This window comes from Pseudochaenichthys georgianus, chromosome 15, assembly GCF_902827115.2.
Source record: "Pseudochaenichthys georgianus chromosome 15, fPseGeo1.2, whole genome shotgun sequence".
NCBI lineage: Eukaryota > Metazoa > Chordata > Actinopteri > Perciformes > Channichthyidae > Pseudochaenichthys > Pseudochaenichthys georgianus.
This window is the reverse complement of record NC_047517.1, coordinates 9,241,661-9,302,608: the sequence shown is the minus strand read 5'-3', so window position 1 is coordinate 9,302,608 and position 60,948 is coordinate 9,241,661. Positions and strand designations below refer to the sequence as shown.

The 60,948-nt window shown below is 41.9% G+C and overlaps 1 protein-coding gene across 2 annotated transcripts; it reads right to left on the bottom strand.

Annotated features, from left to right (window-relative positions):
- Positions 1 to 312: 312 nt before the first annotated feature.
- On the bottom strand, positions 313 to 59,907 carry LOC117459307 (regulator of microtubule dynamics protein 2). Of its 2 annotated transcripts, XM_034100061.2 has the most exons (11): positions 59,741 to 59,903; positions 57,801 to 58,255; positions 30,941 to 31,121; positions 30,031 to 30,133; positions 26,626 to 26,686; positions 8,193 to 8,268; positions 7,605 to 7,682; positions 4,424 to 4,522; positions 936 to 989; positions 766 to 846; positions 313 to 398 (listed from the first exon to the last, which is right to left on the bottom strand). In XM_034100061.2, exons 2-11 carry the CDS (start codon positions 58,244 to 58,246, stop codon positions 345 to 347), a joined length of 1,233 nt encoding a protein of 410 aa, XP_033955952.1. In that variant the 5' UTR covers positions 58,247 to 58,255; positions 59,741 to 59,903; the 3' UTR covers positions 313 to 344. The 2 variants fall into 2 exon arrangements, with proteins under 2 accessions (XP_033955952.1, XP_033955953.1); XM_034100062.2 differs by lacking the exon at positions 936 to 989 and having other exon boundaries at positions 59,741 to 59,907.
- Positions 59,908 to 60,948: the final 1,041 nt, after the last annotated feature.

The following is a 60,948-nucleotide window of genomic DNA, read 5'->3' as shown; positions in this document are numbered from 1 at the left end:
TAATGTGTTATGATTGAAAACAAAGGATTATTTATGAGTGCTTTGAACTCGAATCATCCGCACTATAAGCACATTATAATGCGTTACAAAGTGTACAGACTTGGATTTAAAACTCTACAGGACGGTTCCCATTGATGGCCACACACACACACACACACACACACACACACACACACACACACACACACACACACACACACCACACACACACACAACACACAAAACACACACACACACCACACACACACACACACACACACACACACACACACACACACACACACACACACACACACACACACACACACACACCACACACACACACACACACACACACACACAGGTCACATCCCGAGCGCGGGGCAGAGTACGTCCAGCTCCTTCTGGGAATCTTCATCCTGAGGGACAGAAATATGATCAATAGAAGAATAGCATCTTAAACAGTGTATTATCTTGCAGACTGCGAGATGGACATCAATAGACTTTCAAAATAATGATGAAGTTGAGATTATATTACAAATAGTTAATTGATCCAACACCCACATTGTGGCATGTTAACAAAGCATTGCATGAGTTCAAATGTAATAAAACAAAGAATTTAAATTAATATTATATACATATAAACAGTTGGAAGATATACTGTATGTCTATGGAGTATCTCTAAAGAATATAAAATGTATAGAATAAGTCAGAAAACGGAAATAGACCAAACTTTTTAAAAACAAGTCCCCCATCCAACCCTTTATACATGACTCAAGCGTGTACCTCCTTAGACACAGCATGCATGGCACACGCAGCTTCACACATCTGCCTGGCCTTCTCTCTCTGACCCAGGTCTTTGTAGCACTGTCAAAGGAAAGAAACACGTGGTTTAGTCTCAGTGTCGTCTCAAAACGAGACGATGACACATTCACCTCCAAGCTTCTGGCACTGACCTTAGTTAGAAACACATAGTTCACTTTGGAATATCCCGGCTGGATGTTTTCAACCTGAATACAAACATTGGATGGTTTTCTTTCAGTTATTAAAGACAATAACTGCATGGCTTTGTTGGATACTCCATTTGGATTGGTTGACTTCATAATAATAATAATACATTTGATTGTTAAAGCACCTTTCATTGCTAAAAGCAATCCCAAAGTGCTACAAGAGGCATAATAGAAAGAAACAAGTTTAATCAAAGGCTTTTTTCAAAAGAAAATGTATTGTTTTTAGCGGAAGCAATATGATCATTTTGAAATACTTAATATTGGTGAAGGAAAACATAATTGTAGATCTCCCCTTCAATCATCACTATATGTCTGATGACGTAATAACACAATCCTTTACTTTTGTATGTTCATTTGAACTGGACTAGATGCAGAGTTCAATGACCTGGATTAAAGTGAGACACCAGATTTGACCCATGCCTAGTCAGCAGTTCTGCAAAGACCTACAGAACAACAACAACAACAACAACAACAACAACAACAACAACAACAACACACTGCTCCACTCCTTCCCCTGCCTCTCTCTCCTGTCAGCAGCTCTCCTCCAGTTAGTCAGCTACAGATAACCACAGGCTATGGTTTACAGGATGTATTCGTTAGAGCTCCACAGCCTAACCTCAGACTAACCTGAGCCTAACCTCAGCCTAACCTGAGCCTAACCTGAGCCTAACCTCAGCCTAACCTGAGCCTAACCTCAGCCTAACCTGAGCCTAACCTGAGCCTAACCTGAGTCTAACCTCACCCTAACCTGAGCCTAACCTGAGCCTAACCTGAGCCTAACCTCACCCTAACCTGAGCCTAACCTCACCCTAACCTGAGCCTAATCTGAGCCTAACCTGAGCCTAACCTGAGCCTAACCTGAGCCTAACCTGAGCCTAACCTCACCCTAACCTGAGCCTAACCTCACCCTAACCTGAGCCTAACCTCACCCTAACCTGAGCCTAACCTGAGCCTAACCTCACCCTAACCTGAGCCTAACCTCAGCCTAACCTGAGCCTAACCTGAGCCTAACCTCACCCTAACCTGAGCCTAACCTCACCCTAACCTGAGCCTAACCTGAGCCTAACCTCACCCTAACCTGAGCCTAACCTCACCCTAACCTGAGCCTAACCTGAGCCTAACCTGAGCCTAACCTCAGCCTAACCTGAGCCTAACCTGAGCCTAACCTCACCCTAACCTCAGCCTAACCTCACCCTAACCTGAGCCTAACCTCACCCTAACCTGAGCCTAACCTCAGCCTAACCTCAGCCTAACCTGAGCCTAACCTGAGCCTAACCTCAGCCTAACCTGAGCCTAACCTCACCCTAACCTGAGCCTAACCTGAGCCTAACCTGAGCCTAACCTCAGCCTAACCTGAGCCTAACCTGAGCCTAACCTCAGCCTAACCTGAGCCTAACCTCAGCCTAACCTCAGCCTAACCTGAGCCTAACCTGAGCCTAACCTGAGCCTAACCTGAGCCTAACCTGAGCCTAACCTGAGCCTAACCTGAGCCTAACCTCACCCTAACCTGAGCCTAACCTCAGCCTAACCTGAGCCTAACCTGAGCCTAACCTCACCCTAACCTCAGCCTAACCTCAGCCTAACCTCAGCCTAACCTGAGCCTAACCTCAGCCTAACCTGAGCCTAACCTCACCCTAACCTGAGCCTAACCTCACCCTAACCTGAGCCTAACCTCACCCTAACCTGAGCCTAACCTCACCCTAACCTGAGCCTAACCTCACCCTAACCTGAGCCTAACCTCAGCCTAACCTGAGCCTAACCTGAGCCTAACCTCACCCTAACCTGAGCCTAACCTGAGCCTAACCTGAGCCTAACCTCACCCTAACCTGAGCCTAACCTGAGCCTAACCTGAGCCTAACCTGAGCCTAACCTCACCCTAACCTGAGCCTAACCTCACCCTAACCTGAGCCTAACCTCACCCTAACCTGAGCCTAACCTCAGCCTAACCTGAGCCTAACCTCACCCTAACCTGAGCCTAACCTCACCCTAACCTGAGCCTAACCTCAGCCTAACCTCAGCCTAACCTGAGCCTAACCTGAGCCTAACCTGAGCCTAACCTGAGCCTAACCTGAGCCTAACCTGAGCCTAACCTCACCCCTAACCTGAGCCTAACCTGAGCCTAACCTGAGTCTAACCTGAGCCTAACCTCAGCCTAACCTCAGCCTAACCTGAGCCTAACCTGAGCCTAACCTGAGCCTAACCTGAGCCTAACCTCAGCCTAACCTCAGCCTAACCTGAGCCTAACCTGAGCCTAACCTCAGCCTAACCTGAGCCTAACCTCAGCCTAACCTCAGCCTAACCTCAGCCTAACCTGAGCCCCCCCCCCCCGGTCACAGGCAGCATGTTGTAACGGGGACCACTTAAATTGATGGCTGAGACACACAAGACGATGAGGAAGAGGCCTGAACAAGAATCTTGGCCAGAAACAAAATCCATGTCTCCACTATATAAACATCTGAACTATTGGAAGACAGATGAAGCTTTCTAAACAAGGAGCGTCTGGGTACAGGAGAGACCCTGAGGCAAACAGGGCCCGGTGCGCCTCAGGTGGGGCCGTGCAGTCATCCCAACTGAATGCAAAGCGAATCAAGAAGCAATGGGACACTAGACTCTCAGTCCCTAACAAGTAGAGCAGGACTGAGTCCTATAACCCGGGAACTAAAAGGGGTATGTGAATAATCTTTTTTCTCAAAGCAATGATACACCTGTGAGTTGGATGTAGAAGTGTCAGAATCAAATATAGATGATTTTATTTTAAAGTAAATTCAGATTGAACATAGTAAAAACAATTAAATTCTAATCTCCGCCAAAAATAAGCACATTATTTATAGTGAACACCACTCTTGAATGATGGAATAGTAGCCAAGAACCCTTAGGGATCCAAAACACAATGTATCATAAACCCTGTGTCGGGATAGATGCTACTTTTGTGAAACTTGACATTTTGTAGAGAGTTTTAGGCACGTCCAGGCGGACTCACCTTTGGCTATATGTGGTTACCATCAGTGCCATTGGACCTTTCTCAGGTACCACACTGTAACACTTCTTTTATTTCATTGGAATATCACTACAGGTATTCATTCCATCCAAATACAACTGTTTTTGACCTTTTTGGCACCATGACCTCTATACCCTTTGTGGCCACATGCCAGCTGGCGGTCAGACCTGCATTACGTATGGCCGTATCTCTGGAACCCATTGGTCAAATTGGGTGATTGACATCTCTTTGTAACCGTTACAGCCAATAGAATCGAGGGGCAGTTCATAAATCCATGTAAACATTACCATTGGTCAGTTAGAATGACGCACACACAGCCTGCCCTAAAGCCCCGGCCGGCTAACCAATATACCAATATATATATATATATATATATGTGTAGTATTTCTAATACAATGTATGTTAGGAGGAGAGTGTTGGGAATGTGTCACTGTACCTTAAGAAAGTGATTCAGTGCATCTTCCACTGTGGCACTTGGAGGGTCTCCAAATAACGTAGCAGCAACTTTCCTCTCAATCCACGACAGCTGAGCCACCTTGCAAGACAACACCACAAGTTCAAATACAAGTCTGCACATTAGATTCAGAGGAACTTGATACAACGCCAAATAGCAGTGTCAAACATTTCCCGAGTTAAAAAAGTAAAAAATATGGGGAAATGATCTGATCGCGATTATTTTGTTATTATAGTATTATATATCAAATGTGCAAATCAACATTGGATATAGTCAATATATATATAATATGTTATATTATTATTTAGCTATTGAACTCTATTGACTTTTAATCACAGTACAATATTCATATTGCAAACATGTAATATAATCATCATAACATAACTTAATCATCCCATCATTATATTTAACATGCAAGGATACTTATATGGTTTAAAATGTTAAGGACATAAATGAGGAAATCCGTGTCTGTCATTTTGAAAGTCAATTACGCGATAACAAAATATGATTTTGAATCAATAAAACTCAAAGATGGAGATTGTAATAATGAAAATATCAGGTTGATGCACATTGAGGACTTTCTGACCTGGTTGGTTACGTGGTTACAGCTTAGCGTTGAGAAAACAAACCTTTTTTCTTTAGTTGATCTGAAAAGTGTGTTCTTTTACATCACAATGTCAGATTGAACGCTCTACCTGTTCCACTTGCTGGTGGAGTTGGCTGTTCGGATGCACCGGTCACCACACCCAGCAGGGCTGTGCCGGTGATCCCAGCCAACAGAACACCAGCACAGCACTTACAAACGAGTGGAGCCAGAACAAGATTTTCAGGTGATGTTTAACTAACTATTAAGACACTACAAACACACTTCCCTTGATTCAATTTCTCAATAACTTCATTAGCCTTTCATTATAAAATTACAACTTTTCAATTACACGAAGGGAACATTCTACACGCAAGTTCATTTAAAGTAGTCACGTGCCTGTTCGAGTGGCGAATGCCATCGCGTCTTGAGTCTATGAGCGTGCTTGCAAGCAGTACTGTCTATGCATCATGAGTGCAAACGCTGCCATGACATTGAGATGTTATTAATTCAATCACTGTAAAACCCCATTGTGTGTGTGTGTGTGTGTGTGTGTGTGTGTGTGTGTGTGTGTGTGTGTGTGTGTGTGTGTGTGTGTGTGTGTGTGTGTGTGTGTGTGTGTGTGTGTGTGTGTGTGTGTTGTGTGTGTGTGTGTGTGTGTGTGTGTGTGTGTGTGTGTGTGTGTGTGTGTGGCCTACATTTGATGAACACTATGAAAGACAGTCCATTTCAAAAATGTTTTATAGGCTGTCGGCACACAATGTGTTGGTGCATGAGCACTGGAGTACAGAGCAGTCTATTGGCAGAAAGAACAATGGAAACAATTGAAATGGACGGAACACAGGCGCACCAAGCCCGATACCAATGCCTGAAGAGAGCCGGCCACCCAGGCCCATCATCATTAGGTTTCTCGAGCGGGATTGGGTGTTGGCCACCGCAAGGGAGGTATATAGAAACAAGGAGGGTATAATCTAGGGAAGCTGCACGTTGTCATTTCCCCCCCGACATGACTAAAGAGACGGCAGAGAAGAAGAGATAGTTTACTGATGCACAATCTGGATGTACGTCTTACCCTCGCGTAGACGTCTGAGATGTGCTTTACATGGAGGAGGGAAGTAATGAAGTTCACGGATCCTCGAGAGGCAATGGACTTTCTTAACAAGGAGGAGACAGAGGAGCCGAGTTCACATCATGCTACTTTAACTTTGTCTCAGAAGACGGACACCCTAGCCAGGAGCCCGGGTCCAGATGTGACAGATGTCTGGGGAACGGCAAAGTTTTGATCGCTGTAAGGTTGACATTCAGTAAACACCTTTTAGGGGTTTCTCCATTTGGTTCAAGTCATCTCTTGAATGTCCAGAACCCAGTGGGTAACGTGTGGGACTATGTACCCCAACTGTTGGAAAGGTTGTCGGCTTTGTGTTTTCTTTAGTGTCCGGCGGCAGGTTTTCGGCACCAGGCCCAAGAGGTAATCTGGGATCGTAGGATGGGTTCAATTAAAAGGTCCAATTTCGCTGTGCTGTACTGTGTGCGTGTATGTATGACACACATAAAGAGGGTTTCATCCAATTCTTCTTCTATACACCATTGTTTGCTTCTGACAAATTCCACAGAAGATATAAATGGCCAGTAGTAAGACGGGGTCAGACATGTAATGTTCCTGCCTCGTACTAAATCTCCTACTAATTGCAGGTGTAGCGTTGCTTTGGCGTCATCACAGGACCTTTCAAACAGAACCGCTGGCTGATGACAAACAGTAGATCATTGTTGAGCCCCAGAGACTGAACATATCAGGTGTTATAGCTCCACTGAATCTGCACAGCACCTCACTCCTCTGGCTTCAACAGTGTACATTAGCTTGATATAACTTCATCAGAGCCATCCCTGTAACATCTTACTTCCTTTCTGGTAGTTACTTTGAGTTTCATGATAAATAGCTCATGAATGTCCGATACCATACATTTCACCAACAATTTTCATATATTAGTAATCGCCATAACTGTTTGTTTTTCACTTCCTGTTTCAGAAACTAATGTAGTGTACAGTCATGTTCAGAGGACTGGAGACATGCAATGGTTTGCCATAACAATTACTTTTATAGTTTCCTTTTTTGCCTTTGTGTGAATTTAAAATTGTGTTTTCAATTAACAAGTGAATGTGTACTTTTTGCAGACCCTATGATACATTTAGGCTTTTCTTGTTATTAATGGGATGCCAATTAAAACAAAAATAAATAAAAGCTTACAGTCAGAAATAGTGATTTCGCAATATACCAAAAATGAACAAAAACAACAATTTTTTTGGTGATATGATCCACTATAGTTTCAGCCCTTAAAGCACATACGCAGAATGCATATAAGATATCAGATTTAGATTTGAACCTAACAATGGCTGGTGCAGATGTCTGAATATCCCCGAGAGAATAACAACCCTCAGGGAAACCTAAACAGAAGGAAAGAATGAGGGGACATGATGTGTGGGTTAGCAGAGGGAGGAGAGTGGCACGCAGCCTCCATAAATCCACTGTTTGCGTATGTGAGAAGTGATGTGAAAGATATTCGTGTGGGGGGGGTCACATACAGCGTAGCACCAGCGGCCCAGCAGGTAGTAGGACAAGGGGTCTTGTGGCTTCAGCTCAATGGCTTTATCCAGATGATCCTGGGAGGGGAGGCACACAGACAGACAGAAGATTTGCACTGTTGATTCATGACACGGCTGCTATTTCCACTTCTACTCTGGCCTGATCTGTCCTGCTTCACCAACCCACAAGTATTTCACAAACACCTCTCACACACGCGATCTCGCAGAGCGACCACACACTCCATTCTTCTTCTCTATGATTCAGGCTTTTTTTTCTCCCCTCTTTCATATCTTCCCTCTCCTCTTCTATGGCTTTCTCTCTCACCTGCTTTGCAGGTACACAGTGTTTGTGAAGGCTGCTGACAGAAGATAAAATGCTACGTGCTGTTGCTCCATACTCCAGCTTATGCAACCCAGAGGCTGTAGGAGTGGCTTACAGGCTTAAGTTATATGAGAAGCCATTCCCCGCTACATAGGAGAAACTATATACAACATACACTGTCACTGTATATGAAAAAAGTATACAAATAATAGTGCAAGCATTTCATTTAGTTTCAGAACCAGACACAACATATAAATTGAACTTACCTTAAAGATGTATCCGTTCTTTATTTTGTTCTGCACGGTGTCATATTCTGCCATTATTCCACACATGATGGCGTACCTGTGGAGAAACAGTATGATGCCGTTTAGTTTTGTAAAATGTGTCGACAGGTTATACTCTGTGGTTCGTTGTTAACAGGTTATTCATTAACACATTTGTACAGATTGTACATCCTCTGGACCAAATCGCTGCCGTACTTCCTGCTGCAAGACGACCGACAATGACCACTACAAATGGCATTTCCCCCCAAAAATCAAATGTTGTATGCATAAGAGGTGTCCGATGCCAAGTGAGCGGGTTCGACGCCCAAACCCGCGGATAATCAGGAAATGTCCTCTCCTCTATCTCCCTCTTTCTACTAAAAAAGTAGAGATTAAAAATGTATCCAAGAAAAATATGCGAGACAATTTTAATGAATGCAAAAGTACAACATGCTTAACAAACAGTGGTTTTAAAATATCTTTCTTTAATACTCAAAATAAACAGATTACCAATTTAATGTTTTTTATACAAACTGAAAATAATGAGCTTTGCCCTATCGGACAACACAGATTAATACATTGAGACACGGAAGGAGTCAGCATGGTGTAACCGAAGGGCTTGTCTAATGGGTAAACAGATGTGGAAAGGGTTTGGCTATTTGCTAACAACTGGATGAATGATGCTACAGAAGTGGTCAGGGATATTAAATGCGAAACGAAAACAATAGGGTTTTTACTCAACAATACTTTTAAGCGAGGATTGTCAGAATGCGTTTACCCAACCGAGGGTTTACGTTAGCAAATATCCCTTGTAGTTATACAGCAGATTAATTTATGAAACAACCAAAATATACTTTGGGTCAGGAACATTTCTAGGGTGTTGTTGTTCCGCTGCACAGATCTGATGACACCCACTCTCCTGCTCTGATCTCCAGCTCTCTGGAGCTCTGTGGGTGTTGGTGGTTGCTCAGTACAGGCAAGAGCCAACAGTGAGAAGGTTCCCAAGAACAATCAGTAGAACATGTTCATATATAAGCTGTTGGTTCACTCTGCTTCCACTCTACTTAAATTATTCCCAGCTCCCTCTAGGACAAAAAAGAAAAAGTCTTGTGAAGAGTTAATTCTGCTGACAAAAATACATGATATGAAACTATGATATGACAGAGGGTCATTTTTATATTACTGATTAAATGCAGACTATCATAAACATTACATTACATTGCATTTAGCTGACGCTTTTATCCAAAGCGACTTACAATAAGTACATTCGACCAGGAAGACACAACCTTGAAGAAAACAGAATCATATAAGTACATCAGGTTTCAAAGAGCCAATCGTTTCAAGTGCTACTCAACTGGCTATAGATAAGCCAGCCCTTTGTTAGTATATAAGTGCTTTGTTAATAGTTCTATCGCTCGAAGTGGAGTCGAAAGAGATGAGTTTTCAGTCTGCGCCGGAAGGTGTGTAAGCTTTCTGCCGTCCTGATGTCAATGGGGAGCTCATTCCACCATTTTGGAGCCAGGATAGCAAACCCACGTGTTTTTGCTGATGGGAACTTGGGTCCCCCTCGCAGCGAGGGTGCAGCGAGCTGTTTGGTTGATGCAGAGCGGAGTGCACGTGCTGGGGTGTACGGTTTAACCATGTCCTGGATGTAGGAAGGGCCAGATCCATTCGCAGCATGGTACGCACGTACCAGTGTCTTGAAGTGGATTCTAGCAGTTACCGGAAGCCAGTGGAGGGAGCGGAGGAGCGGCGTGGTGTGGGAACATTTAGGAAGGTTGAAGACCAGACGAGCCGCTGCATTCTGGATGAGCTGCAGAGGTCGGATGGCACATGCAGGTAGACCAGCCAGGAGGGAGTTGCAGTAGTCTAGGCGTGAGATGACGAGAGCCTGGACCAGAACCTGCGTCGCTTTCTGGGTCAGCTGGGGACGCATCCTGCTGATGTTGTAAAGCGTGTATCTGCAGCAGCGGGTTGTAGCAGCGATGTTTGCAGTGAAGGACAGGTTGTATATTTTTAAAACATACATCAGGTTATTAAAATAAAAAGCTGGATTACTGTATAATGCATTTTTCGAGCCGAGCCTTAAGAGTCCAGTGTCTTACACTTCAACAACATCACACAATCAAGTCAACCGGTTGCTCAGGAAATTTGAATCTTTGACCACACTTGACAAGATCACCTCCATCTTCACTTTGCCTCATCATTAGAATGTAGGCGGACTTGAGAACTTAGTGGAGTTCTCTGGACTGAAAGCTTGTAGAAGATAGCAAAAGACAGTAATGCAAGGCTTTTTTAAAGCGAGAGCAGCTTACTACTCTTCATTAATAGATGAAGAGTAGTAATTTTAATTTTCAGCACTGTAGCCAGGCTGACAGAGAGCCACAGCTCGATTGAGCCTTCTATTCCCATAGCACTCAGTAGCAATGATTTTATGTGCGTTTTTAATGATACAATTGTTACTCTTAGAAACAAAATTAATGACCTCTTGCCTTTGACCAGTATAGTGTTATCAACAGCTCCCGGAAACGTAAGTTCTAATATTACACTAGATAGTAAACTAGAATGCTTTTCAGCCATAAACCTTGAACAATTGAATTCAATGATTCTTTCCTCTAAACCAGGGGTGCCCAAAACGTCGAAGGTAGTGTGGGTAGATCGCATGGCATTGAAATTAGGGATGCCAGCGATTATTCGATTATTCGAATATTCGTTACAGTCTCCATAATCGAATATTATTTTTATATATATTTTTTTTTTCTGGATTAGTTTCAACCAAAATATATATATAAATATATATATGCTAATAATAGTAATAGTATTAATAATTGTAAATGGCCATTGGTCACACCACCAGTTTGTTTTACTGTAAACTTGGAGGAAGCCTGCATGCAGAGCAGACTGCTGCTGCAGCAGCTACACACCGACCCCGCCCCCCCTCTCCCTCACACGTGCGACTAAAGATGAACAAAGCGGCAGGTAAAAGAGTTCCTCCTTGTGGAACTACTTCGAACTTATAAGTCCAAGGAAGTTAAATGCAAGCTCTGCGAAAAGACGTTGGTCTATCACAGCTCAACCTCAACAATGCGTTCGCATTTGAGTGCGAAGCACGCCAAAGAGGTTACAGAGAAAGACGCAGCACAGCTGGCCATTACCAACTTCACTTCAAGGCCACGTCGTTGTGATGACATGCTTGTTTGTTGTTTGTGCTGTTAAACATGTTACAGTAAAGACAACAACGGAATTCCTTTTGTCTGATTTTTTTTTTTTTTCCGTCCTTTTCTTTTTTTCTCCCGTGGGGGGGGGGGTCGAATAATCGATTATTATTCGCCAGGGCTGCCGAATAATCGATTTTGATCATGGTCAGTTTCTGGCAACCCTAATTGAAATGTTAAATAGTTTAAAAAAAAGTTAGCCTATCATCCATCCGGCATTTGCCACTTGATTGACATACAGGTAAGCCAGCCTGAAATCTCATATTTTATAACGCACAGTTCATCACGTATGCGCGGTCAACCGCGCCAGCTGCAAATCACCGGTGAGCCGATTACCTAGTTAGCCTTCCAATTTATACAATTATACTAAAAAAAGTGTATAAGGGGGGCCTCACCTCCTTATCTGAAGCGCAAATGCGGCACAATAAGTGTAAGCGGGAACACATCATAGCACAGAGACAGCTCTGGTTAAAGTCACAAATGATATTCTAATAGCCTCAGACAAGGGACTTGTCTCTATTCTTGTTTTGCTCGATCTCAGTGCTGCATTTGATACCATCGACCATGATATCCTATTGCAAAGACTAGAGCACTTAGTTGGCATACAGGGAACTGCTTTAGGCTGGTTTAGGTCCTATCTATCTGAACGCTCTCAGTTTGTACGTGTTAACGATGAATCTTCCACGCAAACCAAAGTTCTATTTATCCATCAAGCCTGAAACCAATCTAAATACAATTCAAGACTGCCTCAAGGCCTTAAAAACGTGGATTTTTTTTTAAAGTTATTGTACTCGGCCCAAAGACTCTACGAAACAAACTATCTAAAGATATACTAACTATGGATGGCATTCATTTGGCCTCCAGTGAGACTGTAAGGAATCTTGGTGTTATATTTGATCAGGATTTATCCTTTAACGCCCACATAAAATCAATTCCAAGGACCGCCTACTTCCATCTACGTAACATTGCAAAAATTAGGCATATCTTGCCTCAAAACGATGCAGAGAAACTAGTCCATGCATTTGTTACTTCTAGGCTGGATTATTGTAACTCTTTATTATCAGGGAGTACCAAGAAGTCAGTCAAGTCGCTTCAGCTGATTCAAAATGCTGCAGCTCGTGTACTAACCAGAGTTAGGAAAAGGGACCACATGACTCCTGTTCTGGCTGCCTTACACTGGCTCCCTATAGAACACAGGATAGAATTTAAAATTCTTCTTCTCGCCTACAAAGCCCTTAATGCGCAGGCGCCATCTTACCTTAAAGAACTCATTATACCCTACTGTCCTACTAGGGCATTGCGTTCCAAGAATGCAGGGTTGTTGGTTGTTCCTAGAGTCTCTAAAAGTACAATGGGAGCCAGAGCCTTTTCTTATCAAGCTCCACATTTGTGGAATCAGCTTCTAGATAGCGTGGCAGACACGCTATCCGTTTTTAAGAATGCGCTTAAGACCTTCCTTTTTGATAAAGCTTATAGTTAGGGCTGATTAGATTCAGCCCCTAGTTTTGCCGATATAAGCTTAGACTGTCGGGGGACATCTTGCTTCTTCCTTCTCTCTGTCTGTACCTGTGTACTCTCATGTTCTGAATAACCCAGCTTCCCCCAAATTTCTTTTTGGTGTTTATATACGCCGGGATCCTGAGTCGTGGCTGATCCTGAGTCCTGAGTCCTGATCTGAGTCGTGGCTGAACCTGTCTCTGCGGTCCTGCCTGACTTTCATCATACTACTTCCCTGATGGCTCCCACAGAATTGTTGACATCCTCGTGGATTCATCTTCTTATTACAGACACATGCATTTCCAAACATTTGGACTACCTATGCTGTAAATGTATTATCTTTTCGATTTACACACTGCATCTATTGCACGTCTGTCCGTCATGGGAGACGGATCCCTCCTCTGTTGTTCCCTTTAAACTGTGGGGTTTTTCCTTTTTTGGAAGTTTTTCCTTGTACGATGTGAGGGTCTAAGGACAGAGGGTGTCGTATTGTCATACTGATATTCTGTACGAACTGTGAAGTCCACCGAGACAAATGTAACATTTGTGATATTGGGCTATATAAATAACATTGATTGATTGATTGATTGAAGTTACCTTGGAACTCTACGTTAACACTAGAACCGCCAACGGGTACATTTTACCCGTAGCAGTTTTTTGATTGTATGTAACTTTTTTGCAATATCATATTAAAGTCTCCCAGTCCGTGACTTTTCCTGAAAGTGTGTTATGTAGCACCCTCTGTTGTTAACATTGTCAATATGAAGTCAGATTGAAAAAATCGCCAAAAAGAAAAATCGCCATTTATACCTATATCCGCCAGCGGGTAATATTTACCTCATAGAAAATGCAGCGTAAACATGACGTGTTGCTATAGCAATGCCTTTTGTCAACTGCGGTTCCTTATCAGAGAGAGAGATAGATAGATAGATATATTGATAGATGGATAGAGAGATAGACAGACAGATAGATAGTGTAACATCTTGGAGAATACAAGATCTTGGATGACTGAGCTCACGTTGAGGACGTAATGCATGTGTGCAGGTTACGTGCCAGTTGAATAAAGATGGACACTCGGTCGGAATGAGAAAAGTAGTCCGCGTCGTCTGTTTATGTAGACAATTATATGTCCATAGAACAGAACATTACAGATGGATCGATAGATAGTTATAGATAGATAGAGAGATTTGTACCTAAACAAAACACAATTCTAACACCAAGCGTTTAAATCAGCACTGGTAGCGATATTTTATACTTCATTTTATCTGCACAAACTGTATTATATGAAAAGACGAGAGTCCACAGATTCTATTGGTATAAGTTGCATCCCTGTGCGATCAAAACTCACTGCTCTGTATGATAAATAAAATAACATTGTACCTTGAAAATCAATAGCGGTGTTACGTACTCCCCCCCCCTTTTGTTGTCCTCTTTGCTCTCTCTGCTGTGCAGGTACAGCTGGCTCCGCCTTCCCCAGGTGTTCCCAGTTGTCACTCAGCCGAGCTTGGCGCAGGTGTTCCCAGTTGCCAATCAGCCGAGAATAAAAGAGGAGACTGAAGGAGAAGGAGGAGGCCGATCACTACTCCGGATGTCTCTGCTGTGTCAGAGCTCTTTTGCCTTTTTGTTGTGTTTCCTGGAGGACCTGTTAGTGTTAGGTTTTCGCGGCTTTATTTCTCCCGTTAGGTTATGTGTGATTTTGGGTAGCGGAGGAAGGCTCTGGATCCTACGGCCCGTGGTGTGGTTGGCCCAAGTCCCCGCCGTCTTTTTGTTTGTTTACCTGTCCTCCAGTGTATGTTTTATGATTGTGGCAATAAATGTGTGATCACCGTTTAGTGCCTACGTGTTGTGTACTTTTGTTTTATGTTGCGGACTGCCTCACGAGCCACTACTATTGAGTAGGGAGGCGGGTCGTAACATATGGGGGCTCGTCCAAAGGCTGTCTCGGGCAGGTGCCGGTGTGGTGAGTAGTATTACTTTCTAAAAGGCCCTTGACAGCATTTTGTGGTTTGTTTGGCTGTATAGCGTAGAGTGGCAGTGATGGATTTCGACTTGGAGGTGTTTGTGGGTGATCCAACTCGGGGGAAGTTGGATGCATGTAGCAAACAGCAGCTTGGTCTGATCGCAGGCAAATTTGACGTTGTAGTCAATAAGCAGAACAAGAAACAAATCATTAAGGGACAGCTGTTGGCTGCGCTTATAGAGCAGGAGGTATTGCCAGAGGAGGAAGCAGACGTTCCCATGGACGACGGGACAGAGGTCTCTCAGAAAGTGAGCGAACTTCAACTTCAGCTAGAGCTGCGCAAGCTGATGGTTAGAGAGAAGGAGAGTGATAACAGACTGAGAGAGAAGGAGATCGCCTGTAATCTCGAATTGAGGAAGTATGAGGCGGAGTTACGTTTGAGGGAGCTGGAGCTGACATCTCACCAGACTCAGCAGTTGGGGTCTGCACAACCTCATGATTTTGACGTAGGCAAGTATACTCGGTTTATCCCAGTGTTTAATGAAAAAGATGTTGATAGCTATTTTGTCCTGTTTGAGCGTGTAGCAACAACGTTTAAATGGCCTGGGAACATGTGGACCGTTATGCTGCAGTGCGTTCTCGCGGGTAAAGCGCAGGAGGTGTATACTGCGTTATCTGAGGAGGTTAGCCGGGATTATGAACAGGTGAAAGCTGCAATTCTGCGCGCTTATGAGCTGGTGCCTGAGGCATACCGTCAAAAGTTTCGTGGTTTGAAAAGACAAGATTGTCAAGCGTATGTGGAATTCGCCCGTGAGAAAGAGGTTCTGTTTGGGCGATGGTGCTCATCGACGGGGACAAAGTCTCTAGAGGACCTAAAAACATTAGTGCTCATGGAAGAATTTAAAAACTGTTTGCCTTACACAGTAGCCACATACCTCAATGAGCAAAAACTGGTGAAACTGTTTGATGCTGCGGTTTTGGCTGACGAATATGCGCTTACTCACAAGACTGTCTACAGTGAGAGGACTAGGGCACAGGCCGGCCCAGTCTTCACTAAAGTGCCATGGCAGTCCAGCAGGCCAAGAGTTGCTGAGGAAAAACCGGGAGAGGTGAATTGGGGATCTACGGATAGGCCAGTGTGTCATTACTGCAAGAAAAGAGGTCATATTGTTGCGAATTGCTATGTTTTGCGGGATGAAAATAAGCATGTAAAGACGGTCGCTTTGGTGAGTACTTCAAAGCCAGGGTCTCTCAAATCAGAACTGGACGTTTTTGCTCCGTTTCTCATGAAGGGAATGGTGTCTTTACCGGGGAAGAACAACAGGGTTCCAGTGACCATTTTGAGGGATACAGCAGCTTCGCAATCCTTTATGATGAGGGGTGTGTTGCCGCTCTCTAAGGAGTCTGCTGTGGGTTCGGGTGTTCTTGTGAGGGGGTTTGGTATGCAGTGTGTGGGTTCGCCATTGCATAATATTCATCTTGAGTCAGATCTGGTCACCGGTCCGGTAACTGTCGGGGTTCGGCCATGTTTTCCAATTGAAGGGGTTGATTTGGTCTTGGGGAATGATTTAGCCGGTGGAAGAGTGCTCGTTAAACCGGGGGTGAATACGGTTGCAGTCACTCGCACAAAGAGTGGAGTTGACGTTAGTGATGGTGATCTGTCTGACAGTTTTACGGCTACGGAGTTGGACGGACCGATCAGGGACCCGCCATTATGTCGTGAGGGTGGGACAACGGGTACGATAAGCCCCGGGGCTGTTCGTAAATCTGTCGCTGCCGGTGTGGTGGCGCGGTCCAGTGCTGAAAGTGACCTCCCTGTCACCTCGGAGGCCCCGATCGCTGCGGGGACTCTGGTGAAGGTTGAGTCTCATTTGGCACACTTGCCTGACGCGCAGCGGGCAGATGTACTGGAGCTGATCGTGAGGTGGAGCGCTCTGTGTCGTACCGCTCCGGGAGATTTGATCGACACCAGCGGGTGTATCCCACCATCGAAAAGGAGGCACTGGCTATGGTATGGTAGTATTGTGTGTTGTTAACCTGTCGGGTGTGTGGAATGAGTGGTGGTGAGCACGTCTGTCAACTAAGGTTGATTGTTGTGATTGTTATTTTTTTTTTTTTAAAAGAAAAAAATCACTAACTCATGGTGGGGGTGTTACGTACTCCCCCCCCTTTTGTTGTCCTCTTTGCTCTCTCTGCTGTGCAGGTACAACTGGCGCCGCCTTCCCCAGGTGTTCCCAGTTGTCACTCAGCCGAGCTTGGCGCAGGTGTTCCCAGTTGCCAATCAGCCGAGAATAAAAGAGGAGAAGGAGGAGGCCGATCACTACTCCGGATGTCTCTGCTGTGTCAGAGCTCTTTTGCCTTTTTGTTGTGTTTCCTGGAGGACCTGTTAGTGTTAGGTTTTCGCGGCTTTATTTCTCCCGTTAGGTTATGTGTGATTTTGGGTAGCGGAGGAAGGCTCTGGATCCTACGGCCCGTGGTGTGGTTGGCCCAAGTCCCCTCCGTCTTTTTGTTTGTTTACCTGTCCTCCAGTGTATGTTTTATGATTGTGGCAATAAATGTATGATCACCGTTTAGTGCCTACGTGTTGTGTACTTTTGTTTTATGTTGCGGACTGCCTCACGAGCCACTACTATTGAGTAGGGAGGCGGGTCGTAACAAGCGGGTACATTTTACCCGTTGGCGGTTTTAGGTATACAGCGACCTCTGGCGGTTCTAGTGTTAATCCTGTACCTGTAGGTCAGTGTAAATTGTACACAGACTCAAGGTGTTGGACTCCCAGTCCTGACTTACTACAGTCAAGCAGTGAAGTTTTGCGGAGTTGGGAGTGCTGGAGAGAAATGTACTTCCAGTCACACCACCTTTTTTCTGGGTCACTAACAATGAGACACCAAAAGGAATGAAAAAGCACCAACACTCAACCCTTCTCCGTCAGCAGAGATAAGCTGCATCACCTTAGTCCTTTGCCCACTAATTATTACACCGACTTGGACCAGTGGGCAGGTGGAAGGGAAACAAAGAGCTATTTCATCTGGGGATGTGTAAGTCAGCATGACGTTTTGGAGAAGAACAGAGAGAGCTGATCAAAGTATTTTCTCTGCAAGGCTGGTTTAATTCTGCTGGTACTCTGTCAAACACCACAGAGCGACACAAATACCTTTTATATAAAGGATCAGCGTGCCTAAAGGTCATCTAGCAGTGTCATCTGACATGATGGTGGTGATGGTAGATGGAATCTGCGACTGTGCGTGTGTGTGCTGAAATGTCTGGTATGGGTGAATGGGTGTATCAGTGAGCTACGTTCTCCTATGCTGTCCACACTCTTTCTGGTTTGGTCTTTGAATTGTGATCAGGCACAGCATGTTGATAGATTGAACCACATACTGCATCATTAGCAGGTTTTTACTGCAAAGAAAAAACAAAGACTTAGCCATTTGGCTTCAGTTGACAATGTTCCAATAACTACGTAATCTAAATGTTACATGATCATCAACACACCTTACTGTCATTGCTCCTACTTACTGTGAGCGGTGTTAAATTAACAACAACAAATACCAACCACAAAATATACTCTCCAAAGAAAACATATGCTGATTAATTGTGTGGAATTGGAACAAAAAGCACGTGTTTGTTTTCTCAAGGAAGCGCAGGGTGCGGCCATGCTGCCACTGGTTAGCACTCTATGAGTTGGGAGCTCCACATCATCAGAGATGCTATCTGTCTGCAGTTATGCTTCGTAGCTTCCAAAGAAAACAGACTGCTGGATGTTAAGGCTTTGAGCAAATCCATCCCTGTTGACTTAATATCTGCTGTGCAGAAAATGAGCCAGGAACTGCTGGTTTACACCTGATTACTACATTTTAAATAACATTTTGAGCTCCTGTCAAAGATGTAATAAGAGTCTTGCATAGTTTGCAGCAGTTCCACAGCCTGACTATATACAATTGAACTTGACAAACTGCCTTGTGGTTGTTTGCTTCCCCCAACTAATTAAGTTGCTGTTTATATCCATGTCTGTCCAAATGTCATCACCTAACAAGCTCCCCTACTGGTGGGTGTTAGTGCAAAATTCTAATAAATTCCTTGCAAGACGTCAGGGTGAAGGAATAACTAAGTGAGAAAATGAAACATTGGCTCAAAACATTTTTGAATGAGACTGGGAACTTTTCTTATTTGGAGCCTGTGTATTGGATAAGCATTTCACAATAAATACAAGTACAGGAACAGCTAACTATCTAGTGGACCGTCGGCTTGACTAAACACTTGCACGCAATGTTAGCAGCTATTGTATTGTATTGTTCGGTATAGATCAGCGGTTTTCAAAGTGTGAGGCACGCCTCCCCTGGGAGGCGCCAGAGAGCTTCAGGGGAGGCGCAGCGTGAGAAAAAAATAACGAGAAACAGTGAAATCTAGCTAGTTAACTTCAGCTAACTTTATGTGAGCGGCAACACGGATCGATTTTTAGTGAAGTTACCTAAAGTGAAAGAGGAGACAGCGTCTGGCAGAAAACGTCACTTGCACACTTTTGGCTGTCTGTGGAGACAGAGTTTCCCCACCTCGCCAAAAAGGCTGTAAAAGTGCTCATTCCCATCACCTCCGCCTACCTGTGTGAGTGCGGGTTTTCCGCATTGACTTTGATCAAAAGCAAGTACCGGTCAAGCAGGGGCGGATCTACCGGGGTGGCATGGGGTGGCAACTGCCACCCTAAAAATAGCCTTGCCACCCCAGTTGGCAGCTTTGTTTTTTAACTAAAGGTTGTGGCTCATCGGACATTTATGAGAGAAAATCCCTAATGTCCGAGTGCAAGTGAATGCAGTGCAAGTGAATGCAGCACAAGACGCAAGTAACCCCTCAACCGGCCCTGGCGTGAGCGAGGAAATGTGATTGGCGGCGATTTCATTTGAACGGGACGGCGCATTCGGACCTCAAGTAGACGGATTGTAATGAGGTATTTGCGGTCTACAATGACAGAGAAGAGACTGTCAAGTTTAGCTGTACTCAGCATTGAATCAAAACCCACTAAAGCTTTGGATCTTAATCAGTTTGTGAGGCGTTTTGCTGAACAAGATGGTAATCGCCGCATTCAGCTGTAATAGGCATGCCAACTTGATGCTCGATGAGGATAAAAAAACTGTTAAGATGATGACCTTACGTGTGTAAATATATTTTTTTATTTGTGGGGGTCTGCCCCCAAAAAACTGTTTTAAGTCCTGAGAAAGTCAAATAAGACGGTGTGTAAAACTACACTGCCCAGCCAAAACACAGTAACCACTTTGATTTAACTAGGCCATTAGGTAAGGGCATTCCACTGGATAATAATACCCCTGCATTATAGCAACAACAACAATAATAATAATAACAATAATAATTGGGAGGGGGGGCGCGGCTGTTCTTATGTTCTCTGAGGGGAGGCTCACCTTCCCACACTTTGAAAACCCCTGGTATAGTTATTACAAATATAAACCCATGTACCCCTCAGAATAAAGCATCATTATGAGGTCAAACTTTTCACTTGTCTACTTCATTTGTTTATGGCCAGATATTTGCAATGTTTTTTAGTGCTGACAACACAGGTTAGCATTCTAACATCCTAAACTAAGATGCCCAAAAATGTATTGATAGCAACTAGTGCTGCTTTCTCCTTTACCATATCGCCATTATTTTTAATATTTGGATTGGATGTTGGCCTGCTGATTGAACAATACAAGGAATCACTTTTGGACACAAATTAATCGCTAAAACAATAAAATGTGTACAGCCTGAAATATGCTGCTCTAATTAAACATAAATGGTCAAAATAGCATACTAATCCTAATTAATAAACAAGAACATTTCCTAGCTTATCATTGCCTGTTTGACATTACCCACAATGCACAGTGATTCCAAAAAGTCAATACCACATTAATGAGCTCAGATAAGTGCAATCTTCCTTGGGGAGTGATGCTAACCAGTAAGTCTGAAATCTGTCTCTATAAGCATGCAGTATGCTGATGTGATTAAATGCAATAAATCTTGCTGGTGGTTTGATGAGGAGCAACCAGAGCAGCATACCTGAAGGGAAGAGTAATCAGAATCGACATGGAGTATTGGCCAGGTGAGGGATTTGGGAGAGATTGCTCAACATCCAGGCTGCCGCAAGACATATTTTTACATTATTCAGCATGAAGCAATTCTGGCAGTGTTTAGTGCAAAGTATGTGGCCCCAAGAGTGCTAGTGGCAGAGCTGCACCTGGATACCCCCTGTGGAGTTAGACTGGGGGGGGGTTGCATTTGACTAAGGTCTTTAATATATCTTTATTATTCTTTATTTGGAGTCACATAATATTTACATAGCATTTTGTACAGTTAACAGTTCAATCTTTTTTAGTGACCCAAAAATAGCTAAGAATCCAATGAACAATAAATAAAAGCAGTAAACTAAATAAGCAAAATAAACTAATAAAATAAAACAAAAAAACGATAAGGAAAAATAAAACTGTAGACATGCTTTTTGTGCAAAGGTTTTCTATCTATATCGTTTCCAACATCTTAAAATGAAAGGGCAAAATATCCGCACCGTGCAGAAGGTGAGTGTGTTGTTTTTGGTGTTATGCAATACGTCTTTTGTCATTGTGTGTAACAGAAGCAGACTTCTGGGGGTGTAGAGAAGTAAGGGGAGTGAGAACATAGGCAGAGAGGATGTGAAGGTGTAGAGAGGCGTATCTTGCCTCAGGGGCCGACCTGCTATTGTTTATCCTGTTCTTCAGAGTTGAAATATTATCTTTCCCCGACTGTCTTAGGGCTAGAAAAGGGAAATACGAAGAGGAGGAGGAGGAGGGGGGGGGGGGGGAATGGGCGACAGGGAAACATGTCAGCGTGAAGATGAGAAGAGGACAGGAGTGCTAATTGCGCAAGGTTAGTCCGGGTTTTAGCGCGGCTCAGTGAAATCCCCACTCGACTGGGCAAAGAAAAGAAGGGCCTAAGTGTCAGCTGCTTGGCGGAAACAGCAGATTGATTTCAGCCCTTCAAATCCAAACATAGACCTCATTCAAAGAAAGAGAGGGTCAGGCAAGACCCCAGGCTAAAACTTGTACAGAAACAGGAACTCGAGGAATTCGAGGACAACGTGCGTGAGACAATGTCTGCAGTGCGCAGAATGACAGAATGAGCTGTCGTGTTTTCTTTGCTTGGGAGGTGTGTGATTTGCAGCTGTGTGTTCCAGAGTACAGTGAAGTGTACGCGCACACAGGGTTTCCACGGCAACTGGGAACAAAGCACAATGCTGCCGCTAAAGATGACCGCGGCAAACAGAGGCGTGTGTTTGAAATGAAAGTTGTCTTCTCATAGAGGTCAAAGTGAGCCCATGCTGGCCCCCCTCTGACTGGCACTTCAACAGGCTCCCTGCTTAATCCACAGGGCCTCTGTACCATCAGAGGGGCCCGATAGCCGGGGACTTACAGGGGCTGAATTCACACGGTGGGGTCATTGAAAACTAACCTATAAACAAAGCCAGCAATACTGCTGAGATGAAACAAACGGGCTTCTGACACTCACTGTCACGAAAGTCCTTTCCAATGTAACCCAATGCGAGCTTCACTCCACTCGCACACATTCATAGGCCAAGAGGCAAAACACACCTTACACTATATCCCACTTTCGTCTACATATCAGCTCTCTTTGCGGTTTACTAGAAAGCTCTACGGCAGACGCGATGGCTACACATAACTGGAGTGCTTTTGAAGAATGTAACATGAGGACAGATTTAGAGGTGTGTGCTCTAAAATGCACAGAGAATTAGAACAAAGTAGGAGGTGACACCTGCCAGGTTTCCATCCATAAGGTATGAGGAATTTGCAAAACATAAATAAAAATGATTGTTCGTTTCCATCAAGTTGTTGGATTATTAGAAATTCTTTGAGGAATGCAGAATGAAATGCAAAAGAAGACACGATGATGGATTAAAGCGTCGTTCCGACATCATATAGTGAAACACTTTTTAGTTTCATGTATATATGTGAGGAAGATCACCTAAGATCTGTGTTGAGCAATGAAATTAAGACTGTCTCCCTCTTTGGAAGCCTGTGGGGACACTCGTGCTTTTTTTGTAGGTACAACATGTTTTGCACATGTTGCTTATTCGCTAATAAAAGCTTCTTCTGGGGAGTTAGGAGGTACACCGTGAGCTTGCGTAGTATTATTTGCATGAGTCAATTGATGGAGTCTTTTCTTTTTAAGTTGCAAGAAAACGCATAAAGTGTGCAAAGCTAACTGATTTGTTTCATTGGTGCTCTTTGACTGCCTCAACACAACTTCAAAGGAGTCCTCATCCACTTCTCCAGGGACAAGTTCAGAGACGGTGTATGACAGAGTGAAACAGTACGTGTCAGTTATTGTGAAGAGATGACTGTTGTAGGGACAATCCTTCGTAACGTCCGCTCCTCAAACGACCAACGTACGGGCTGAGGAAAGACGCACGCTCGACTGTGCGAGGCTTTTGAATCATTTTGAAACTTGAACCTGCACATCAACAGTTTTCTGTATCTTCAATATGGGCATCAACTTGGTGCTTTGCAAACAAAATGAGCGCGTATGCTTTAGGGGGGGGGGGGGCAAGCTTATGATTGACAGGTCAATAACAAGCGTATGGTCTACTAGGTTGTCCGGCCTAGTGGTACGTTACTTAGTGAATAACTAGTGAAAGAAACCCACATCCAGCGTACCACACTTCACTTTTTAAACGGTGATGAGTCCACTATCCGGGTATACACAGTGCACTGCATGTTGCCATATGAAGCATCAGTGATGACATTGGGATCAAAACTAGTTTAAGGAGTACCTTATTTGATACAAAGCATCAAAGTCTATGGTGCTAACTAGCAAATAATGGCATGCTACTACTACCACTACTGAAATAATTATAATACAAGTTATAATGGTTGATCAACCATCTTCTTGTCCACCAGCGATTCTTTCATAGACTGTAAAGGCTATGGTTACAGACGTAAGTCCCAATACACAGGCTGGTTATTGCAGGAGCACTTCCCATAGAGGACCAGAAGGCAAAGCCGAACCTGCTCCGCCTACCCAAACAAGACAATCCAGTCTGAAGCTCATTTCACCAACGCGCATTTAATGATGGGTAACAGACAAGTGCAAAGTATACACTGCTTGTGTCATTGAAATGTAGGAGAAGCTGTTGAAGGGAGGACACGCTTTGGTAGGTTTTGGTTTTGGGGGACAGCGGTCCTTAAGTGGTCCATTACCGCCTCGCACAGTGACTCAGCGACTCACTCACATCTGTGGGTTTGCGTGCAAGCTAAAGATACAACAAAGCAGGTTTGTTGAGATGATCCTCCTCACCCTTCCTGCCAACATGTCACTCAGAGATCAAAGAATGACTACACGTCAGGTCACTGCTGTTTACAGGATATCATTTCTTTTTCTACTGTATATAAATACAAATGACTAAAGCACTTTCCATAAGTGAAATATGGTAACAACAGAGTTAGGGTGTCAAAAGACGACAAACTGCAACGACTAACACATTTAATTTTCTCCGTTTTCCTGTGAAAACAAAGTACATTTATATGATTTCTTGTGATCTTAAATAAATGATGTCATTGTCTTGATATAAAAAACATTTGTTACTACTTAAAATTAAAGTAGTATTTTAATGAGTTAAACAAGTAAATACATTTCCATAAATTAAACATAATGGTCTGCCTCTTCCAACAACATTTGTTATTTTGAGATACAGACATAAAAAACGAAATGCAATAACTTATCAATTGCAACTCAGTTGTAGATCTTTCGAATGAATTCATTTTGGACCCCTTCCAACACCAATAGACTTTAATCCTTAAAGTCTATTGCGTAAAACGCAATGCAAAGGTTCAAAAAGCCACCCATTCACTGGGTTATGTAAAGCAGTTTGAGTGGAATTGCAGGAAGTGAGTGGCAGCGCGTCTAAACAACTCTGCCACATCGTGACAAGTCAGGCAGCATTCAGGAACACAGGTGACACGTTTTCTCACGGCATCGGTACAGCAAGTAAACAGTTAGCTCACACGTAACAACACTGCCTGGCAGCGCCCCCACTCCCTGCCTCCTCAATGCGCAGCTTTACCTACTTTGCCCTGTCCATTCAATTTAGACAGCGTAACTGTTTGGTTTAACAATCTTACACATTCCATTAGTGGATATAGGATTAGGCATTACGGGTTTTTTTTAAAGCTGTTGCTCTTAATTAACTAAACAAGCACGGCCTTCTATTCCACTTGACGTCTCGGGTGCTGCGGTATGTGCATGAGCTGATGCTAATTATTCCCTAACGAACGCAGCAAACTGGGCTGCTGGCTAAAGCGCACACACACACACACACACACACACACACACACACACACACACACACACACACACACACACACACACACACACACACACACACACACACACACACACACACACACACACACACACACACACACACACACACACACACACACACCACACACACACACACACACACACACACACACACACACACACACACACATTATACAAACAAGCAAGTTAGGGGCACAACTTTGTATCTTTTTGTTGTAGCTGCATTAAGACGACTTTGCAGTTGGTTTCAAATCTCAACATTTGCACGCTTATCTCAGAGCTGCATCATCTGGTGCAATCTGCATCTCTCCACTCCAACCATGGATGCCATGTATGATCAGGAGTCAAGTTTTGACACGAGCGGTGTTCCAGATGAGGAATGCACCACTGCAAACGGGATCCATGCCATCAGGCTCACTCTGCACAACTAATTAAAAGCAAGGGGATTTTTCCCTGAGTAACAGGGCAACGGGGCGGAGGGGGGTGAGGTTCTCCCAATTTCCTTTTGTCTGAGAATCACCTACGGCAACAGACTTCCCCTGAACTTAATGTTATACTAAGGACCATTCAGAGTCATACTGAAATGTCCACTGAGTTGCCTTGTTTTTTTAAATGTATTTCTTTGTCAAACAATAGACCACAGCCAAGAACGCAAAACATGAAATCCAGACAAATGTTGTGACTCACAAATCCACCTCATCGCACCACAAGTATCACCAGCGTTACCCCTGGCACTAAATATGTGCAGCTCGTCCTCTCACCACCAACATAGAACAGCCACGGCAGTATGGGAACATGTATCTCACTATTCCAGAGTGACTGTGGAACAATGTGACTAACCAAACACGAGCAAAACATCGCATCAACCTGCCAATCACAAGCTAGTCCCGCCCTAATGCATAACCAGCTTTATTATCTCGTTTGATGCCCTGTTATACTCTTGGTAGTTTTCCCTTCCCTGTCGTGTGTCCTATAGATGTGTGTGCATGTAAAACGTCTGCAAAGGCTAAAATCCCTGAGGTTGCTCGTTTGGTAAACTGACTCACATTAAATTCAGTCTGTGTTTCACCCCGGTGCTTCTTTCTAAGAAGTTCTTGCTAAACTAACCGAAGAAGTGCCTGAGTAAACACAGAGGAATGGCAGCTCGGGGCCGAGACGTCACTCAAAGGCACAGCCCCCCTCATCACCTCTCACCTGGGGTGTTTATGCTTTCATCTGTCTCGTACAATTAACTGACACACTTTGGATCCAACCACGCTCAATGAAAGCAAGTCACATGCCATCAAACTGTACCAAGTGTTGTTGATTGATTGGCCTTTGAAACGGCAGCTCTAAAGACTTTATTGAACGGAACAAAAAGTAGCTTTTGAATGTGTAAAGGAAGGAAACAAGTCAAACGTACCACTGATGACTTTCAGCACATGTAGGGTTCAGGGCCACGGCCTCCTCACCAACTCTCTTCCCTAAGAGGAGAGAAGAGAGAGGGATACTTTAGATGAAGATGCTCCAAAACAAAAAGAGGGTTTCTTATTACTGAGAAAAGAAAACAGGATGTACGTTAATAAAGGCCGGGCATGGATTAAAGCCATGGAAACAAAAGTGACACGTCCAAGAATAGAGCTCTGTTTTAAATCCTTCACCACTCAGTGGAAAGTCGAACATTCTAGCAGCTCTATTAATACCTCAGTGAATGTCAAATATGATTAGCTGATGCTTTAAATATCCCCTTCTCTAACTTGGACAAAGGTGTGACAGGAAGCACCTGGCCAGCTCTGATTCGAGGCGCGCTGGTGATAAAGATGTACAGAGAAACAAATCAGTCCAGTCTGAACTTTAGCAGAATAACAAAACAGCCTATGTTTGAGATCAAAGTAAAAAGCACAATGGTATACGGAACAAAGTCTTAGTGTAATACAAGACAAACCTGGAAAGTCCTACTCTGTTTTTAAAGAGCCTTTGGGAGATCACGTTGAGTGCATAACCTATTTAAGTTTCTGGAAGATGCATTGTGTAGAGCAGGGGTGCCCAACCTTTTTTGACCCGAGAGCTACTTTTAAAGTTGCCAGTCTGCCGAGATCTACCAGGCCAAATAGAGAGGCGTAGCCATTACTGACAGCCTACCAGGTAAATACACACTTCTACTTGTATAAAACTGACCTTTGTACGATTAATACCTCATAAAATACTGCAGATCCTTTATCTTACCTCTTTCTAATCTACACACACATACAAGTATTTAACTGAAGTTACACAACAGTGTTGTTGATACAGAGTTGGAGTTCATTCACACGTCACTACAGTGGGTAATGTTTTCAAGAAACATTGAACAGTGCTGCCACATATGACACAGGGAAAAAAGAAAAGACGCTGAACCCTTTCTTTACCATTATATAAAATAGTGTTGCTACAAAAGTATAAATGAGGCTTACTAATAACACAACTCAGATCTGAGGCTACTCAGGAATCTGCTGCCGAAGTGCAATAAAAAAGACAACATTAATAGAATCAAACCCTTTTTTGTTGCATTTTAGTAGAGTATACAAATAAATGCCTTTAAAATAGGATGCAAGCAACAGTTTCTTAACCTGAATTGATAATAGACTATAATCAATTTAAGTTTTATACCATTTTGTACAATAATTATAATGACTAAGTTCAAACAAGCTAAAACTCACAGCTGATTAATAACGGTATCTAACTTGAGTTTTTATTATATCAAAAACCTGTTGAAATGCTACTGTTATTGTTGTTGTTTACTGTCCCCAAAAGCGCGTCGGCAGCCTCCAGGAATGCTTCTTTCACAACTTTGCCATCTTTGAAAGACTTCATGTGTTTCGCAAGAACGTGACTGACACGATAAGATGCTCTGGTAGCAGCCTTGCTCTTGTTGTTGGGCCTGGTGAAAATGGACTGCTGTGGATTTAGCCGTCCTTTCAGGCCCCTCCCCTTTTGGGAGCGCAGAATTGGGAGGGAATTCCGTCTCGTAGCGTTTGTGCACTGTTTTGAAATGCCGCTCCTAAATTACCCTTTTCGATAAAGCCACGCTCGCATTGCAGACGAGACAGATGGACTTTGAATTGGAATAGATACAAATAATTATCCTCCCACTCTGAGTGAAAATGATATATTTTGGGCTCTTTTGCTTCTGCTATAATTGCGTCTTGTGTGTGTATGCGGACTGTCACTCCTGTTGACACGGACAACGTCAGCGAAATAGTGCCCACTGCCCACCAGCCACGCCCCGACACATGGGGTCACGCCGGCCAATCACAAAGCTTTGATGCTTTCAAGTGCATTATTCTGGCACAGGAAGATTATGTTATAGGACATTAACGATAACAGAATATTGTTGTTCTATTTTTAGACACATCTCGCGATCGACTGGTTGGGCACCCCTGGTGTATAGCAATTTCCTTCACTTGTCTGTCAAGCTGCATTTACATGAGACGCGGTGAAACAACTCTTTGCTAACGTGACCGTTGTGTTCCTATGGAGACCCTCTGTGTCACGCAAATTGTTGCTGAGCCCTGCCCTAAAAGTTCAAAATGATTTCATCTTTGACCTTGTTTACCACTGACCTTTCAAAGCTTAATCAATCAGATGACAGTTGTATGAAGTGGCGCAAGCTAGCAAGGAGTATGACCATAGAAACAAAACTTGACTAGCCGTTTTCACAGCAAGGCTCTGTGAAAAACCTGGAGGTGAGCAAAGCAATTATTGCATATCATGTAAAGGCGACTTAAGCCGAGGCTAAAAAAAAGTCTGTCTGTATAGTACACATTTTCAGCCATGACAGATGAATATTCAATCGACTGTACGCATTGTGCTACAATGTGAATAGCAACAAATAATACATTTTCCAAATGTTTAAAGAGGCCCTATTATGGTTTTTCCCTTTCCTGTAGTGTGTTCTATAGGTTCTTGCCTCCATTGGATTCCTTTGTTAACTTCCGTAACATCACTAACACTTACGCTCCTTAAGGCTAGTACCCCATATGACATGCTTCAATATCATATCATCATATTTAGATTCTTATATGTCTGTAGATTTACTGTAAAGATTGGATTATTACATTCATGGGGTAGGAAAAAACTATTGGTTCAGTGATCTCAATCAATACTATAAAAACCTTGCAGGGAGTTATTGCGTGAGTTCAGCTTTTTAATAGTTTACATATGACATCTTTTGATTTTCCTGTAAGGCTAGTACTGACGCTCTGGGAAATCCCATGTTATCAACGTTTTGTTTTTTTACAGTAAAGTGAGATCACTACTGCTGAACTCTTTCTTCTCAAAGCCTTTTATTGGTTTGTTTTTTTTCAAATTCCAACACATGTGCCAGAATATGTGCATGCACCACAACACCTGTCCCTATTCATTGGAATTGTTTAGGGGGGCATTACCTATGGCAATAATAAACAACTAGCCACACAAAACTTCAATGTATGATCATGAGAGTCATCATTCAGCACGCCTGGGTAAGGAGAGATTTGGATGAAGCTGGATTTGACTTTATATAAGTACAAATAAGAGAATGTTGCTGCACGAGGCCCACTGGCTTTGATCTACAACCAAAGATGTTTCTGGAATTACTGCAAATGTCTCATCTGATCCAAGTTATTGTTCCTAACAGTTCATTGTAGGTCAACTACTCAAATGAACTGACTGGAGGAATATAGATGTGCATTATGTTTGCATGAACCAGATGAAATACAGTAGACACCAGCTTTGGTTATGATGCTATAGTAACTCCAATCTAGAGTGGTATGCTTGGCGAATGAGGTGGTCACGTGGTTCAGTGGATTACCCGTTTCTGCATGGGTCTTCTTCTCCTCCAGAGTGGAGCTGACATCATGGACGTCACAGTACGCTCGGACCAGCCGCCAGAGGAATAATGACTTCTGTCCAAACTGCAGAAGAACATCAAAGTGTTATACACACTGTTGTGGTGCAGGAATGAGTCCTAACACCCAAATATGAGTTAGCATTTAACAACTTCCTGGCTCCTGGTCTTGAAGTCAATAGTTGTTCAATGTGATTTATGTTATGACTAAAAAATAAAAACTCTTGTTTACGATTTTTATTTTCTTAAAAAAAAAAAAATCAAGAATCATTAAGAAATGTGACTATCAGTGCATATAGTGGAGTACGAATGGGTCCTACAACACGGATATTCATTATCAATACTTAAATACTTCCAGATCTCGTGCCTCAAAGTCAAAATGATCTTGAATGAATGAGTTCTGGGATTAATAAGGGCTAGCACACTCCAGTAAATACCCGACTTGTGAGTTTCCAAAGCGTGTATATATATGAAATACAGTGGTTGCTTACAAGTGAGACCAGTACACGCCATCATGTTAACATTAATGACTTTATCTTAGCAATGGAGGTGATCAGTCATGCGTACATGATGTACTTTGTTTATAGCAGGTAGCTTTAATTCTGGCGACTACATTTAAACTTCAAAATCATAAAGTGACTATTCTGCTAAACAAAAGTGTTATAAACGTGTGTTTGTCACAGATCCTATTTTAAAAAGCAATACCCTAAAAGCCAATTGAAAAACCCCATTGACATGTTGTTGAAGGAACCCTTGCAAGGCAAACTTCTGGGTTGATCTACAAAACAAACCGTCCTCACTGCACCACTGTATTTAGCTACAAATACATGTATATATGAAATGTATGCAGGACTCAGCATCAACTTTAACAAACCTCATCCCTGTTCTCCAGAAGGAGTTGCAGACTTTCTCTTTTTTCAGAGTCTGTACCCTGGTGCAAAAGCTCGATCCTCTCCAGAAGAACACAGAGCGTGTCTACGGGTTGCTCTTCATCGCTCTGTTCTGCATCACTGGGCTCTTCTTCTTCATCGGAGTCTGTCAGTGCGGTCATATACCTGAAAGCATAAAACAAACACGGATGACCACGTGTCGGGAAATGGAAAGGTGTACCTTCAGTTTGCAGTAAGCACCTGCAGTTAACTGAACTGAAGAACACGTAACACCGAGCCAGGCTGTCTCCATGCTGCTATCAGCAACATGAGAGCATCTTCAGGTAGCGTGAATAAACAGCGTCAACGATGCCAGCACCCTTTAGTCAGAAGATAATGGCCTGAGTTCCATCTTCAACGTGTGAGGTAGAATAAAAACCCCTCAGCTAAGGAGTTTTTTCCAGATCAATCAAAACCCTGCCTCAACAAGCCGATTTCTGACAGGTGCTGATTTTAATCAACCTTCACAGGCTGTTTGTGCATGACAAATGGCATCATTGTCTGTTTACATAAGTGGGTCCCTTAATTGTTTATAATACTAAATGTTAAGAAACTATTGACGTCTTAAGGTTGACACCCAAAGGCTTTTCAGGGAACACAGGGAGGCTTGTTTGTCGGAGTGTGGCACGCAACACAGGCATTATATGTTTAATGGTGCCCTTTCAAACACTGTAAGCATGTACAAACACCCTGAGCTAACACTTAAAAAGCAGCAGTAAACTGCTATAGTAATGGAACAGGTAAAAATGAAATACGTAAACAAGGGTGAAAATATGAAAAGCCTCTATTAAGTGTTGGCAGCAGCTGCATGTGCGTCATTGGTGGTTAAAGGGAATATGTTGGGCTGCGAGCCATGCTACTGGAGGGATGTGTCGGAGCGGGCCACAGACAGAAACACCGCGGACCGAACAGGTGCCTCGTGCCAGAGGCTGCTCCCCGACTCCACCCCACAACACACACTTCACACTTTCAACCCTGAGTGCCATGATTACAGGAGTATCAGCAGGGCATTTAAGCTGTAAAAATGTTCTTCAGTCAACACAGGGACTTTCAAGTAGGGGTGGGCGATATGACGATATATATCGTCGTGACGATATTAGGTCACTACGATATGCTTTTTCAGAGATATCGTGATAAAAATAAATTAAAAAAAATAGCGGGAGGGGAAGAGGCTCTCCGTGCGCGGCGCAGGGGGCTATGACAGCACACGGAGAGACTCTTCCCCTCCCGCTCCCCCAGCCTCACCTACTGATTTTAATTTCACCATATATCAAGCCCGATCGATTTCACAATGTCAGCGCACCTCTGCTTTCGTTCAGTCCGAGTTGTTTGACACGCTCCCAAAGTCCCCGCCCCCTTTCTTTGCTGCGAGGAAAAATACACTGTTGGCAGTCTGCACACACAGCAATAATGGACGGAGAGTCAGCTTCTGATGTAGAAGAATTAGATTTAGTCCCCAAAAAGAACTCTACGTCTGTGGTATGGAAATATTTTGGATGTAACACAACAGACACGAAGTAAACAAATGTAATTTGCAAAATGTGCAAAAAAGGAAATTTCAAAGCGACAGATGGCAACACGTCGGGCTTACGAGACCACCTCAAACGCAAGCACCAGAAAGAGCATGCAGAGACTGAGTGCAAGGTCCCCTGCGTGTGAATGCACAATCTACCGCAGCGACTGCACCAAAACAAACTACCATAGGGCAGGCATTTCATAAAGGGGCTCCTTATGAAAAGACTAGCAAACGGTGGAAAGACATAACTGACGCGGTGGCGTTTTATGTTTTTCCCTTCAGTTATGCTAAAGTATTTTATTACACTTCAAGTCTACCCTAAAGTTTACATTTTAATTGTTTGGCACTGACTTTTCCTCATTGATGTTTTATGTTTTACCCTCCTTTTCATGTTTATTAATGTTCACTGCTCACTTGTTCATTCAGGAATTCATTTCTGAAATAAAACCAGCTTGAAATGCTATTTTGGTCTGTTACTCCTTTTTGTTTTAGTTTCTGTTACCTTGTAGGTGCTTGTACTGTTAAGTAACTTGAAAAATAACCATAATAACCGACATGAAAAAATATCGTGATATATATCGTCTATCGTGATACTGCTTGAAAATATCGTGATAACATATTTTTCAATATCGCCCACCCCTACTTTCAAGCATATCGCACCAAATCCAACACAGGAAATTCATCCGAAATGGTGCGCAGAGATGAAGGAATTGTGCACTAACATGTTGCATTCAAGTCACACCGTATGCTCATCCTAAAGCGAACCGGGATTTATCTTCAATATACCTTAAATAGGACCATCATTAAGTATTTTAACATCATCCAGCAATGGAGTGGACTTAAAATGTAGGATTGGGACCATAAACTGAGGAGGGAAATGTTTACTCAGGTAAAATAATCTAAGTGGGCACATTTGCTCATAGACTTTTATGCAATCGAAAATCTTTTTGCAACCAGTGAAGAAAATGCTACCCTTATGAGTGACTAGTTTAAATAAGATGTATTTATTCAGTATTGTTTTATTAACAATGACTTTACACCGTCCCTCAAATCAGACAGTTAACTCAACATATATTTGAATTCCAATTTGATTTGATGCAATGATAACATTTGCATTGCTATTATTAATCAGTTAAAAATACATTTAAATAACAACAATACTGTATAGTAATAGATTCACTGCACAATATTCCAGATAAAACATTTTCTTTTAGATCAAGTTTAAGTAATTATTTTAGTATATTTGCTATCCTGGCTCCAAAATGGTGGAATGAGCTCCCCATTGACATCAGGACAGCAGAAAGCTTACACACCTTCATCTCTTTCGACTCCACTTCCAGCGATAGAATTACTAACAAATAATTACTAACAAAGCACTTATATACTAACAAAGGACTGGCTTATCTATAGCCAGTTGAGTAGCACTTGAAATGTTTGGCTCTTTGAAACCTGATGTACTTATATGATTCTGTTTTCTTCAAGGTTGTGTCTTCCTGGTCGAATGTACTTATTGTAAGTCGCTTTGGATAAAAGCGTCAACTAAATACAATGTAATGTAGTATGGGGTGATTTTTCAAAAGTACATTTATTTGACAAAAGTATGTTAATCTTTCAGAAAATCTAGTTAATGTTGAAAAGTGAAGACATTTTTTTTATCGAAAATAATCTTTCAAAAATATTGACAAATATTGTGGAAGGCCATATTGCGATTAGGATGACATTTTTCAACACTAGTTTAGGCATTAAGACAAAGTGAGAACTGTTTGACCAATGATTGCACTTCATACACAGCCAGTAGCTCAGTAGGGAATGGAGAATCACTGTTACCTTTAAGGCAGGGGTGCCCAACCAGTCGATCGCGATCGAGATTCCCAGTCGATCGCGAGATGTGTCTAAAAATAGAACAACAATATTCTGTTATCGTTAATGTCCTATAACATAATCTTCCTGTGCCAGAATAATGCACTTGAACGCATCAAAGCTTTGTGATTGGCCGGCGTGACCCCATGTGTCGGGGCGTGGCTGGTGGGCAGTGGGCACTATTTCGCTGACGTTGTCCGTGTCAACAGGAGTGACAGTCCGCATACACACACAAGACGCAATTATGGCAGAAGCAAAAGAGCCCAAAATATATCATTTTCACTCAGAGTGGGAGGATAATTATTTGTATCTATTCCAATTCAAAGTCCATCTGTCTCGTCTGCAATGCGAGCGTGGCTTTATCGAAGAAGGGTAATTTAGGAGCGGCATTTCAAAACAGTGCACAAACGCTACGAGACGGAATTCCCTCCTAATTCTGCGCTCCCAAAAGGGGAGGGGCCTGAAAGGACAGCTAAATGCACAGCAGTCCATTTTCACCAGGCCCAACAACAAGAGCAAGGCTGCTACCAGAGCATCTTATCGCGTCAGTCACGTTCTTGCGAAACACATGAAGTCTTTCAAAGATGGCGAAGTTGTGAAAGAAGCATTCCTGGAGGCTGCCGACGCGCTTTTGGGGACAGTAAACAACAACAATAACAGTAGCATTTCAACAGGTTTTTGATATAATAAAAACTCAAGTTAGATACCGTTATTAATCAGCTGTGAGTTTTAGCTTGTTTGAACTTAGTCATTATAATTATTGTACAAAATGGTATAAGAATGCAAACTTAAATTGATTATAGTCTATTATAGGGCTGTGCAATTAATCGTATTTTAATCGCGATTACGATTATGGCTTGCGACAATTATGAAAACAGCATAATTGACAAAATAAGATTATTTTGCTGGGTGCGCTTTCGCCCCTCCCTAAAAACCCACTCGGCCACCTGGGAGTGACATGTGTTGTGAGTGATCAGCGCGAGCGAAGATGTCAGAACAAGAGCAGAAACTCGTTAAAAAGAAGGGTAAAACTATTTCCACTATTTGCAAGTACTTTGCCATTACATTTCACATCGCTAAAGATATGTGCCCAGTTAGCACTGTTAGCAACCAGGGCTTTAAGCAACTTGTCAACACGTTGGAAAAGCGTTACGCGATGCCGTCTCGGTATTATTTCAGCAGGTCTGCGCTGCCTGCACTGTATGACAAATGCCGTGGGGAAGTTGAGAGAGATGTGGCTCCAGCTGACTACTTTGCGACCACAACAGACCTATGGTCTAGCCGAGGGGTGCCCAACCAGTCGATCGCGAGATGCGTCTAAAAATAGAACAACAATATTCTGTTTTATCGTTAATGTCCTGTAACATAATCTTCCTGTGCCAGAATAATGCCCTTGAACGCATCAAAGCTTTGTGATTGGCCGGCGTCACCCCATGTGTCGGGGCGTGGCTGAGGGTCTTCAGTACAGGTGGCTTGTCACCTGCCTGCGCTCATCTCTGAAACCAGACCATGTAAACAGGCTGGTGTTTCTGTCAAAAAATCTTTAAGAGATGACATGAGCAGCCCTACCAGCATTTGCCATGGTGGCCTAAACATTTTAATTTGATCTTAAATTGTAGTTCAACATTTATTTCCTGTTACTTCTGGACCATGACGGTTGGCCAACCTTCAACGTTTAACTGAGTGGAATATGTTGAATATGTTTTACCAAAATGTTAGCTATATGTTAAGGAGTTTTCAGTAGGTTGTGACAGTGCACTGCATCATATTTGATTTAATTTATTTTGGTCTAATTTATTTGTATTTATCATATTAATAATATATGTTTAGTATGGTTTTGGAAGTGTGCTCCAACATATTTGTTGTTCTTGTTTATTGGTAAAATATTATTTGTTTTAAAGTTCAATAAATGGTCAATGAATAATCGTCAAAATAATCGTGATATCAATTATTGACCCAAATAATCGTGATTATGATTTTTGCCATAATCGCACAGCCCTAGTCTATTATCAATTCAGGTTAAGAAACTGTTGCTTGCATCCTATTTTAAAAGGCATTTCTTTTTATAATCTACTAAAATGCAACAAAAAAGGGTTTGATTCTATTAATTTTGTCTTTTTTATTGCACTTCGGCAGCAGATTCCTGAGTAGCTTCAGATCTGAGTTGTCTTATTAGTAAGCCTCATTTATACTTTTGTAGCAACACTATTTTTATATCATGGCAAAGAAAGGGTTCAGCGTCTTTTCTTTTTTCCCTGTGTCATATGTGGCAGCACTGTTCAATGTTTCTTGAAAACATCACCCACTGTAGTGACGAGTGAATAAACTCCAACTCTGTATCAACAACACTGTTGTGTAACTTCAGTTAAATACTTGTATGTGTGTAGATCAGAAAGAGGTAAGATAAAGGATCTGCAGTATTTTATGAGGTATTAATCGTACAAAGGTCAGTTTTATACAAGAAGAAGTGTGTATTTACCTGGTAGGCTGTCAGTAATGGCTACGCCTCTCTATTTGGACTGGTAGATCTCGGCAGACTGGCAACTTTAAAAGTAGCTCTCGGGTCAAAAAAGGTTGGGCACCCCTGCTTTAAGGGAACCTATCATGCAAAATGCACTTTTTGATGTCTTTTATACATAAATATGTATACAATTGAATTTTGAATTGAGCCGTCCCTTATAGGTACTATCTCTTTACGTATTAGTGATGGGAATTACGGCTCTTAGTGAGCCAGATCATTTGGCTCGGCTCACTAATGGCGCATTTTCACTACAGCGCGGAGCACGGTTTAAGCGTTTTTGGTTGTGTTTCCACTAGGCGTAGTTCCGGCTAACGGGTACTTTTTCACAGTTTTTCTGGCTCTCCAAAATCGAGGTTCTTTCTGGGCCAACAACCGGGCTGAGTATGTTAAACTAGTGAGAGAATCGCTGGGAACTACAACAAGATGAACATATTTTACCGTGATTTAATTGTAATACACGTTTCAAAATGATGCCGAAGTAACAACATACTGATACCGGTTAGTACAAACCATGAATTAACGCGTTGAGTCTGCAGACAGACGGCAGGCGAAACACCTTTTAAAATGCGTGTTTTCTGAATGGAGATCGGGTAAGCTAATGCAGTATATGCTCCGACCGTCCACACTCACAACAACGGCCTACAGACATAAATAAAGTAGCGAGTGTATTCGCCATGACACAGACAGTCTGTGGTTTGTACTTGTTTAACTTGTGTCTAGTTTCTGAACAGATATGAGGAGCTGTGAGCTTGAGTGCTAACGGCTAACGGCTGATGTTGGTTTTGTGTTTCGCAATGAAGATGACGTCACGGCTCCGCCTACACTGCGTTACTATCGATGGTTACTATAGACAGGGTTCATACACTTTTTCACCAATGATTTTCAATGACTTTTCCATGACTTCTCAATGACCTTTACCTAATTTTCCATGACCAAAAACAAATTACCACTGAACATGGTTTATTTTAACATGGAACAGGAAAATAAGGTCTGCATATGAAACATGTTGTGCCTATCTAAAACAAATCAAATAGTAGGCTTACTAGCTTCTACACGCTAAAGCAACTGTAGTCAGGGAGGCAAACTCATCAGGTATGAAAAAGGTGACAAGGATCCGAGCCCCCGACCCCACGGAATATCGGCTTTAAAATGAGGAATAACAGAAGATGTTAGCAGTCAGAACTAAAGCAGCAGTTAATAACAGAAACGCCAAAGAGTCACATCTCATAGAAATATATAAAAGCATTTATTTTAATTGTGTAGCAGTCAGTTTATAATTCTGGCAGCACTGTTGAGCATTTTGAAAATGTATTTTCATGCCTCTGTGCAAGGCTTAGTCTTTCTATCTGTATAGCCACTGGTGTAACGAAGTGCATAAACTCAACAAGTACTATACGGGGGTACAGTTTTGAGATACTTGTACTTTATTAAGTATTTCAATGTTTTGCTACTTTGTACTTCTACTCCACTACAGTTCAGAGGTACATGGTGTACTTCTACTACTCTACAGTTCAGAGGTACATGGTGTACTTCGACTCCACTACAGTTCAGAGGTACATGGTGTACTTCGACTCCACTACAGTTCAGAGGTACATGGTGTACTTCTACTCCACTACAGTTCAGAGGTACATGGTGTACTTCTACTCACTACAGTTCAGAGGTACATGGTGTACTTCGACTCCACTACAGTTAATTGTTTTATCGTGCTTTTATCGAGTCAATTCTGTCTCTTTCACTAATGTCATGGTTTGGTAACCTGACTTTAAAGAGCAGAAACTCTCTGAGTCAGATCATCAAGTGGTCCAGCAGACTGATTGGTGAGCCACAGCTAAACCTGGAGACCCTGTACCTCAGGCAGTTACAGCGGTTATCCAGCTCCATATTAGACGATGACTCCCACCCTCTGCACTCAGAATTCAAGCTTCTTCCTTCGGGCCGGAGGTTACTCGTCCCAAGGAGTAGAACGAAGCGGTATAAAAACAGTGTTATCCCAGCAGCTATTGCACAAATTAACACATCATGGAGCGTCACACAGATGACTATTTTTATTAATTTATTTAATTGTGAATTTTGAATGTCCATGTTTGTACTAGTGTTTTCCTTCTTAAAATGTTTTTTAAATATTTTGAGATTTGGTTGAGCAGGGTATACTTGTACTTTTACTAGTCCTTTATTAGAGATGTGTCTGTTGTTTGTATTTGTTTTTAGTGTCATGATGGAACTCTTGTCTTTTTGTCTGCAAACAGAAACTACCTACGGGTACAAATAAATAACCTGAACCTGAAGGTACATGGTGTACTTCGACTCCACTACAGTTCAGAGGTACATGGTGTACTTCGACTCCACTACAGTTCAGAGGTACATGGTGTACTTCTACTCCACTACACGTATTTAATACCTTTAGTTACTTCACAGATCTGGATGAATGATGTGAAATATAATCAAGTGTTGAATCAGACTTTAGTTCCACCTGGAGTAAATCCACCAGCTGCCCTGCAGTATACAAAGTCATTCAAACTAGCTGCACCTTTACCAGCTTTGAGAACACTTTCATGATCAATCTTTATAAAACATATCATATATATTATTCTGAAATGGACCAATCTGCACAATGACTACTTTTACTGTCGCTACTTTCACTATATTTTGATGAGAATACTTTTCTACTTTTACTTGAGGAACATTTTGAATGCAGGACTTTTACTGTAACAGAGTATTCCTACACTCTGGTACTTCTAATCTACTTGTAATCAAGTACAAGATCTGAGTACTTCTAATTTTACTAAAGTACAAGATCTGAGTACTTCTACTTTTATTAAGTACAAGATCTGAGTACTTCTACTTTTATTAAGTACAAGATCTGAGTACTTCTACTTTTACTAAAGTACAAGATCTGAGTACTTCTACTTTTATTAAGTACAAGATCTGAGTACTTCTACTTTTAATCAAGTACAAGATCTATACTTATACCACCTCCGTTTATAGCCTAAAAAAACTATTAGAAAACGAAGGCTAAAGCTAACGTTAGCAGATAGTGACAATGTATGCTAGCTAGCTAGCTCAACGATTCCTTAAATGATATTGCGACAGAAAAACGTTTCAGTTCACATCACGCTCTGCCGCTCTGCTCTGAACACCTGAACGGCCCGTTCTAACAGCTGTTCACCAGCGGTGCAGTCTGTGCCACAGTGACTCCGCAGTTAACGAACACACCGTAGATAATCTAGCTGACCCTCATCCCGGAGCAGCAGAGTTCAGCCGACAAGCAGGAAGAATCGAGCACACAGCTCGCACTTATATTAAAAAATAACACCATGCGCCTCATGATGGCACATAACAGCTCGCGACCGCAGATTATTTCAGCGATTAGATTAAATGTAAATTATATTTGACGCAACTTTAGTTACATTTCCATGACTTTTCCAAAACTTTGGGAAAAATATTGTTTTCCATAACTTTTCCAGGGCCTGGAATTTGCATTTTCAATTTCCAGGACTTTTCCAGGTTTTCAATGACCGTACGAACCCTGTATAGATACTACCCCAGTTCCTAAACTGTAATGGAAACGCAGCATAAAGTGAGCCTGGCCTAACGAGGCCTAACAAGGCCTAACGAGACCTAGTCATACTGTACTAAGCCGAGCAAGGCCCTGCAGTGGAAAAGCGCCATTAGAAGAGCCGGCTCCTAAACGGCTCTTCATGTTACCAGTTTACCACGGAGCCTAAGCTTCGGATATGAGACATGGCTAGAATGAGTGATCTATTTGGTATTTTGAGCAAAACACTTCATAGACATGTTTTTTATATATCTGAGACCTATGCTATTATAAAACATAGCATGATAGGTGACCTTTCAAAGAAACCTGACTTTACAGAATCTTTATTTTAATCTCTATCTGTGTTTATACCATCATTTTGAAATAGTGTGCCAAATCCCCATCCCTGCGCTAACCCCAGAGTAAACCCCAAAACCTACAGGCAAGGCTCCAACCATGTATTGGCCAACACACCCCAATTTAACAACAACCTGAACGTGTGTGTGTTTGCCTTGACTCTAACTGTTGTGGTCACCCTTCTGTTGTCTGCCCGCACCACGCCTTGCAACGAGCGCGCCTGGCTACAGCTAGATAGTGACATTATTGGACTTGTGTCATTCATTCATTCCGCAATTCATTCATCCTTTTATTCATTCAACAGTCCGTTTTCCCCCCTCCCCGCAGTTATTTACTCAGTGGAGCTGGAGAGACAGGCAGCAGAGTGCCGAGGGATCAACGCATTCCTGTCACGCCATTCCACGGCCCATGAATCACCTGAGTTGAAAGAAAAACAAGCTACGGATCTGTTTGCATTACCGTGTGTGTTTATGTAATTTGTGCAGGAACCATTATTGTGCGTGCAATGTTACAGCAGTGCAGTGTTATAGAAGTGCAGAGCTGTGAAAGAACAAGTCTAAATGTTGTCGTTAGCATTTCAACACTGACTAAGTACATAATATACCAGCAGGCTCTGCTGTGACTCACGCAGAACAGGAAGTTATATTATTTTCTGCAGGAAAGTTCAGATTTTAGCAGCACAAAATGATGAACAATCTAAAATAAAACCTTAAAAAGCATTAAAAAAACATATTTTTCTGTGATGCACATGGACAGGCACCACAAATACAAACAGCACTTGAAGCACAAGTGCAAGACAATTGGGAACCATTTGCGGTTTCACAAATGTAAGCAGGTTTGTGAGTTGAGTTTTCAGTGACTTGAGTAATGAAAACAAATATGTTAGTGATGTAATGATGCTAGTTTCATTGATAATAATTATAATAGATGAAGCATTTACTAGAAGCACTAGAAGGGCACTTGGGAACCATGCACCTCATTATACCAGTCAGTGCCAGAATCAGTAAATCTGTTGCTTGTTGAAAACACAGCCTGTCTTCCACTTTGTATTAGGCAACAAGAAACAGTATAACACATCCACCAATGCTGTGTGTAACCTTGTAACACTCTGTGTGCTCAGATCAGCCATTCAGACCACAGACCCCAAGGGGCAATGAAGGGATCTCTCAGTAGAGCTTAGCAATGGTGTTCTCCGCGGTTACACCGTTCAAAACAAACCCCAGTTACCATCCCAACATCACGGGGCCTTGGAACATGCAGACCAGCTTGTGTAGCTGTGGTGACAGGACCAATGAAAGCCTGCTATACAACAATGACTGCCTGACTGGAGAGAGTCTCTGCTCCCTACGCCCCTGCCCCCCTAAAAGGATGGGCAGGGACTGACTCTTTAGATGTACTTTCCCACTGATCAGCTGCCAACTGACATTCATTTACATGACACAATAGTTTCAATTTTACCCAGTTGCCATAAATAGAAATGTTATTAGGATGTTGCAACACTTTGTTCCTAAAATAGCAGGAGCAAGAAAAACAGGGTATTTACCCAACTGTTTACAAATGACGTTTGGCTTGTCATTCCGAATGATGGGTACAGGAAGCAGGATGACATTAACTCATTCAGAGAATTAATTAAAGGAAATGAGTAATATATATTTAATATTTCACATGCACCCATTTGCTGCAGCTGAAAATGACAATCAACCAATACAAGAATTCTTGGCCAGAAAACCAGAATAGTGAACCGATTACTGATGGGTAGAATACTTTTTTTTTATTTGAATAATCATTACAACAAACCGTGATTGTGATCACTGGTCATATTTAGATGTGTTATCATGTTGCTGAGGGAAACTTGAAGTCACCCTGTCCTAAGAACATGCAAGAAGATCATTTCTGCAAGACTTTGGATTCTTACGAGTCATCTTGGTGACAACCATCCACTCAGGTTAGGGTTATAGTACATTTTCATTTATAGCATATTTTATTTGTAGTTTTAAGTGGTAAACTTAATTCGAATAATTACTCATATTAATGATATGAAAGTTTGAGAGGATTTAGTTTCTACTCAATCGATCTGAAAGGAACTGCATAGTTGGTTGATAGTTCTGTGATGGATTATCACTATGAGTAGAGTATTTCACGTACTCGGATATGTGGGTGGGCAGACGCAGGTCAGAGACAGGCCGTGTTAGCTGTGGGACTCCTCAGACAGCTGAACGTGCCTGCTCTGTGTGGACACACTGAATGCATTTGTTTGGCTAAAAGGCTTTTCATAAGAGCATGAATGTCGGATACGGCAGCTGCAGAGCAACACGTACCATGACGTCACAGGGAAGTCAGGCTCAAGCTTTTAATCACAAAGCAGACAATGAGCTGCCTTTTCTCTTTCTTAACATTTCTGCGTGTGTTGATCAGGCTTGCCCATCACTAAAAGAAACTCTTGCTTAAATCTGCTTAAATCAACAACTAACCAATGTCATAATGCTATTTATTTTTTGGAAAAGGAAAAAACAAGTGGTAACATCCTTGAGCTACAGAGACGTGGTGTGAATAAACTCAGCGGGATCTGTTCAAGGAAATACCAGTTCCTACAAGACAGTTTGAGATGAGGCCTCTGACAGCTTGGAGCACAGACAGGGGGATGGATGGCTCTCCTTACCTGCCGAGAGGTAGCTTTGAGGAAGCCGTTGTGACACGTGAATAAACAGCTGAAGCCTTCTACCTTCCAGTGGCTGAGTCCACACGTTCCCTGTTTTCATCAACACCACTCTACTGTCATTTTGACACGATCTAGCACGACTTGTTCTGAGCATTTCCACAGAATGATGAAGTTGGAGCTACGCTCTCTTATCAGACAAATTGGCACAACTGGTCGCACTTAAAAAAATTCTCTGCAAACATCCAGACAAAATTAAATGTTGTAATCTTTCTTAAATGATTACTATACAAATAGAAAAACAACAACATTTGTAAAAATGGTATATGTTTATAATGCATATAAACATACTTACAGTGCATTCTAATATGCTTTTAGCACTGTAGAATTAAAGCCATACATATTCATAATCACTGTTACAATGCATTTCCTAGTTATTGTAAGTTAAGTGTTCACTGAGTGTTGTTTTACATAGATTGATTATTCATTATCACAGTGAGTTTATTATACTTTTTTAAAATTCTGGTATATCTCTTATTATTCTGGTATAACCCTTGCAAAATCAGCAATTATGAAGTTTTACGTTAACTATAACATCAAATAAAATATTTTAATAGTTTCTTTAATGTACTCCATCAGTTTCTGATTGTTATTATCATTACAGCGTTTTAGCTTTTGAACAGCACAATGTTTAGCCGATGTTTAACTCACATTTGACACCAAGCTATAAATGCATGCTAAGCTTGAATGTATTCCTATGTCTTTACATTTCAAATATTACACAACCTTTAGCCTTGCAGCTCTTGGAGTTACTGTGGTCAAAAACATATCCAAGCCAGCCAAACAGACATGAAGAGCCCTCTTGAGGATTAGAGGTGGAACTGGCTCCTCTAGGGGGGATGCTACACATTCCCTTAGGGCAGCGTTTCTCAAAGTGTGGTGGGGCGCAGAGATGTGATAGGTGGGTCACACTGGCGGAATATCAAAACAACGGCCCGCCCGGGGTGAAACACGCATCAATGAAAGCGACCCTCTACCACACAAAACAACACCTGTAGATAACCCAATTTGTGTTCTTTGAAATTGAAAAGGATGTTGCATTGTGTTTGTTACTTTCGTTGCAGTTGTATGTTTTAAATGTAATTTGGCATGCTTTTATTTTGAAGGCGAGTTTACGCTGTTGATAGTTGTTGTTGCTATGGAAACAAGAAACGTTTCACAGCGGGCGGAACTTGTCATAAAGTGCGCGATAATAAAGCCCACCCATTTAGAGGGAAGATATGATTGGTCAATTGTACTGACATTACTCTCTCGTTCAGTTACTATAGCTGGCCCTCTGTGAATTCATAGCTGGACGTCCAATCAGCTCCTGTCTTCAGCTCCTGTCTTCACCTCGCAGAGACGAGCTTCTTTAATTTAACCCTTCACATTCAAACAGAAACTGAATAGGCAGATTCAAAGGATTTATTTATTTGGAAATGTTATTTTAAATACAATTTAATCAAGTTATTTTTGGTAAAACTAATGACAAATATTACTAAAAACATATTTTTAAAAAATATATAAAGACAAATATAATTTGTTTTAATGTTTTTAAATATTATTTTGTAGAATATCTTAGGCCCTCAGAGACAGGCTCGCCACTGGTAAAAATCTCTCATACACACATGTGAAACGCTCTCACAGACACACACAACAGCGTTGCAGTCGGGAAGAAAAGCAATGTTTAGCAAGAGAGAGAGAGCGAGAGAGAGAGCACACCTTTATCTATTTAATAAAGTTGTAAAAAATAAAGTAAGAAATCATTCCAATGTGTACTATAGGACAGTAAAAAGTTTAAAAGGGGAGGGATTAGTCAAATATGCATAAATAAAAAGAAAGAATGCTAACTAGGTAACATAAGATAAGAATAAACAAGTTTAAATGATTTGTTGTGATCATATTCTAAAGATGTTTGGATTATTGAAAAGTATACTGCTCCCTTTCATCTGAGTGTTGAGAGCTGTATCCATAAATTCATGTTGGGCTCAAAGTAGGGCTGCTCGATTATGGCAAAAATCATAATCTCGATTATTTGGGTCAATAATTGATATCACGATTATTAAAAACGATTAACCATTTACTAGAAAATAACTTGAAAAGTATGTTTTTAACAGTTGATTACCCTGAACTTTAAGTATAATTCAACTGAAAAACCCAAAATAAAATCGTTTTATTTCGATTATGTTGTTTTCATAATCGTTGCAAGCCAAAAACGTAATTGCGATTAAAGTACGATTAATTGAGCAGCCCTAGCTCAAAGTGCACCAGATTGATGCATTCAACTTCAACATTTAAAAAAAAAATCTTCCTGGGGGTGCAGGTGGGGAATGAAAAGGCCCACCTGTTCAAAGTGGGGAATGCCAGAAAGAGTTTGAGAACCACTGCCTTAGGGGCTGGAATTTCTTCCCTCCACCTAACCCAGAATCCCCCACACCCTATGCTCATGCAAATAACAGAGCGGCAGGAAAGGCTCTTTAATTATGGGAGGTGTGTGCTTGATGAGATTTATTTTAAAGCGTAATAACTCTGGCTGTAATTAAGAGGGTTTGAAGTGCCCGGCGACGACTGTCACTAAAAGCCTGTGAAACACTTCTGCTAGAGGGCAGTCTTATACTTCTGCTCCTTTAGCCAATGAAGTGCTTATGTTTATCCATCATGAAATAATATGTAAATGTTGGTGGTGTTGTTGTTACCTGCCTATGAGTCACGGTACTATAACAGCATGGTACACTGTGCTCCACATGAAATAAAACTATAATAATTAACCTTTGCATTATGAATTCACTGTTACACATAGAAAGTGCATGAGCATCAGCGCACCGCGTAGACGGAGCGGCCCACCCGTCAGAGGTATAAAAAGCAGAAGTTACGATAAGGATTCTTAATGTGTGTCAGAACAAGGAGCAAGGACACTCACTGAGCATTTAGTTGTAGTTTCTATAAATCATATCTGAATATAAAACTCATTAATACTGCACAGGAAACACCGACAAATATGTCCATCGGGAAAAATCAGAGGTCAGAATTATGCTTTATGTTTCATCAGATTATGAGAAAGGAACAAACGTTGCCGGGAATAACTAAACTCGGCATTCGGGAAGCTACGCCCCGATGGTGTGGAGGTGGAGGCGACTTGTTGCCTGCAGAGTTTGCATGTCACCTTGTGGGGCTCGTCCTTTACTCACTCAGAAAGATCCCACACTTTGGATTTCCTTCCTGACAAAATGCACTTAATGACCAGGCTCCGCTCTGAATGAAGTCTGACGGCCCGTCCACACAGCGGCGTGCGTTGACGCTTCCCCATTCACTTTGAATGGGGTGACGTCACTTTTAGCCAAAATGCATCGTGGGAAGCGACGTGGAGCGTAGCTGGCGTGGCTCGCTGCAAAAGTTGAGCAATGTTCAACTTTTGACGCCTCGGCGAGGCGTCAGCCAATCGAATCATATGCCAGTACAAGCTCTAGCCAATCAAACTGCTGCTTGTGTGTCAGGGGCGGGAGATTCATGTGATTGGTTGTTGGTCGAGTTTCAGACACGCCCGCCGGCAAGTGTCAGCGCCCGCGCCGCTGTGTGGACGGGCCGTGAGGGGGTTGCCTGCTCACGTGTCGAAGCACATGCAGTCACGGACTAATACAAAATGAGTCTACGTTTGCCGACTAACAAAAAGCCTTGCAGCAGATTTTTTTGTATAGCTAAATCAACTTCCCAGTTTGAATATTTGATTAGCTCTTACTTAAATAATTTGGTCCTAAAAGTTTTCGGCTCACTCAAAATAAGTGTAATGGGAGAAAAAAAACGTGGATTCGGTTTTTAGCGCATTAACGAAACTGTTCGTACTGGGTGGTTTATTCAGCTTTGGGCCCAAATTACATAATCAACTAGAATGTGAGTGTAGTACCACCAATTGTCCACTAGGAACGTTTATTTCAACAGTCGGCACTGTTCCCGGGGGCTTTATGGGCACAGATCCCCTTATGATAAGGGTAATTTTGTACCAACAATCAGGATATTTCTGGTTTCATAATAATAATAATAATAACTGAGATTTCTATAGCGCCTTTCAAGGGACCCAAGGTCGCTTTACAGGAATAGGGCAAGCACAAACAAAACAAAACAAAACAAAGGTCAGACAGACAAAACAACAGATAGATTTAAGGGCCGAAAGCCTTGATGAACAGATGGGACTTGAGGGCCCTTTTGAAGGCGTCCAGTGTGGGGATGTTGCGAATCTCCGCAGGGAGAGCGTTCCAGAGGGTGGGGACTGCCACACTGAAGGCTCTGTCCCCGAAGGTTCTCAGTTTGGTGCGGGGGGTGGTGAGCAGGCCAGAGTCTGAAGACCGCAGGTTCCAGGGTGGGGCATGTGGGTGAAGGATGTCCGATAGGTACTGGGGGGCAAGGGCATGGAGGGACTTGTAGGTCAGGAGGAGGACTTTATAAGTTATGCGGAACTTGACCGGCAACCAGTGGAGGTGGATGAGGGTGGGAGTGATGTGCTGCCAGGGCTTTGTGTGTGTGAGGACCCGAGCTGCAACTGGGCAACATTCATAGTAATAAACTAGGCCCCTTCTCCAACACTGTATCCAGTTCTCTTCGTAGACCAAGGGCTGTTACGAATGTTGTTAGTTAAATGGGCTTAAAACAACAGCAGGCTGCCACAGAGTTACATCAGTACAGTCGTAGCGCACTGGTCACATCCTGAAAAATAGGTTTATGTGAATCCACAACGGCAGACTTGAGCGTGCGGAAAACTCCACGTTTAGAGACTGACTATTTTTCCCTTGTGCTCGATCAGCAGTAGACCTATGCAACGCAGAGCTCTGTCATCACAGCGATGGCATCTGGTTGCGCACTTGTGGCATTTGCTGACCCATCTATTCAGGCTGCAAATCCCTAACCGGGAATCCTTTGTTGAGATTATGAACAGAAATATTGTAATTAGTCTGACTTTGTAGGACATAAATGTATTTTATCTTTCTCAACTGACATGTTCAAGGACACGTGGTTGCATAATTGCCTTCTGCTTGGTAAAACCATAAACCAAAAGAAAACAAACATTCCTTCCAACCTTTGCACGGAGTGTGATTCTTAGAGCACGCAGACGGTAAAACGCAACACTGATTTATTATCCAGGGTGCAATGGATGTTTAGTTGGCTTACTTTGTGTTGTAGTTGTAAGAAATGCACTCCAAGGCAATTGACAGGGTTCTTACACCTTTTCCAAAGTCAAATTCAAGCACTTTTCAAGCATCTTACAGCTATTGTAAATTACATATTTATATACACATACTCAAATGATTATTTCCCTACCTCACATTAAATCAGATGTTCTTTATGCTACAAACAACCAAATGTGTGTTTCGTGATAGCATTCGACACGAGGATGAAAAATTAAAGAAAAGAAAACTAAGTTTAATATTTCAAAATGAGTGATCTGTACGTAGACTGGGCCTCCCATATAACCTGCTGAGCCAATATACAACAATCAGCTAAATAACTTTTCAATACATTATTGATTACTATTGTTGAGGTACTTTTAGGTTGGCAGTGAACATAAGTCAGAGGTAAATGGTGTACTTTTACTCCACTACACGTATTTAATACCTTTAGTTACTTCACAGATGTGGATGAATGATGTGAAATATAATCAAGTGTTACATCAGACTTTAGCTCCACCTGGAGTGAATCCACAAGCTACCCTGCAGTCTACAAAGCCATTACAACTAGCTGCACCTTCACCGGCTTTGAGAACACTTTGATGATCAATCATTATAAAACATATCATATATATTATTCTGAAATGGACCAATCTGCACAACGACTACTTTTGCTGTCACTACTTTCACTATATTCTGAGAATACTTTTCTACTTTCACTTGAGGAACATTTTGAATGCAGGACTTTGACTGTAACAGAGTATTCCTACACTCTGGTACTTCTACTTTTACTAAGTACAAGATCTGAGTACTTATAATTTCACTACAAGATCTGAGTACTTGTACTTTTACTCAAGTACAAGATCTGAGTACTTATCCACCTCTGGTAGTGTATTAGTCTAAATTGTAGCCACAAAATCACAGAGCTGCATACAAATAGACTCACAATGGTAACAAGTGAAAAATAATATTTACAAATGTGTAAATGATTTTAGGTCATTGTGACGACTCAAAGCTCCTGACTTATACATCTTCAAAGGAAGACTGTGTTCATTCTGCAATTACATGGGATTAAAGCAAAATGTAGTTTTACTTGTATAATACTTCAATTTTATATAAAAGACAGTTTGTTTTCATCCGTTTTTAAATAAACAAAGTGTTGGCTTTCAGAATATTAAACTTGTTTCGGCAAATTCAGATGATAAATACAACTTTGAAGCTTCGGCATAATTACAAGCAGAGAACGGAGTAATGTAACGTCACAGCAGGCAGAACAACAGCCGGTGTTTCTTGTGAGTGTTTCCCCGGGACACAAACGCAATAAACACAAACGCAAAAATACACAAACACACTCGCGAGCTTCCCCGAGACCAGTAATACAAACGAAAATGTGTCTTCGGGTCAATGCGACTGATTTCGAAAGAGCAAGTCACATTTGGTTTAGGCACGAAACATACAGTAGAAATACATTGCTTTCAAAATCGCTCTGTGTCGAATCAATAGATTATATTTCGTGACTATAACACGAAATGCCGTGAGAGCTCCATCCTCTGAAGACCACATAATGGCGACTGTAACGCACATAACATCAGTGGCGACTGGTCATTAGGGGCAGCCCCACCTAGTGTCAGCAGAAAGTATTAAAATAATGATTACCACAAAATGCAAAAAATAAATAAAAAGATATATAAAATATATTTTAAGATCATGTTTAATCATCTGATTCGTCTGTACATTGCTGTTTTAGTATGTGTTCTTCTAATTAGTGTCAACAGTGTGTGACTATTGAGCTGTTTAGAGCCATGTGGGACAAAACCTGATCCTGCCCCTCCCTCTCTCTGTCTAAGTGAACGGTGACTGCAAAAACTACACTGCGCATGCTCAGAGTATTGTCCTATTTAATGTGTGTGGCAAAAAATAATGACCATAGGGGCATAGTGCTGCCATCCCCACCATACGTCATCTCACATAATTCAGAGCTGATTGGCTGTAAGTACGTGTGCCGATAAAAGTGTGGTGTGTGAAGAGGAGACGAGAGAGCTGCAGTGAGGCGTCCTAAAACCAGGAAGTAAGCTGCGCATGGCTTCCCTCCACAAAAAAGCAACGAGATTTCTCCATAGGATTTTAGAAAATAGCTCAAAATAAGATCTGTGGGAAACGTAGCTGTTAGATAAATGCACGTTTTGTTCAGCCGGATAATATCCACATGTCTACCCTACTTTTATCATTTTCGGATCAAAAATCTATTGATTAGATTAGATTAGATTTATGATAGACTTTTGAAACTACAAGAAGATAAGGAGGACTTTTACAAAAAAGTAATAGAGATTTTTGTCCAGAAGGATAGGCACATGGACTTAATCTTCAAGTCAAGGTAAGACTGCAATTTTATTGAAAATGGGATCTTACTAAGAGAGAACAATTCAATATTTAAATGATAAAATTACATATTTTTGGGTATCCTTCTGTTGAACTGTCTGTTTAAAAGTAATTGAAGCATCAGACAAAAAAAGCTTTTGAAAATAATATTATATTTTGATTTAATATATTTGTAAACCTGAAGAGTCAGTGCCAGTGCCTCACCAGCCATGAACCTCACTGCAGAAGCTTATAGACATCTGAGTTTTTTGTGCCCCACCACTTTTGTACATATAGAAACGCCACTGCATAACATAGGTACGCTCCTCTGAAATGATTGTCCCCTGCAATTATTATTATCCCTCAATCGAGTTCGCTATTCAGCTCGCTAACGTTAGCTTAAACAAACGTAACATGCAACGTTAGCCTAATCCAAAATGCTCTACTGCGGCGTACCTTCCATGTGGCTCGTCAGCGCAGACTCTCGCATCGTTATTTGTTGCAAACTTTGCAGGAGGCTACTCGTGGGCTTGACCCTCGTCTTAGCCATGGCTTGTATTTGTCTTCTGCTAGCTAACGCTCGTTGAAACGGCAACCTCCTGGCACACAGTCATCTATCTCTCATCAGAATGCCCAGGTCACAAACACAAACACTTGCAGGCGCATAGCGCGGGAAGGCCGGAGCGGGGCTGTTTTATGTAGAAGCGAAGCAATTATTTTCTTTTAATCTAAAAAGCGAACTATTCAGTCAGACAGCAATTTATTGTAAAAGTAAAGCATTTACATTTTCAAGCACTTTATCTCAATTTCAAGTGCCATTTCCAAAATTCAAGCACTTTTCCAAGCTTGAAAACACCACGTCACATTTCAAGCATTTTCAAGGATTTCAAGCACCCGTACGAACCCTGAATTGATGAATCATTGCAGAGACAGATAGGGAAGAGCTGTTCTCAGATCTGAAATCTGTGTGGTTAGTATGTAAGAGCTCTCAGTGTTATCATTTCTCCTTGGCACTTCACATACTTCACCTCCTACAAAAAGTAAGCAAAGGGCAATCCATGTTAAAGGAATGGTATGCTCATGACACTCATTTTTTTAAAATTATCATCCGATAAAACAGACCAGTCTCTGCCAGTCTCTCTCTCTTTTTTTTTAATCCGATGACATTATCAGTGATTTTAAACTGATTATATACCGAAATAACATCAACACTGTGGGCGCCGCCATTTCCCAGACGTGACGTAAACCATGCGTTTGGTTTTCGAAGACACGTTGATCTCCATGTTATTTACTGTAGTTTCTCTCTTCAAATATGCCTCACTGTATCGCGAAATATTGCCATAATTCGGATAGGAACAATCCACGGAATGCTCGGTTCCATCTGTTGCCAAAAGGTAAGCATAAGAAGTACATTCAGAGGCAGTGGCTAGCGAAATGTGGCCGGCCCGAACCGAGAGATTCACAGGCTCATGTATGCAGCGAACATTTCACATTTCCGGACGACTACTCTGAGAGTATGATAAAACATAACATGGGATTTATGGAACAACCATTACTCAATGGAGATGCAGTACCATCGGTCTTTCTGGTGTCATCACCGACCAGGACACCAGTTCGGCCAGTTGAGAAATCGCCCTCTGCAAGTGTGAAGCGACGGAGGAGCAGAAGTAGTGCTCGGAGTAAGAATAAGGTATGTTATAGCGCATTTCCATTGCAGCGGCTAGCCCCGTTTTAACGTCCTTTAGCGTCCAGGCCAGGACAGTTTTTGGTGGCCTTTCCATATAGCGTAGGACCGGCTAGTGTGTATTTTCCCCCAGTTTTTTCCGGCCCCATAAAATCGTGATTCTATGGCCAGGGACAACGAAGCTGAGTATGCTAAACTAGAGAGGGAATCGCTAGCAAGGGTGGTACTACATGCATACATATAGTATCTTATATCATCTTCCCATTATACACACATGCATTTCCAAACATTTGGACTACCTATGTTGCAAATGTATTATCGATTTACACACGGCATCTATTGCACGTCTGTCCGTCCTGGGAGAGGGATCCCTCCTCTGTTGCTCTCCCTGAGGTTTCTCCCATGTTCCCTTTAAACTGGGGGTTTTCTTCGGAAGTTTTTCCTTGTACGATGTGAGGGTCTAAGGACAGAGGGTGTCGTATTGTCATACTGATATGTATGGCTGAATTCCCCCATCCAATCTCTTCACATTGGTCAAAACTTGTTCCTCTGCTGACGAGTCCGAACTGAAATACTCCACCATGTTTCCGTGTGTTGACAAAGTGAACGCATGGATGACGTCACGACCATCACGTGACTACTGAAAATGGCAAACATGGCGGCGGCCAGACAGAATATACAGGTCTTGATAAAAAAGAGGTATAAAATCATTATTTACCGGGGAATATCGCTGATTTCTTCAGGGTATGGTTTAAACATAACGTTTCACTAAATACTGAAGTTTTGATTAATTATCTAATGAGTGGACCATTCCTTTAAACACTTGAGTGACGTACACAATGTCTTTAAAGAATCCAAAGTAGGCATTCTCTGATTTGATCGAGTATTTCAAAACACATAATCGTCATAATTTAACTGTTGCCATTTGTTTTTATGAGATTTGAAATTATAGTGTATTCAAAAGAAACACATCTTTTGTTTATGTTATCTGAGGTTGGCACGAGTTTAAGGCATTTGGCTGAGGATGGAGGTGGAGATGGATGACTGCAGATGTGGTGCTTTGTTAGTCTGCTGTTCTCTGCAGCACATCAGGCACCGTCAGGGCTATCATTTAGCCCTATAAAATGAGTTAAGATGGTAAACTAGAGCCACCGCTTATCTCACCAGAGGCCTGTACTATGAAGCCGGATCTTTGCTAGGCGAACTAACTTCAGGGTAAACTCTGGGTTTCCGGTCCTACGACGCTGGTTCTCTTCTTACCGGGCTAGATCTCCATGGTAACTTATGCTGAACGGCAAACCTGCTCCGGAGCAGGTTAGGTTCCAGGATAAGAGATCAACTCAGTGAAAGCACCGCCTGCTGACCAATCAGAGCTCAGTGTGCGGAGTTTCAAGCTATCAAGTCATATTACAGGAGAAAGGAAATACAGAAAAACTGCCGTTGCAGGAAAGACGGCCGGCAAAAATCACCGACTGTGTGAACGTGAACATTAATAGAATATCACCTCCATCTTCAGAGCAATCTGACTATTATAACATTAGCGTTAAGAAAGCTCACTTAAATATCTGCCACAACATAAGAAACCGGATCATAGTAACATTACGTACAGTCCGCGGCACTGAGTGCAGACGTCGATGTGTCCCATTATCGTTCATATCACATCATAATGTATCATATATTTCCTTATCCGAGTCAGCTGAGCCGTATCTGGCCGTGCAACACATACTGTATGCAGAAGTATTATTTTAAGCAACACATTAAGTTGACGAAACACTCGAGTAAAATGTAATTAAAGTCAGATCGTGTTTTAGACGGGGCAGTGATATCATAAACCTGTTAATGTACGCATTCAAACACTTGTTCTGTTCCCAGCTGTATTCACCTTGCAGGTGCAGCCATGTGGCTTTGATCCTGGATCAAATGTTTAAGTCATGGATGTTTAAAGTTTAACTTCTTCATATGTCTAATATTATAGTTCACTTTTCATTCAGGAAGTATGAGGCTACACTGTCAGTGCGCTTGTCCATGTTTGTGATTGGTCAAATGTTGCTAACCCCGCCCCTTTCATGTGAACGCGCACTCAGCCGGACGGAGAAACCCTGGCTTGAGTTACCGAGTTGATAACCAGCGTCGTAGGACCGCTTGGCGAGATCACGTTGGTTTTGGGTTAGTTAAGCCAGATAACTCAAACATATCCAGGGTCTGTTGAACTGGATTCGTCGTACAGGCCTCAGGTAGAGAAACACGAGAAGCAGATTCAGCCTGTGGACGCTTTATGTGATTCTTCCCCTTTCAATTCTGTTTCTCTAATAAAGGCGAAAGTTGCCCAAAAATAGGAGCCACAAGATGTTCTATTCACATGGCAAACGGATGAGATTGTTAAAGTAGAAACTAACCTGAAGTGGATTTGAGATATTCAGCCTATCTATCTTGAGTGTATCTACTTAAATGATTTACATTAACAAATAAATAAGAGCTTGATAATATGTTGAGGTTATAGCTGTAATATTGACAGAAATGTATATAGTTTAATAATCAGAAGAATCAAAAAAATATAAATACCATATATTTACTGCATTTCTAAACGCCTGCATAACAAGGTCTGCTCATCTGTTGTTCGGTTCCTCGTGAGCAGCAGCGAGGTAAACAGTGGAGTCTGCTGGACAAACTCAGTAATGATCGCACTTCAAAGCATTACAAGCTTAATATATATATATATATATAATATAATTAATATCAACGTCCATACACAAATGTGAGTATTATAATGACACGTTATGCAATGAGAATATACATTTAAAGTTACAATGTTCCACGCTACTCAAACAACAAACATCTCAACCCCCAAATTACGCAAAACTACCTTCAACACACGCATATTGCTTAATCTTTAAAACATTTTGATCTGTATATTTTCTGTTTCATTTTATTTGTTGGTCCGGGATTATTATTATTATTCCGGCCTACGTACTTGACTTTGTTAAATGTTTACCTTGTGACTTGAAATATTATTTTGTATAGCTTTTGAAACCTATTTATCATAAAGTCTGTTATTATTTTTGTCATACAAATTGAGGTTTTTTGAGAGAACATTTTTTTTTAAAGGTCGGCCCCCCCATCCACCCCCAAATTAACATTTGATCTTGAACCAGGTTGCCACTCGTTTTAAAGTGATGCTGTAATATAAAGATGGTTTTGTATCCTTTATTAAGTCAATATCTATCGCCATGTCAGGTAACACTATTGTGATAAAAGCATGTATTGAAAATAGATCCCCTTACAGAGGTCATGCAGAATCAGGGCTAACATATATATTCAAGTGTGTTACAGTGTGTGATTGTGCACAAGTAGAAAGGACAGCAAGAGTGATGAATCAGCAGAATTTTGGGAACAGGGTTTTCTGACAAATGAATGATCATCATGTGATTAAAGTGTGTCAGAGTGAATCAGTGATGGTGTATCTTTGTAGGCCGCCGAACCAAAAGTTAGCAACGCAAGGGCTCCCTCGAACAAAAGCAATGAGATTACTATGGATTTAGTTATAGAGCAGGAAACAAGATCACAGAAGATCAACAAAAGATATGACATAAAATGAATTTACCAAAGCTGAAGTAGATGGTCAACTTCATTCATTTTCTTTCCGTTTTACTGATTGTAATCGCTATAAGCTGCTCTCTCTCGTCTCCTCTCGTCTTGCACACGTACTTACAGCCAATCATCTCTCTCAATTATGAGATGACGTTTGGTGGGTATGGCAGCACAGTGCCCCTATGGTGATCATTTTTTTGCCACACACATTGATTAGAAAAATACTCTGAGCATGCGCGGTGTAGTTTTTACAGTACACGTTCATGTTAACAGCAGAGAGAGGGGCTTGCGCCACATCGCTCAACACAGCTCAATAGGCACACTGTAGACACTTATTAGAAGAACGCAGACTAAAACAGCAATGTAGAGACGAATCAGATGACCAAACATGATCTTAAAATATATTTTAACATATATTCTTTTTGCATATTTTGGGAATTATTATTTGCATTACTTTCTACTGACACTAGGTGGGGCTGTGCCGAGTCGCCACCGCTTGTTAGCAACCGGTTCTTTTAAAGGTCCCATGTCATGCTTTTCTGGTTATTACCCGTCCCCTTGTGTTATGTAGCTTGTTCTGCATGTAAACGGTCTGCAGAGTCACAACCCCTCAAAGTACACCCTGTAGCGAGTAAAACTCTAACACAGAATAGACCTGTCTGTGCTGCCCCAGAACGCCTCGTTGGAGATTTCTCTTTGTCCATTGTTTACTTCTTGGGTATAGTGACGTATTTCGGGTATAGTGACGTCCGCGGAGCCGTTACGTTTGGACCAATCCGCGGACTTACTCACACACACACACACTCGGCGGGACGTTGCGAGGCTTGCTGCTGCGAGGAGCGGGACACTGTGAGCTGGCTCACTGGTGTGGGGTCGGCGAGGCAGCGAGACACCACAGAACTCAGCCTGAGCACACACACAAACTCCCAGCCAGGCTGCGGGTGTATTTCAGGCTGGGCTTCGCTGTGTCTCGCTGTCTCGCAGACGGCCACTGGGCTCACAGGGAGGGGGGGGGGGCAGGAGCTCCAACAAGCCGTTTAGGACAGAGAGTGAATACACAGACTATACAGAGATGCTGTGAGAAACCAATGTGAGTTTGGAACATTGAACAATGTAAATCTATTCTAGTCGACCTCAACAATGGAATTATGATCAGTAGAAATGGCATGGGACCTTTAAGAAACATGGAAGCTTCAGACATTCACCAGTGGGGTATTTACTGACCCATTTGTAGAACAAAACATTACAATCTCTTCAGCTTGTGTTAGCCACAGATCTTATTTTAGGCATCTATACAAAAAGAGGTACAAAAAAACACTTAACTACAAGACGAGGGAACCGAAAGTAGTAAAATACTTTCTCATTTCCAGGTTTTAGGGCTCATTCCTTCACAACTCTATAGTGAGGAATTGCTGCTTTTTCTGTGCACGTTTGTGACTTGATCAGAGGAAAGACTCATTGAGACAAAACACTAACACAGAATCTGTTTAAGCAAAAGTGAGTTTTGACAGAATCAACACCTTTAAAGTACTCACCCTCCCTCACTTTCTGCTTCCTCTGAGCTCCGCTCCCCGGCTGCGGCCCCGGCGATGGATGCTGCAGCTCTTTTCCTCCGTGTGGGCGTGGTCCTGTGGAGGGTGCTCGCTCGATGGGCCTCCTCACGTCCCATCAGCTCCTCCCTGACTTGGTTGGGCAGCGTCGGCAGAGCGTTCTTCAGCGACTTCATCTCGTCCTTCAGCTCGGACACGCACTGGATCAGGGCCTCGAGGCGCTCCAGCACCTCGGCCTGACCCCTGGGCAGACCTGGACCGTCCGCCAGCATCATGCTAGACCCCTGTCCGTTGGTGCGGTTCAGGTAGTACCCCGGACATGACGCTCTTCGCCTCGATCTGAAGCCCTGGTACCACACCACGGCCAAACTGACGCCTGCCACTCCGGCTAAAGCCCCCAGGACCAGCACCTTGCTGTCTGCCTGCGCCATCCTGAAGGGCTGACAAACAGAAACAACTACATTTAAGCTACAGATTTCATAAACATTTTGCCGAAATTGCATTATGGAATTCTGAAAGATTTGGGGCTTACAGTGCCTAATCGATTTGTCTTTAGATTCATTTAGCAATTAATAAGATTAGTTTCAAATGTATTGTCATTGTTCAGAGTACTGGGACAATGAAATGCAGTTAGCATCTTACCAGAGGTGCAAGAGAAGCAGTACATTGTAGTGTAATGTAAAGGTATAATATAGGTATTTAAATATGACTGACAATAGAGCTAATGTATGCAGTTTGAACAGTATTAATGGGTATGAGCTGTAGCAATAATGTGGAATGTTCTACAAAAGTTGAAAAACATAAAGTATAATATAAACACTATAGACATTAGTATACATATGAATACTCTATAAACCATTATGGACACTTTGCATTGATAATAGGAACATTCTAGGAGTACACTATAGAAGAAATAACCAGTATGGGTGTGAATAATTATTGAGTTTATACAAATATTGCCTTTATAAAATAGTGATAGTTGTTCAGCGCCCAAGATGAAACATGCTATTGCTTGTTTCATTCTGGTAACAGTAAAAACAAAAAACAAAGATATAGATAAAAAAGAAAAAACCCTGCAAATCCTCACATTTGAAAAGTGACATTACTAACATTATACGATTGCGAATATTGCAGCATTAATTAGCATTTCAAAGGAACATTTGTTAAACTAATTATTAAAGTTAACTATTGTAATATTATTTTTTTACTTTTTTGTTTGCAATGCAATCAATAAGTCAACCTCTTTGTACGTAAAACCATTGGTTTCATCTTTAGAGATGTATTATGTAAAATGTTTACAATGTCAACATCTGTATCTGAAATGTATCTTAAACTGTCAAATATAGTAAAAAAACATAATATTTACCTAGGAGATTATGTCACAATTAATGGAAATACTTAATTAAAGTACAAGTAATCCAAAAAGGTACTTCAGTACAGTACATAGAGTAAATAACCCTTCCACCACTGAACGTGATACACGATTGACAAGAGGGTGAATACTGTCTGTCTGAAACAGGCTAGTCGGTACGTTAGGAATGTTAGCCAGTACGCTAAAGGTGATTGGATCCACATACTCTTCACACAGCTAGCTTGTTCGCCAAAAGTCGGAGTCACAACAGCTCGATAAACCCTTGACACACTGAGAAATGTATTGTGTCTAACTGGGTCTTAAGCATACGTGTATTAAATGTATACTTTCATAATTAAGCTTAATTGTGTTTATAAACTGTCAATGACAGAATTCGTGCTGCTAACGTAGCTTAAAGTCGATTTGCTAACACTCAAAACAAAGTTACCCGCCAAGGTTAAAAGGACAGAACGCGTTCAAATGCTCACTTTCAGCATTATATTATCAAAACAAAACGTGACATTAACATGTTATTCATAAAAAACTACATAATTATCAATAGTAGAGTCCTTACTGCACAGGTAAGAAGGGAGGCACTTGGTAACTCGCTGGTGTAACCTTAAAAATAATCCGTGTGGACTCAGAAGACAAAAAGAAACGTTCCGGGTCATGTGCGTCAGCCTTCAACCACAAATTACTTGCGTGTTATTTTGAAGTAGCGCAGATAAATCCTCAGCATAACAACGGCATACAAATGTATATCACAACGTTTTTTACTTCAAACGTTTAAATTTATGTCACCACAGCTGCTTGTCATGAGCACTCTGTGGGGAGTTTGCATGGTTTCAATGGGTGCCCTTGAAAGGAAACCACATTTCCATTTGTGTGGTCTGTTTTTGTTGTTATGTAATGTTCCGCCCCCTGACTCAAAGACCCTGAACATGTCTAGAAAACATTCACATCCTTGTTGATGAAACAGGGTGGATTTCATCATTATTATGAATTCTTCCCCATGAACTAAATGACTGCAAAGGCTTTTCTGAATTAACTCTCTGTTATCTTATGAGGCCTAGTCCCAGGCTTGCAGAGGGAGGGGTCGATGCCAAGGTCACCGAGCTTGGTAATCAGTTTGGAAGGAATGATGGTGTTGAATGCCGAGCTAAAGTCAATGAACAGGAATCGTACGTATGTGTTGCTCTGATCCAGATGGTAGAGGGCAGGGTGTAGTGCTGTGGAGATGGCGTCATCCGTACTCCTGTTCCGACGATAGGCAAACTGGTAGGGGTCAAGTGTGGGTGGGAGGCATGATTTAAGCCGAGTGCTCTTGTGCTCTTGTGCTTCTTCCTGACTGTGCTGACTTTTGACGTTGTGTTCATCGCCGTTCTTCATTTCCAATACGACACAGGGCATTTGCACTCATACACTTTATACTGAAACATACTGGCAGCATCCTATCCTTATGTAAACAAATACAAAATAATATCCTGTCTTATTACAATGTTTTGTATCTTCTGATGACATTTGACTTAAAGTAGCACAATTTGTTATGTATGTAGTGCACCTACAAATTAATGTATCTTTAGTCTGATTGTCCTTCTAAATGCATAATATAATAAGCATGAATAAATCAAATGATTAGTGCACACATTAAGGTTTGATTGGTTAGTTTATTTTTGATCATTTGCCTCAGAATATTATGCCATCTCTTTCATTAACCTTATCATGTCCACATGCGAGCGAACAATCAGTGAGCAAAGTTCAATGCAGGGGTTACAACAGTTC

Coding starts and splice junctions, on each gene's coding strand:
- LOC117459307 (XM_034100061.2), bottom strand. CDS start 58,246: ATGGCGCAGGCAGACAGCAAGGTGCTGGTCCTGGGGGCTTTAGCCGGA. Junction 8,269..26,625: donor TGTGCTGAAAGTCATCAGTG/GTACGTTTGACT, acceptor GTTTCTCCACAG/GTACGCCATCATGTGTGGAA. Junction 7,683..8,192: donor AGAACGGATACATCTTTAAG/GTAAGTTCAATT, acceptor CTCCCCTCCCAG/GATCATCTGGATAAAGCCAT.